This window comes from Dermochelys coriacea, chromosome 7, assembly GCF_009764565.3.
Source record: "Dermochelys coriacea isolate rDerCor1 chromosome 7, rDerCor1.pri.v4, whole genome shotgun sequence".
Taxonomy (NCBI): Eukaryota; Metazoa; Chordata; order Testudines; family Dermochelyidae; genus Dermochelys; species Dermochelys coriacea.
Window position 1 is genome coordinate 46,812,774 of NC_050074.1, and position 68,446 is coordinate 46,881,219.

Here is a 68,446-nt window from a genome sequence, read left to right on the forward strand (position 1 = left end):
CACGTGTTCCCCCCACCTGCTGGAGTCATGGCAGGCAGCGTATCCTTGGATGCGGTCCTCATAAAATGGGCACTTCTTGCAGAGAGGTGGCAGTTGTGGCTTTGGTTGTTTTCCTTATGAAGGGCCAGGCTAGTGGTAATGTCCCAGTGGCCCAGTATTCCCAGACATGTAGGTGCTGCAATTGGCTCTTGCTTTTGCATTTTAATGTGGCTGTCTGCCATGTTTCATTTTCACTCACTTGTATTTCAGCCTCTGCTGGGGATGGTGGTTGGGCCCTACCCAGGTACATGTCCTCACCATTTGGTCTCCCCAGCCTGAGGCAGAGCAACGATGTAATGAGGCTCAAATGAGCCCTGGCTGGGATGGAGACAGCACAGGGGCTGTGAAGATGAGCTCTCACTCCCTGCATTATAGCAGGGGACCATCACCATCCCCTCCCCTTCCCCATCCCCCCGGCACAGCATCTCTGCCTCCAATGCTCAGCTGATGGCGGGCGGCGATGTGTTGTCACCCTCCAGTGAAGAGGATGGTGCGGAAGAAGGGCCAGGAACAGGAGGACACAGGGCTCTGACATGGACACCGTTACTGCTGAAGGCCCCATGGATTCACACCAGTAGAGGATCTGGCCCATTGGGTTTTTGTCATTGGGCAAAGGAATGATGGGAGGTGATGGGCTGTCCTGTGCTTGGGTGGGGTGATTTGGAAAGTGATCTCCCTGCGGCTGGCACAGGTACTGGTAATACCCAGCTGGACGCGCTGGTACTGACCGGATGTGATCCCTGCTATTGTGTAGAGTTGGCTCCATAATTTGATTGCTTGTGGCTGGTTTTTGCAAGGTTTGTATGTTTCAAATGCAGTTTGGCAAGCGCCCTGATCAGGGCACCTGCAGGGATCGAACGTGAGGCCTTCGGATCTAGACTCTTCTGCCAGAGCTAGAGAAATGGGGGGGGGTGAGGGAAGATGGGGTGAGCTGGTCCCACTTACGTCAATGGCAAAACTGCTGTTGACTTTAATAGGGCAAAGATTTCACCATGTTAGCGACTGCCTCCACACTGTGCCCATGGCCTCGCTGCTAGCGGGGGGCATGGAGCCCCACTGCACTAGCCTCAGCTCTGCAACAGGGTCCCTGTCTGAACTGTGCTTGGGGCCCGCCATGTTGACTCTGGCCACCGTTGGCTTGAGGGCCTGCGTTTGCATTTGCCCTCACGCCACCCCATGCAGCCTCCTCCAATGCCTTGTCTTTTGCTGTCCCCTTTTTAATCTCACCGCTCAGTTTGATGCTCTGGAGCAGCTGCCCTCAGCTGGGCTCTCAGCAATGCTCCAGGAGGCAGGAGGGCCTGTTATGGTGCCACTGTGTTTTCTGAGCAAATTGGAGAGCTCCTGTGGGGCTGGCTCACTCTGCCTACTGCCACCCTCTCCCCGGGATGACAGAGGCTGCCTGGGGTCCCTCCTGGTCTGTCCGTTCCATCCTTCCATTTGGGAGACCTTTCCTGATGGCTGCTTATCTCTGTCCCTTCACATCATGTGTGGGAGGACAGACCTGGGGGGCTCCCTTGGTGAACACTGGGCATTGGCCAGGCTTCCTGGAGGCCTGAGGAGACCAGCTGTGTTGGAGTTGTCACAATGTGGGCATGTCTCTGCCAGCTTAGCCACCTCAGTTTGCTTTTGCTTGCTCTGTGGTGTCCAGCTACTTTTCCCCCCACCTGTGCCTTTCGAGCGCCCCTGGGGGTGAGCAGTGTGCCCTTGGCACCGTGATCTCCCAGCGCAGCCTTTTCTTCTGTGGTGTCGAGGATGCCTGGAGCCTCCCTGGAGTTTGGAAGTCACCCATGCAATCGGTGGCTCCCGAGGGGCGGCGATGAAGTGTCTCGCAGTCGCTCCTCCAGGCCTCTGTGCCGCTCCCAACATTCCCCGGTGGCCCAGCTGTGTCTTAGATGCCCCCTTGCACAGGTGCCAGCAATGGTTTGCCATAGCGCTGGCTGGCATGAGCTGCCCGCTGGGCTGTTTTCCAGACTGCTCTGCGAGGAGAACTAGCCTGGCACGGAACAGGCAGACCTGCATGAGGGACACTCCCTGACCCTGCTGGTGACCAACTGGCCTCCTGGTTGCAGGCGCACATCTCAGAGCAGGATATGTCAAGGGATCAGGGTACCTTACCATGCAGTGCTTGTGACACATGCCCTCCAGCCACGCTGTCACATCCCACCATGCAGCTTCCGTTCGGGCGCCGGTCGGCCATGCGGACCCTAGCGCTGCACACAGCGGGTCCATGCCTGTGGGGCAGCGGGAGGGTTGGAAGGCCGGTGGACTAATAAATGCTGTAACAGGTCAGTGTGTCTGTGCTTTGGGACAACCTTGGTATTGTTCTTTGTATGCTAGAAGCCCATCAAGCCCGCACCCAGGGACCAGGGCCCCATTGTGCTAGGTTCTCTATTCACAGGAATCCCTGCCCCAAAGAGCTCACACTCCAAGGACTGGGCCTTGTGATGCAAGCGGGGCGCTGCGCTGCTCTCTAGCATCAATGCACTGTGGGGAACACGTGCCACCTGCTGGGAGCCACGGATGTGGAGGAAGGAGTGGGCAGGGAGCGGAGGATGAGGAGGGAGGGATGAGTGGGGAGTCTAGAACCTGCAGGGAGGGGAAGGCTGGAGTCAAGTACGTGGAGGGGGTGGACAGGGAGTGGAGAATGGGCCGCGTTGGACGAAGCTCGCCATCCTTGCTGCCAGCTAGCAGGATGTGCTGCGCCGGGAACACGACACTCCCGAGAGGGGAGCCTAGAAATGCTCCCTGGTAATTGGAGCAGCTGTTGGATGCAGGAACGCAAGGGACTGGGCTCACAGCAACACAGAGAGCAGAATGTAAGTGCAATACACAGGAGCCACAAATGCTCCAAAGGGGTAGCTGTGCCCCTGCCTGCTCCCACATGGGGAGGGCCAGAGCTCTGTGTGCCAGGCCCTTGTCTGAATCCAAATGCACCAGCACATGGCACCGCCCTGGGCTACGCAGAGCTAGGGCCAGCTTGGGGCTGGTCTGTGTGTGCACTGAGGGTGCAAGGAGTCCTTCCCCCTTCTGCACTGGGGCTGGGGTGTTCTGAAAGGGGGTTGTGGGGGCACAGGCCCATCCCCCTCTGTATCAGCCAGCAGATCTGGGCCACCCCCAGGAACTGGCTCCAGTGGCATTTTAACCCCGTAACCCCTGGGATCTGCAGGCCCAGCTCTCCTGGCTGTGCTGGAGACAGCAAGGCCAAGACCATGGCGCTAGGACTGCTGCTTGCAAGGCTGGATGCAAGTGCCTCATGACGCCGCAGCCACAGATGTTGTGCAGAAAGAGACGAGACATGCGCCAAGTTCATCCTGTGCAGAAGAGGCCATGGCTCAGGCCAGCTCACGCCAACACTATAACCAAGTCTGCCAGCCCTGTGCCTGTCTCACCCGCTCTGCTCTGTGCGGCCTTAAAGGGGTAGCACCCGTCCCTGCCTTGCCTTTTTAAAAAATCCAAAATCATTTTAAAAGGCTCAAAATGGAAATGTGATGTTGGGGTCAGACCCTTAATGGAGGTTCCCCCCCAACAAACCCCCAAATCCATCCTTGCTCAGTTCTACATGGGAGCTCGTCTGTGCAGCACCCCCCAGGCCTGATCCCTGGTGTGGGTCGCTGGGCACTGCTGGGATACTAGAAATATTACTTGCTGAGTGTTGGAGGTGCCTGGGCCTTCCAGCCAGGCTTGCCCTGACCGCCTATGCCGTAGCTCGGGAATCACACTGTCTGGGGGAGCATCTTCTCCTCTCCGATAGTGATGGGGACATTCGCATGGGCAAAAAGTGCTGGATGGGCAGTCTGCTAGCAACTCCAGTGCAGGGGCAGCCCTCCTTTGCCCTTGTTCTTGAGAGCACCCTCTAGTGGTGGGAAGATGCATTTAATCTCTGTGGCCCATTCAGTCCTTGGCCAGCAAGAACACTGTGGACAACCTCCCCCTAGAAACAGATGGAGGCTCCCAGCACCTGTCTCTTGGGGCCAAGGCACAGCCACTGCTCTCCCAGGGCTGGATGTGCTTTAGTGCCATGGCACTTTAAGTCCTGAGACTCACAAAGCTTGTGGCCCTTCCCTCACTCCCTCCATCCCAGGGCTTGGTGGCCACATGGTCATGACGGATGCCCATGGCCTGGCCAGTGGCCGGCCTGGCTGAGCTGGGAGCAAATCCCCGGCATGGCCTAAGAGGATTAAGCTCAGCATTATCTAGCCTCCTCCTCAGTCATTCAGGGTGCGAGACGAGCATCAGAGCCCTCCTCCGTCTGGCTGGGCTGAGTGCTAAGGAACCAGGCCAGGTGGCTCTGGAGCAGCCATGTGGCTGGCGGCTTTAGCCTGTGCCCCATCTGTTCAGCTTGGCCCCTCACTCGGTAATCCCCCAGGGCCTTTAAAAGAAGCTATTTGCATTGTTACTTTGGGATGGGTGGAAGGGAGGTCACTTGCCATTTTCGTCTTGAGCCAGGGTGAACTAGATCAACCAGCTCCATTGTCCAGGGGCTGATGGGAGAGCAAGTCCTGTAGGAGCAGGGCTGATGCAATGGGATGTGTACCTCAGGGGCCACTGTTGCTGCTGGTGGCCACATGCCGCAGCCAATTAGCTCCAGAAAGGGGCAGGGGATTCCCAGAGAAAGACTGGGACATGGTGCTAATCTTGCTGCGCCTGGCCGTGGATCACGCTTCCCGAGGGCTGTGCCTGTTTATCCCACGGAGCGGTGCTCCTCCTGCTCCATTATTCTTTGGATCTCTTCACAGCAGAGACTGCCTTTTGGGGACCCCCTCCTCCCTGTAGAGAACCAGTGCTGGAGAGGGAATTGCCGTCATATCAAAGGCTCTGGCCATTGTAGAAACTGGGCTTTGCTTGCAGGTCAGGAAATGGGAGTTCTGAGTCCCAGCCTTTGGCTACAGCCACTAGACACGCTTCCTTCCTAGAGCTTGGACATCGAATCCAGGCTCCTGGTCTACTCCCTAGACAATGCTCTTTCCCAGGGCTGGGAATTGAACCCAGGAGTCCTGACATCCAGTCCCTTACTCTAACCATGTGAGACGCTGCCTCTGGAATAATCAAACTGCCCTATACCCTTCCAGCAGCCGATCCCAAGGACTGTTCTGCCCTAGCATGCTGCAGACCCCACTCCCTCTGTCTGCTCTTGCTGGAATTTGAGTCCTCTCCATGTACAACCCTGTTCTTAACTGCCGTGGCTGTGGGCTTCCTGGGAGAGGGGGCCAGGTGTCAGTGCCATGCGGGAAGGAGGAGGTGGGGACTGACAAGGGAGGAAAGCCGCATGGAGACAGAGGCCCAGATCTTAAGTTTTATTTGTTTGTGAAGGATTAGATGCTGTCGCTGCTGAGTTTGGGAGGAAGCTCCCTGAATGATCCCAGGCTGGTAGCGAGTTTGGCCTCGGTGTGGCTCCCAGAGGCTGGGTCACTCCTCACAAGCAAAGCAGTGCTGGGTGTCAGTGTCAGCATGTGCTCCGGTGAGGCTCACAGCAGGATTAAGGCACATCAGTGGGGCTGGGGTAGGGCTGAAGTAGCCAGGGGTGCTACAGGTCAGGATTGAGGTGTGCAGCAGAATTGGGGTGGTTGGGCTGGAATTGCAGGGGGGCTGCAGGGCAGGTGTGGGGACACTGATAGAGCTGGGTGGGGATAGGGTTGGAGTAGCAGGGAGGCTGTAGGGCAGGATTGGGGGAACTGGCAGAGCTGGGTGGGGGCAGGGCTGGAGTAGCAGGGGGGCTGCAGGACAGGATTGGGGGCACTGGCAGAGCTGGGTGGGGGGCAGAGCTGGAGTAGCAGGGGCGTTGAAGGGCAGGAGCAGGGGCATTGGCACAGCTATGGAGCTAGGATTTGCAGGACGGGTTTGCACTAGAATGTGCAGCTGGGGAACCTGCCCTCAATACCCCCCATCTCACCCCATGCTAGTGGCCAGTCAGCTTCGACAGACCTTTCAATTCTCATCATTTTAAAAAGGAAAAGGAGCAAGCACCTGACTGCCAGGAGGGCACCTCTGGCTTCATGGTCACCCTTTGCTAACCCCCCCAGTGTGCTGCGATTGTCCGAGATCAGGAAGGAGCTATCAATTAAGTACCCGCTCCAGTGGGAGAGAGAAGCTGTGGGCCCCAGATCCTTCACAGGAGGCGTGCACCAAAAAGCCAGCCGTGTGCCTGACGGATTGCGCACTGAAGGGCTGGGGGAGAAGAGAGGCCACTCGTCACTCCAGGCTCTTCAGGAAGTCCAGCAGGCCCAGGTGCCACTCCTCCGGCTTGTCCAGGTAACAGGCATGTCCCGCTCCTTTCAGCAGGAGCACCTTGTGATTGGGGAGGTTCTTGAGGTTGTTCAGGCTTATCTCCCCAAGCTGGGTGTCCTGGTCCCCATACACAATCAGCGTGGGGGTCTAGCGGGAGGGGACACAAGGCACAAGAGCTCAGACAGCAGGTACGGGCATGCTGCTCGCTTTGATCACCAGGGCCAGTGGCACAAGAGGGAGGCTAGGGCCTGGCAGCTCTGGGAGAGTTTATCCCTGCCTGGGAGCATCTCTGGTTCTGGGCATTGCTTTGTGCCCCCCCTGGGTCTGGGAATTTCCCCTCGAATTGAGTTGTTGGGAATGATCCCTTTCTAGGGCCCAGCTCCTCAAAGACAGTTGGGTGCTTAACTCTCACAGAAATCAGGGCATCTACTGACCCCAGGATTCCGATCAAAGCTGGAGATGGGGGGCTGGAGCCTTAAGGGGCTGCTGTCCAGAGTCAGCTGAGATGTCAAAAATGGCAAATCATGAAGCTAAAAACCAAGGTGTGTGTTGGAGGGGGATAGAACTGGAGGCTAAAAACAGGGATGGGCAAAGGTTCAAAGGCTCGGACCTTGGGCGAGGGTCATGTGATCTGGACGTGCCATGGATATTTTAGATCTGGAGGAATAGGACACATTTTCTTGGGACTATTTGTTGTATTCCTTCGCCCACATGCCCAGGCCCCAGACTGTCAGCTGGTGCAAACAGGCCATAACCATAGGGTATGTGACCCAGGGAATTCCCACAGGGTCGGGCAATCCTCCAGCTGTGCATGGTTGCCGTGACAGCTCTCCCACCATCCTGGCTTTCAGAGAAGGGGATGAAAAGGAGGGTCCCAGCGCTCAATCCCGAGTGCCACAACTGCCCTAAGAGGCTGTTGGCAGAGCAGCCCTGCTCTGTTACCCTGTGCACTGGCCCAGTTGCTGGCTAGCCCAGGATAAAGATGCAGGGGAGGCATAAAGATAGCATTGTCACTTTGACTCCCCTCCGCCTGCTTGGATGCTGCTTAGGATCTGGTCCCACTGCACAGAGCCCAAGAGAATAGAAACCTTCAAACACACTGAAAACCAGCAGCTAAAACGCCCTCTCTGTGCATAAAAATGTCCCTCCCCAGCCCTGCACTTCCCAGGGCTGCACGCAAGGACTGGGTTTCCCAGGGGGGAGCTGGGAGCGACCCATTGCCAGTGGGCTCAGGCTCCCTTTTTTAGCCCTGCAGAATTCAGACCCTACCCCTGGATCGCTGGGGTAGGGCTGAGGATGGCTCTCACAGCAGGGTTATTTTAGGAGGAGGGGATACAAGTTCCACACTGGGGGAAAAAGAAGGAACATTTTCTCCAGCAGGTTGATTTTAAAAAAATAAATAAAGGGGGAGTGGGGAATGGTTGAAAACTGGTGGGGGCTGGAGCATTAGAACAAGGGCAAACGAGTGGGATCAGTGAGCGCAGGGTAAGGGAGGTGGTGAAAGGGGCCTGGGAAATGCAGTTTCTCCCACGGCTTTGCCAGCTTGCGGAAGGGCCCAGGTCACAAGGGCGTAACACCACTGTGTGAGGTGGGGCTACACCAGGAATGGATGTGGCCCAGCATAACTGTGCAGGGTAGTACCTAGGCCTTGAGTCGTAAGGCCAGGCTACAGGTACCAGTCTCTGTCCCTGACCGGGAAGAGGCCCGCTCGTGGTACACGGAGTGCTTTGTCCTGATGGAGCTTGAGTATTACCGCTGGACATTCCCTTCAGTGGGGGCTTGGATTTGGATTCTCCAGTTCCCCCGCTGCTGCAGGCCGACTCTGTTACACGCCTGCAACCTCGATTCCCTTCACCCACTTCCTGGTGTCTGCCCAGTGCCTTAGCTCTTCCACCCCATCCCCCAGCCTAGTGTTCTCTGCTCCAGCCTGGACACCGGGGTCCCCAATGACAGAGACTTGCCCCTTCCCTGCCAGTCCAGGGGCTGTACCTTTACGCTGGCGTACTGCGTGGCGGGGAACTTCTCGGTGCAGATGGGCGCCACCGGCACATAGGCCTGGACCAGCTGGCTGTGTTGGAAGAGGAATGGGAGCGAATACATCCCGCTGAGGGATGGGCTGATCACAACCACCTGGCCCAGCTGCAGGGCCTCACAGACAGCCTTCAGGAAACCCCCCGGGGCAGGCTGCCCAACAGGAGCCGGAGCTGTCGCCTCCTTGGAATGGCCAAGCCCTGGACCATGTGAGACAAAACCCCTCTGCGTTACGGATGTTGCTGGCAGGCCCCTTGCAAGAAATCTGCAGTCCTGATGCATCACGTTCACTGGGGCCCTACCCCTTCCCAATTCATGCCCCCCACTTCACCCCAGTTACAGACTTGGGGGGGGGCAGATTCTCCCCTTCCCCCCCTTCAGCCCTGGTCCCCAGACAGATAAAAACAGTATAGAGGGGGCCAGGGAGATGGCGACAGTCTGGCCCCCAGGTCACAACAGGGTCATTCCTCAGCTTTCACTGACAGTATGACTCAGGAAAGGTGCAGGGAGCTATGGAGTTCTGGGTTCTGCTCCACAGGCCGTGAGACGATGGCATCTGCTAGTTAAAGGGAGGGACTTGAGTCAGAACCCCTGGATTCTATTCTCAGTTATGCTGCTGACTCCTGGTATGCGTGTGCGTCAGGCATGAAACCGCTCCGTGACTCAGTTTCCTCATCTGATCCCATATCACAGGGGAGTTACAGGATGTAGGAAATGCTTGTGAAAGCTCTCAGGGGAAGATGCCAGAGCCACGCACAGCATTAGTGCTCCTATGATGGGACTGTGCCTCGCCCGAGGACCTTATGCCACCCTGGCATCTGAGGGCTGTTCTCCCGCCCAGCCCCACTCATGGGGCTGTGCATTGAAGGGATTCCCCCTGTACCTGGCAGATCGATGGCCACAGCGCGATAGCCAGCATCCGCCAGCTTAGACAGTGTCTGCAGGTTGAGCCAGGTCTCGGATGAAAAGCGAATGCCGTGGAGCAGCAGGACAGACGGCTTGGGGGCCTGCTGGGCCGGATTGGCCTGCCTGTAGAACAGGGTTTGCCCATCCACCACGATGGTGCCCACGGTCACCTGTGGGGTGGCCATGGCCTCCCTGCTCGTGCTTTCCAGCAGTCCTGAAAGAGACCGGAACCTGGGCTGAGTCCTGTGCCCCCCCAGAATGGACTCTAGGCACAGTCCCTGATCTAGGCACAAAGGACCCTATTTACTTAGCTCTTCACTGCCTCATCTCAATGGTAGTGGGTGGACAGTATAACACTGGGGGTTGCTGTCCATTCACTGGGATGGCCTCATCAGGTATGTGGGGGGGGAGGGTGGTACACTTGGAAACTTTGTTTTTGGAGGCAGGGGAATGAATACGGGAATCACAGGGGAATGAGAGAGCAAGTAGCAGTGGGGCAGGCCAGTAGCGACCCAGGAACAGACTGGGCGTGTCTGGGCAGATTTTTAGAGAGAAGACCTATTTTCTGACCCAATACCAGTTGGCTAATGAAAGTGAGTGAGTGCACTCTTCACCCTTCCACAACACTGCAATCAGTGGGGCTTTAATCAAATTGACAAGTTAGGATATTCACAGCTGATTGATGGCAATACTTAGAAGATAGTATACTGTTCACTGGTGGAACTCACTGCCCCAGGAGCCCAGCCAGTTTTCACAGAGGATCAGACATGTACAATGACAGTGAGATCAGGCGCTGTTCCATTAGAGAGAGGGTTTTAACGAACCCTCCTTAGCCAGGGCAGGAACTGCTCAGCAAGAAACAGCCCCAGAGGGCGGGGGCAGCCGGGGCTGACCCTGCGGGGGGCCCGGGGCGGACCCTGCGGGGGGTGGCCCCCGAGGGCGGGGGGGCCCGGGGCGGCCCCGGCGGGGGGGGGCGGTTGGCCCCGGGGCTGACCCTGCGGGGGGGGCCGGGGCTGACCCTGCAGGGGGGGTGGCCCCGGAGGGCGGGGGGGCCCGGGGCTGGCCCTGCGGGGGGGGTGGCCCCGGAGGGCGGGGGGGCCCGGGGCTGGCCCTGCGGGGGGGGTGGCCCCGGAGGGCGGGGGGGCCGGGGCTGGCCCTGCGGGGGGGGCGGTTGGCCCCGGGCTGACCCTGCGGGGGGGGTGGCCCCGGAGGGCGGGGGGGCCGGGGCTGGCCCTGCGGGGGGGGTGGCCCCGGAGGACGGGGGGGCCCGGGGCTGGCCCTGCGGGGGGGGCGGTTGGCCCGGAGGGCGGGGGGGCCGGGGCTGACCCTGCGGGGGGGGTGGCCCCGGAGGGCGGGGGGGCCTGGGGCTGACCCTGCGGGGGGGGGCGGTTGGCCCCGGGGCTGACCCTGCAGGGGGGGCCGGGGCTGACCCTGCGGGGGGGGTGGCCCCGGAGGGCGGGGGGCCCGGGGCTGGCCCTGCGGGGGGGGTGGCCCCGGAGGGCGGGGGGGCCGGGGCTGACCCTGCGGGGGGGGTGGCCCCGGAGGGCGGGGGGGCCGGGGCTGGCCCTGCGGGGAGGGCGGGGGGGCCGGGGCTGGCCCTGCGGGGGGGGTGGCCCCGGAGGGCGGGGGGCCGGGGCTAAGCGGCTGCCCCGAGCCCTTCCCTAGCAGCGCGTTGGGGGCGATACCTGCCGGGCGGGGAGGGGCGGCGCGCGGAGCCCCGCGCTTCCCGGGGTCGAAGGTCAGACCGGAAGCCAGGGCGCGAGTCGTGACGCGACCCAGGGGCGGAGACGGGCCTGGCGAGAGAGTGCGAGCGCTGGCCCATGGGCGCAGTGCCCCCTAGTGGCTAGCAGGAGACGAGCGGGGCGCAGGAAGGAAATACACTAGGGCAATGACCTGCCATCTGCACTGGGGCTTGCAGCACTGTAGCTACATCCCCAGGACAGACAGGGCCTAGGAAGGGAAGAGAAGAGAAGAGAAATGGAAGACAGCGTTGCATGTTTATTATAGAGGAAGTTTCCTTCATGTAACTCCACGAGTGGTCAGTAGTAGATTGGCTGCTTGCAGAGGGAGGTGTAACTGTTTCCAGCCTTGCATGGGAAGGGTGAATCTTAGTGTTGCCAACTCTTGTGATTTTATTGTGAATCTCACAATATGCTGCTGTGTTATTCTTCAAGCCCCAGCTCCTACTCTTCCGTTGTTTCCGGAGAGTGCCAGCTTTCATTTTCCCTCCACATCCTCCCTCAAAGTTGCAGCCTTGGTAGGAAAATATTATTCCCATTGCAGGGTTCTGAAAAGTTATAATGAGCAATTGCAATGGAAAGAGCTGGTCGCATGGGGTGCCCTCCTCAGGGGCTGCTGGCCAGCTGTGTGTTGGGCTGATGTACACAGGACTGATAGGTAGCCAGTTAATTGTTGTTTTGCCACTGGCTTTGCAGAGGCGAATAATCCAGCTGTGAAGAGAAAGAGGGGAGACATAGCTCTAGGATCTCTGCAACGATTCCAATATTGTCCAGGAAATGCTGTGTGCAGTGCACAAATATTGCCCAAAAGGGATAATGAATTATTTTTTTTTGTACAGGGAGCAGGAAAGAATCCAAGTCTTTGTCCCCCAACCTGCACTTCCACATATGTGGGTCTCCTGTGCCGCTTCTATGTGGTTAGCCACTGGTGTCCACCACATACCAGAACTTCCTACACCACTTTTGCATGGCTAACCATGGCTATTCCATGTGTCCATGTATCAGGGCCTCCCATGTTACTTCTGGAGTGGGTGCCATGGGTGCTCCAAGGCTGCTGGGCATTCCTTGCTACTCCTGCATGTCCAACAGTATCTCTGGGTAGCACATCTCAGTGGTAGCAGCTCACTGCATCTCTGATGCTCTCAGGGACTGGAACAGGACACTGCTGTGTGAAATTCAGGTGGTGTGCTCAGCTCTGAGAGCCAGACTCTGTTTGCAGTGAGGTTTGGGTTGGATATTGCAGTTGCAGGAAGAGATCAGCTTGCTCCATTATGCCTGTTTCATTTTAATACGTCCTGCCACCTTCTTCCCCACAGGGACTTGGGTGGCAGAGTTTGCGTGGGGACATGGGGAATTGAGGAGCGAAAGAGTGAAATGTGCAACATGAAGGTTGTACCCCCTCTGCCCTATCATCTGAACCCTGGCAGTGCTGGCACAGCTGCACCTAGGATGGTTTGCATCGCAGCATTGGCAGGGCCAAAGAGCACCTGGGAGTGTGAAGAACAGAAGGAGGCTGGGGATGGTGGCTTTAGAGTAATTACAGTTTGCAGTGAAGCTGTCTTGCTAGGTAAATGAATATAAGCAAAAGTTGTGGGGTCCTTTCCCAGTTTGCAGTGGTTGTCAGCACCATATCAGGTATTTCTGCTCAACACAGGCAGAGCTGGGTATTTTGTTACATAGCCCTTATTTCAAATGAGCTGAGTCAGGAAGTTGGCACAAGATGGGTCCCTCTACTGCTGGATTCTCCTCCCTCCACTCCCAGGTTTTTGCTCTGAGACCTGTTTACCAAGGGAGAGCTGCTGAAGGGTGCTGGGGGCTTGGTCTGGGAGCCTAGTGGAGAAATGTAGCAGACTTGCTGGTAATTGTTTCATTGATATAAACAGCTGGTTGAATTCTGGGGTGGCAGAGGGGTGTTTACTACAGCTGAGCTCTACGAGCCCCTGTTTGGTAGAAAGGAGGGAGCTGAGAGCAGCCACAGGGGAAAAGGGAGGAAGCAATACAATAGCAGGGCTGTAGGGTGAGCGGGGTGTCCGTGGAATCTGTGGCAGTACCTGACAAGGTGGGTTAAGGTGCAGTATGACGGACACGGGGGAGTCTTGAGTTCTAAACCTGACTTTGTTATCCTGAGTGCTAGTTAATGTGTGCCTAACTTTCCCCCCAGAGATGACCATTGCTGCTTTCTGGTGGGGTTGTGAGATTTGTTGTTTGCTGTACAGTAGCATGGGGAACCCCGAGCAAGGCTCAAGGCAGGGCCCCATTGGGCCATGGCCTGGAGGTTTTCTGTCGAGTGCTTTTAAGACAGAGTAGGGGAGTGCAAGGCAGATTTTCCAGCTGTGTGTGTGATTGGTTGTGGGGAAGATCTGCGGGTTAAAGGGTTGTAAAGAATCGCAAACAAAGGAGGGAGGGAGGAACAAGCTCAAGGGATAAAAACAGGGACATGTTGAAAGGATGGCCAGAGAGGTGGGGCAGGACTAGGGATACCCCCAAACCTCTCCACCCGCTCTGAAGCTCCAGAGGGAGATGAAATCCTTAGAGACCAGGCTCAAAAATCCCGAGGACCTGGATAGCCTCACCCTCCCAAGCGCCCCCATCGCCTGCCTTTGGAGGGTGCCCACACGGGGGCCGGGAGGAGGAATGAAGGGGCGCCCCCCAGGAGCCCAAAGGCGGCTGGGGGGGGATCCCCCCGGCTCAGGCCTGTCCCAGTCCACCCGCTCAGAGGCCCCCCAAGCGCGCAGCGTGGTGGTTGCGGCAGCAGGGCTAGGGACGGTGCGCTCCGCTGCGGCTCTCTGGGGACGAGCGCGGCGCCTTCCCCCGCTAGGTGGGGCTCGATCCACGCGGGCGGGGGGGCGCTTCAGAGCCACCCCAGCCCGGGCGAAGGCGGCGGCTGTGGGGCGCCGCGCAGCAAGGCGGTAAGGGCGTGCGGTCCCCGGGGCTTGGGGCGCTGGAGGCGCCTGGCCAGCTCGCCCCGGCCTGCGCTGGGCTCCGGCGCGCCTGGGGGGGCCCGGCCTGGTGCAGCGCTGGCCGGGGCGCGCCGGCGACTAGGGCTTTGAGAGCGGGGGGGCCGGGGGCTGGCGATGGCCCGGAGTCGCTCCGGCGCACCGCGATGCTGCGGGGAAGGGCTCTAGCCGTGGGGGCCGGCTACCGTGGAGCGCCCGTGGCGCGGCTGGAGGCGGGCAGTGGGGAGGGGAAGCGCTTGGTCAACAAGGGCGTGTCCCAGGACACTTGGGCAGAGGTGGACCTGGCAGCCCCAAGCTCCGGCCGGGGGCCCCCCGGAACTCCTGCTCCATCGCGCACGGGTGACCCCCTCACCTGCTCTGATGCGCCCGGGTGGGGCGAGGTTTTGTGGGACAGACTCTTCTGCTCTGCTTCAAAGATGCCCAGAAGGGAGCAGGTGACAGAGCGTCTCTCTGCCCGCGAAGGCGAGCGTGGCACGCGCCTCTCCACAGCGGATGCCACGCCAGAGCGGCTGGACCAGGTCATCTCGGAGCAGGCCACCCTGCGTGCAGCCCTGGCCTCCCTCTCGGAGGAGCTGTGTAAGCTGGCGAAATGCCTGGAGGAGACGGCAGGCCGGGTGGAAGCCCTGGATGCCAAGTTGGTGACCACGCAGAGCTGCGTGGTGAAGCACGCAGCTCTGATGAGAGAGCTGGCCCAGGGCGGCCTGGAGACAGAGCGCCGGCTGGAAGAGCTGGAGAACAGGGTGCGGGCCCGGAACGTCAGGGTCGTTGGGGTCCCGGCTGCTGTGGGAGACACAGACCTCATCCCCTTCTTGGAAAATCTGGTGCCAGCTTACTTGGGTTTAAATGCGAAGGAAGCTCCTATGCGTATAGAAAGCGCATACCGGCTTCCCATCAGGGAAGCAGGCAGCGGTGCCCGGGTGGATGGTGGTGGCACTGTGCTAATGACCCTCTCCGATTTCTGGGCCCGAGAGAGAATTCTGCGGGCAGCACGGGCCTGCTGCACAACCAAATTCCAAGGCCCCAAGGTCTCCTTCTTCCCCGACCTCAGCCCTGCCACGCATGCCCGGCGGCAGCGTCTCATGGTGCTCAAGCAAGCGTTTGTGAAGGAGGGGGCTCAAGCCTACGTCCTGTACCCTGCCAAACTAAAGGTCCTGTGCCGGGGGCAAACCTATGTCTTCAGGGACTGCACGTCTGCAGCCCGCCTGCTGGATGAGATCAGACAAGGTAGTCGGTAGTGGGTGCAGAGAGCAAGGCTGAGCCTAAAGTGAAAGGCCCAGGGCCTGCATGCTGGTGGGCAGTAAAGATGCTGGGGCACTTCTCGCATTGCAATGCAGCATTGAGTGCTGAGTTCCTTAGGGGCATGCTCAATAAGGGGGAGTCATGTTTGCTCTGTCTGTCATGTGGATGAGCCACTCAGGTAATTGGGAGCCATGGATGATTGAAGTATGGCATGTCCAAGACAGCGGCTTTCTCCTTGCCTAAAGCCTCCCCTGCTTTGGTTCTCCTGGCTACAGTATTCTTCCTCCCCCATATTTGTGTACTTAGATCGTTAGCTCTTGGAAGCAAGGACTGTCTCTTTGTTCTGAATTCATACAACTCCTAGCATGGTGGGGGCCTCGTCCATTGGTGGAGGCCCTTGGCCCCATCACACTACAAATAAAAAATGAGTGTAGATGTGCATCATCCAGCAGCTATTATGTTTCACCCGAGAAGTGGCTGCATGTCAGTGGTGGAGGAAGTGAGCTTCCAATGTCACTTGTAAAGTGCATTGGGGCCCTCCTGGATCAGATCCATGTCAGTTACCATCATGTTAATTACTTGCACCTTGAGGACAGGACAGCTTTCAGCTTGAGTCAGGTGATTTGCTGTACAGGCTAGCGCCTGTGGGGAGAACCTGTCCCCATTCAGAGGTCTCATTCCCTCTGTGTGTTTATGCTTCTTCGAAATGCTGTTGGCCAAACATCCAAAGCCCTTGAAAGCAAATAGCGCAGAGTATGTGCTCAGCCTCCGGGCTTCCATGCAGCTTGCGTGGCTTGCCGTCTGGGTAGGCCTTTGAAAATCTCATCCCTGAGATTTAGCTGCTGCCCACAGGACACGGAATAATTGGGGCACCTCGAGGATGCTGGGGCCCCTCAGTGCTGTCTGGGAACAATAGAGTACAACAAGTGGGCCGCTCTGACTTGAGCAATCACCTGTGGCATTCTTCTCACACACGCCAAATTAATTACAGAAAGTGTCTCCCAAGCAGCAAGTAGGGAGTTGTTTCTCCTTGCAAGCATGTCTTTGCTTGTGAGCCTCCTGCAGAGCAAATTCTGTTCGAGCCCTTTCATCCCCTCTATGCTGTACAGGGGAGAATTCCCCCAATGCAGGGCCTGCCAAGGACTTCAGACAGCACTGAACTCCTTAGGGTGTTATATGGGGCCCCTCTACGCTGGGGGGCAGTGAGGTGCATTGCCCTGTGCATCAAAGGGGGTGTAATGACTGTTCACGGAGGGCAGCCCAGCCCAGCGTTCTGTTAATCTGCTAGCGCTGGCGGGCCGGAGCTCAAGGCTGGCTGTTCTCTCTGGCTGTGCCGTCTTGTCATGTACTGCAACCCAGGGGTTCAGATTTAAAACCCTGCTGTAGAAGGAGCTGGATAGTGCAAGAGATTGAATAATGGGCCGCGGAGTCTCGCTAGGGTACCTGCTCAAACCCCACCTGTGCTGGTGCTTCCTAGCAGGCAGGTTTGTGGATAACTGGCCCCCATGGAGACTGGCCTCTGATTTCTCCCTTATAGCTGGGTCCCTCATACTGGAGGCTGGGAAGGGGGAAGCTTTCACTGCTGCAGCACCTGTGCTGTGGGCTAAGGGACGCTGCTGTCTAGGGCCATCGGTCTGATGCCCTGGCACTAAGCCCCCTGTAAGGAGGAGAGTGCCCCTGAAGATGTGCCGGGTGACATGAGTGCGAAGTTTCCTGACTAGTGGAACATGCTGAGAGCAGCTCCCTACAGTACCAGCCAGGCGCCTGCAATAACCGTAACTGTGGGGGAGGGCCAGTTGGGGGGCCTTTAGGTGCTACTATGCTTGGGGATCTGGAGGGAGTCTGCCACCCATCTCTTGGGATCTGACCCGTGTTTTCTCAGGGCTGTTGCACGTCCCACAGGTGTGTTGGAGTGTGGGACGGAACATGGAGCTGGGAAGGTTTTGGGCGGTTAGGAGTGATGGGTGGGGCGGTTGTGGGGGCAGTGGGAGGCTTCAGATGGGGAAAAGGCAGCAGGGACAGTAAAGGGGAGGCAGGGGGAATGCATGGGAGGAGATCAGTGTCAGGGCCTGTGTGGGGGGTGGGGGTGGCATAGAAACCACAGATTCTGGGGAGTGAGAAGGCTGTGAAAGCCACTGTGCGGAGGAGTCCTGCCAGTGCCAGGTGGGCCAGGCTGGACCCCTCTCTGCAAAGGGCACCTGTTTGTTAAACTCTTCCTCTGTGCAGCGACCCCCCCAGCACTAGGTGGTTCCCAGGATTTGGGGCAGGGGAGAGGTACAGTGAGGGTGGCTGTCGCTACCTAACACAGTGCAGATGCTGGGGTCACAGCCCCAGCCCAGGGGGCTCCAGACAAGCCTGCCTCCCTTCGGGCATGACCAGGATGGTGGCTAGGAGTGAGAATGAAGCAGAGAGACCAACACCAGCTGCTTCCCTGAGCCCTAGACAGGTTAGGACCTGGCCTGAATCGGCCTCTGACCCTGGGCCTGAAGTGTCTCATCCTAGTGACCGTAGCACCAGAATTTCTGTGCTCTGCTGCAAACGTCCCCCAAACGTCTCTTCTGGCCTAGGATCATGCATGAGACTTCAGGGGTAAAGGAGGCCCCATCATCCTCCCCCCCCAAAAAAAAGCTGGGGGCCAGAATCCACCTTGGTCCCCACCCCCCTGTGGTGCCCTGGTATTTGGGTGGGGAAGGGCGCATTCCTGATTGGGAGGTTGCCCTGGGGGATAACGGTGCCACTTTAGTGTGCGTGTGTTGCCCCGGTCAAGTAACCATCCCTCTTCTGGTCATTGCTGAGCCATGAGGTCCCTTGTCTCCTCTCCTGTGACTGGGCCTTGCCATGCGTTGCGCTGTCTGAGCTACAGCATGGAGCCGGCGCTCATCTGTTCACCTTCTCTCTCTGCCCCTTTCAGAACGGCTGACTATGGCTTTGATCCGCAACAGACTGGGGCTGCTGGTCCTCGGAGTCCTCGTCACCTTTGTCCTCTACCTGTTGCTCCCTGCAATCCATCACGAGACGTTCACGTCCAGGGCAGGCAGCCACAAGGCCCAGGCCAGGGCTGAGGAGAAGGGCCAGCAAGATGTCAATGTCACCGTCCTAACAGGGACCATTGCAGGGAGCCCATCCATCTTCTTCAGAGAAGGCTTCCTGCTCCAGAAAGCTGGGACTCCCAGCCCCAAAAGGTAGGTTAGTCGTCTGGCCACCAGAGCTGGTTCTGGCATCAGCACCATGGGTCATCCTAAGCAGTCTGTATCCTAGATCAGCTGTCCTAGATCCGTGCTCTTATCCGAGCTCCTAGGATGAGCAGGGTGTGACTCACCTAGTACGAGAGTGGGAAACTTCCAAGGAAAACTTGGGGCAGGTGATTCAGTAGCTCATGCTACTCTCTGTAAATCAGCGCTGTATGGTGTTGGGGTGGGGGCAGGGGTGAAAGTAATGTAAAGGACTTACCGGTACTCCAGAGTCCTGAGCAGGGGGCGTGGCCTCAACCAGAAGAGGCTGGGCCTTTAATACCCGGGCCCTTTAAATCAAGATTTAAAGGCCCCGGGGCTGCGGCTGGGAGCCCTGGGGCCTTTAAATCACCTCTGGAGCTACCAGCTGCAGAGGCAGCCGGTAGCCCTGGGGCTCAGGGGCAACTAAAAGAGTCCAGGGCTCCAGCTGCTGCTACCACAGCAGAGCCCCTGGCCCTTTAAATCATCGCCGGAGCCCAGGGGTAGTGGTGGCAGGGCTCTGGCGGTGCTTTAAGGGCCTGGGGCTCCGGCTGCTGCAGGGAGCTCCAGGCCTTTTAAAGTGCCAGCCTGGGGAAGCCGGTCCGGTCCGGCACAGCATACTGGCTATTGCCGGTACACTGTACCGGCTTACTTTCACCTCTGGGTTGGGCTGAGCTTCCCGGGGGAGCCCAAAACGCCCAGTTCCTGAACACTTGTAGTCACTATATATCCTTTGTCACTCCTTGCAAGACTAGGGAGCTTATCCCAGGTGCTTATCCCAAATCTTAATTACTCTTAAATGTCCGTCCAGTTGAAACTGCATTGCTGGTGTTTGTTCATTTCCTGTCCGACACAGTTTGGTGAGCTCTGAAACGGCTGCTGCATTCCACCCAGGGGTGGCTGCACTTCTCCGTAGTGGGAAGTGACTCTCCTATGTGTTCAGCAGGGATCAGCCAAATCTGCTGATCCAGAGGCAACCTTGGATCTGAGTAGATAATGGTGACAAACAAAACATAGTGTCTGTCATCCTAACAGCCCCAGGATCTCCTGCTGCTAAACTAGAACAGAAACAGCCTCCCCTGCCCCAGCCACAGCAGGGTGGGTCCCACTTCCCTCCTGGCACATGCCCCTCTATCTGCCATTGTGTCCTCTGCAGGCTGGAGGTGGTTTTTCTGCATGGCCAGGCTTTCACTTCTAAGACCTGGGAGGACCTGGGGACGCTGACCCTGCTCTCAGAGGAAGGATATCGCTCCGTTGCTATCGACCTGCCTGGTAGGAATATGCGACCCATATATCCCAAGTTAATTTCTGCCTGCAGCCATAGCTCCCGTCTCCCTCTGCCCGCCAGCCAGCTGGCACGTGCCAAAGAGACTGTACAGCCCCATGCCTCTTTAAGTGGTCAGTTCCAGGGAGTTCCATGTTCTAGTGATGTTCACTACATACACCATGCTTGCGCCCCCGGATCTGTTCCTCTCCTGGGGTGCTGCCCGTATGCACTGGGCAGAAGGCTGGAGCTTCAGCAGGGATTTTGGTTTTGCAACACTGTTCCACATTGCCCTGGAGATGTGGCGAGACTAGCATATGTGAGTCCTGCTGGCATCCAAACCCAGCACGTCTGCTAATTAACTTGCATGTCCCACAAGAAATCTCTATTGCACTGGCTCCTCGCTGTGGTGAGGGCTGTTGGGGGCGAGGGAGGAAAGATTTAGGATGGTGAAACCTTCCTACTGCTATGGGCTCTGGCTCCCCATGCAGACGCCTTTGCCTGGGCCTTCGGGGCTCGCTAACCCCTCCTCCTCCTCCGCAGGCTACGGCAGCTCCCCGCTTTCCGATTCTGTCTCCACGGAGCAGGGCCGTGTCGCCTTCCTGCTGCATGTGTTGAAGGAGCTGGGGATCCAGAGGCCAGTTCTGATCAGCCCATCCATGAGTGGCCACTATTCCGTCCCCTTTGTCCTGGTACATGGGGCGCAGCTGAAGGGCTTTGTGCCCATTGCGCCTGTGGGGACCCAGGAGTACACAGCCCAGCAGTACCAGCAGGTCCAGGTATGGCAGGGAAGGAGAAGCATCTGGCTCTGGGGCAGGAGACAGAGCTGGTCCCTAGAGCAGAGGCTTCTCCGCTGGTCGGTGGGGGGTGGGGGTAATCAGGGCCTGACTCACAGAGGAACTTGTTCAGCTTTGTGACTGCAGCCCGGAGCTTTTCCAGTCACTGCAGCAACGGCTTGTCAGCCCAGCTTGCTGCAGTACAGCTCCCCTGCTCAGCTACAGCCGCCTCTGAAGCTAGGAGGCTGTGTGTGTGTGGAGGGGGAGTTGAGGAGGCTGTGGACCCCGCTCCCCGGGGCGCTGTGTGTGGGAAGGGCAGCCCTAGACCCCATGCTCTCTGGGGCTGGGGGGCATGGTTGCAGGCTCCCCAAGGCTCTGGGGTGGGGGTTTGGGCCCCAGGGGGCCCTGGGATACACTCTGCCTGTACACCTCTGCCCTGTCTCAAAGCTATGCTGCTCTCCAGGTCACTTGAGTCCCTCGTGCCCTGCTGGCCTCCCGCTGCTGAGGGGTGGCGAAGGTCCGACGGCTGAAGTTCTCCCTGTCTCTCTGCAGACGCCGACTCTGATCATCTATGGTGAGCGTGACACTGGCCTGGGCGCTCAGTCCCTGCAGAGCCTGCAGCAGCTCCCAAAGCACAAGGTGGTGGTGCTACCTGACGCCGGCCATGCCTGCTACCTGGAGAAGCCTCGCGAGTTCCATGAGGTGCTGCTAGCCTTCCTGGGCGAGCTGCAGTGAACGTGGACCCCCCTGGGGCCAGAGCCTGGCTGCGCTGAGCCTTGGCTGCGTGGCTGGGACGCTGACTCTCTGACCCCATCATTAAGGGCTGTTGGACTTGTCCGGGGGTGGGAGTTCTCACCGCTGCCGCCCTCCTGGGTCTCTGATCCTGCGGCGAGTCGGGCTGGAGGAGCTGTGGGCTTGGCAAGGGACTTGTTGGATGTCGTCAGCCTCTGCAGGGGGATGTGCCAGGTGCTGGGATTCTGCCTGCTTAGGGGCATGATTCTGCTGTGTGTGTTGGGAGGTAACCGGCCCCCTGCCAGCTTCTGGCTGTGCTCTCCTGTTGCACGGTCCTCGTGTTTGTTGTTTTCTCGTCCCCCTGCCTTGCCTCTCTGCAAGGAGCCCTCACTAGGGCCCTGGACCGTTGCTGTTAAACGATGGGCTGGCGTGTTCGCCTGAGGGGTGGGGGACAGGCCAGGTGACTTTCTGGGGCTTGTTCCAAAGAGCGTCGCAGTAGAGTAGCTGAGCATCTCACTCGGCAGGGGCTGAGGTGTGGCAGTGCTTGGTCCCCACCAATGGCTCCTTTGGGTTAGCAGTTGTGTCTGGTTGTTGTTTGTAGGGGGCATTAAATGGGCCCTTTTCCCGCAAAGCAAGGGCCGTTGGCATGTTACCGGGGTGTGATTGATTTAACTCCTGGGTGGGTAAGCTGCTCTGACCAGGCCCAGAGGAGGGAGCTCTGTGGAGGAGTCTGGTATGAGGCCAATAAACCATTTGTACAGTGCTCGCTGGGCGTCTCTCTGGTGAGGCCATGCCGAGCTGTCTGTGTTTGCCCCCCCCCCCCCTCCGGCAGTGGGTAACTCCTGCACCCCGGAGCTGGGGCTTCGAGGGAGGAGGCTGGCTCCTAACTACCATGCGCCCTGGGTGCCACACCAGAGTTTTGTGTCCGTAGCTGCTTTCCTGCGTGCAGAGGCAGCCTGCGGGCTGCATGCAGAGTGGTCTCGGGCACTCTCAGCTCCACCTGTCCCCTGCCTCTCCTCTAGGACAGGTCCCAGAGCAGCCAAGGGGGTGCTGGCAGCTTGAGCCCATCCTGCAGAAGATGAGCAGAGAGCTGCCCTGCATGCAGCTCCACGGGCGATGGAGCTGTCGCTGCTGGGTGAGGTGGTGGGAGCTTGGCTCTCTGGGACATGGACTGTCTTGCCGGCAGTGCCTAGTCGAATAGGCCCTGATCCTTCAGGGGGGTCCCTACTAGCAGTGGGGGGACCAATGACAGCAGTGCACTTGCTGTTTGCACTCGCAAACTCCATGGCCCAAAGTATCTCTGCTGGCTCTAACCATGGAATGGCTCCCTAGTTCATGACTGCAGGTCCCCCTTTTCTCTGTTCTTGAGGGCTCGTGGCCTCAGTTGAGTGTTACCACTCCAGAACTTGTTGCAGAACTTCCCTGAACAAACGCAGCCCATCCGGCGCTCGGACTTCTACCACAGCAAGCCCTGGGTCGTCCAGCCCCCGCAGTTGGTGTCCGTCCATCACTGCAGCTCAGACTTTGGTGGCAAGGGGCTAATTGCCACTTGGTGTTTCTGAACTAGAATGATTCCAGTCTCCTTGCCAAGCCTTCCCCTGGTGCCCTGTCCTTGCCACTACATTCTGTCTGGTTCTGCTAACATTGCAACTCTGCCACTCCTGTAATTAGCCTCTCTACAGATATTCCAAAGCGCTGGCTAAGAAATCATTTCCCGTCCGCCGAGAGCTAACTTTACTGCTCCCCCTCCCTGTTGAATGGAAAGGACAAGTTGTTACCCGGTGAACCCAGCCTCCAGTGAGGAGCTGATCAGACTGATTCATCCCCTGTGTGTGCTATGTTCCACTCCAGACCTGGCTGCATTTCAGGAGGTGAATCTGGCTAAGTCTTATACCATGTCTTCCGAGATGAATCCTGCCTGGGACCCTTCAGGGTAGCTCTAACTAGCCGGGAGAGGTAAGCTCCCTGCCCCACGGTCCCCAGCAAAGTGGGAGCAGTAGTTCTGAAGGGAAGTCCATGCTCGTCTACTAGGAGCCTTGATCCTCTCCCAAATGTATAGGCACAAAGCCACTTTTCTTAGGTTGATACTAAGTGGGACTCCCTTTGCCACTGTCAGGCAAGGCGGGATCACTGCGCAGCAATGAAAGTGGTGGCCTTCATGCCAGATATCCCCAAAATGCACTATATAGATACGCCCCTACATCTCACGCACAGCTTAGAATCTGGCAACTGCTCAGCCAGGCTGTGCAGCAGTGGGGTGGCCCAGCAGTCAGAGCGCAGTTAAATTCAGCAGGACGTGGGCCATGATGGTGGATTTCCAGGCAGCAAGGTGTAAATAAGTCTGGGGTGGATCTTGGCAGTGGCACATTGCAGCTCTGGGTGTTCTGCATTCCCCAAGTGTTCCTGTTGGACTGGCAGCTATGGTGAGACCGCACTGATGATCCATGCTGCCTTCAGGGCAGGGGCTGGGGTCACTAGGACCCCACTGAGGGGGCGAGGAGTTGTTTAAACAGTTACAACGCATAGTGAGCCACCCGTAATGCTTCCCACCCCCAAAGCTCTGTACACCCAGTAACCACTGGCCTCACCATGCTGCCAGGGGCAGGAAAGAGCATTAACCCTGATTGATGGGGAAACTGAGGCAGACTGTGACATGACTTGCTCAAGGTGGGAGAGGGGAGTGAACGTCAGATTAAGGATCAGAACTCAGGATCTCCTGGCTGCCAGTCCTGTGCATGGACTGCTCAGATGGGGCTCCACTGAACCTAAGGTGCCCCTGGGTGGGGCTTTCGGTTTGGCCTAGCCTCCCTGGGCTGCTGCCACAGGGAACACAGAAAAGTGGCGCTAAAGACAAGTATTGCAGGGGGATGGGGACACTCTGCCTGGGCTTACTGGCCTGGGGCTGATCAGAGAAGGGAGTGTTGGTCAGAAAAGGGGGCGTTGAATGAAAAGCTGGAGAGCTGAAGTGAGCTCATGAGATGTACTGGGAAAGGGCATGGCTGGGTGGAAGGAAAAGAATTTTATAAACTGGGTGGATTCTCATAAAGGGGATGAGTGAGCTAGCTAGCTCAGGAGAGAAGGAAAAACCTCTGCAGGCCCCCTGGGGCAGAGAAGGAGCAAGGCGGGCCAGGTAGCTCTGTTCGGGGTTAGGGAGACACCCAGGGTACGGAGGCCTGGTGTCCTCTTCTGAGAGGAGTTTGAAGGCCGAAGGGCGAGAGGGAAAGGCCCTATGGGTTGGAATCCTGGCCAGAGGCAGCCAGAAGCAGGAGTGAGCTCCTAAATCCACAGTTGGGGGGTGAATCATAGAATATTAGGGTTGGAAGAGACCTCAGGAGGTCATCTAGTCCAATCCCCTGCTCAAACCAGGACCAACCCCAACTAAATCATTCCAGCCAGGGCTTTGTCAAGCTAGGCCTTAAAAACCTCGAAGGATGGAGATTCCATCACCTCCCTAGGTAACCCATTCCAGTGCTTCACCACCCTCCTAGTGAAATAGCGTTTCCTAATAGCCAACCTAGCCCTCCCACGTTGCAACTTGAGACCATTGCTTGTTCTGTCATCTGGCACCACTGAGAACAGCCGAGCTCCATCGTCTTTGAAACCCCCTTCAGATAGTTGAAGGCTGCTATCAACTCCCCCCGCTCACTCTTCTCTTCTGCAGACTAAATAACCCCAGTTCCCTCAGCCCCTCCTCGTAAGTCATGTGCTCCAGCCCCCTAATCATTTTCGTTGCCCTCTGCTGTACTTTCTCCAATTTGTCCATATCCCTTCTATAGTGGGGGGACCAAAACTGGAGACAATACTCCAGGTGTGGCCTCACCAGTGCCGAATAGAAGGGAATAATCACTTGCCTTGATCTGCTGGTAATGCTCCTACTAATACAGCCCAATATTCCGTTGGCCTTCTTGGCAACAAGGTCACACTGCTGACTCGTATCCAGCTTCTCGTCCACTGTAATTCCCAGGTCCTTTTCTGCAGAACTTCTGCTTAGCCAGTTGGTCCCCAGCCTGTAGCGGTGCATGGGATTCTTCCTTCCTAAGTGCAGGACTCTGCACTTGTCCTTGTTGAACCTCATCAGATTTCTTTTGGCCCAATCCTCCAATTTGTCTAGGTTGCTCTGGACCCTATCCCTAATCTCCAGCTTGTCTACCTCTCCCCCGAGCTTAGTGTCTTGTGTGAACTTGCTGAGGGTTGAGGGAGGCAATTAATGCCATCATCCAGATCATTAATAAAGATGTTGAACAAAACTGGCCCCAGGACCAACCCCTGGGGCACTCCGCTTGATACCGGCTACCAACTAGACATTGAGCCCGGCAATCTAGCCAGCTTTCTATCCACCTTACAATCCATTCATCAAATCTGTACTTCTTTAACTTGCTGGCAAGAATACTGTGGGAGACCATATCAAAAGCTTTGCTAGTCAAGATATGTCACATCCACTGCCTTCCCCATATCCACAGAATCAGTTATCTCATCATAGAAGGCAATCAGGTTGGTCAGGCGTGACTTGCCCTTAGTGAATCCATGCTGACTGTTTCTGATCACCTTCCTCTCCTCCGAGTGCTTCAAAATGGATTCCTTGAGGACCTGCTCCGTGATTTTGCCGGGGACTGAAATGAGGCTGTAGTTCCCCGGGTTCTCTCTTTTTTTTTTTTTCCCCCCTTTTTAAATATGGGCACTATATTTGCCTTTTTCCAGTCATCTGGGACTGCCCCCGATCGCCATGAATATTCAAAGATAATGGTCAATGGCTCTGCAATCACATCAGCCAACTCCCTGGTTGCATTAGATCTGGATCCATGGACTTGTGCATGTCCAGCTTTACTAAATAGTTCTTAACCTGTTTTTTCACCACTGAGGGCTGCTCACCTCCTCCCCATGCTGTGTTGCCCAGTGCAGCAGTCTGGGAGCTGCCCTTGTCTGTGAAGACCGAGGCAAAAATAGCATTGAGTACTTCAGGTTTTTCCACATCATCTGTCACTAGGTTGCCTCCCCCATTCACACTTACCCTGACCGTCTTCTTGTTGCTAATGTACCTGTAGAAACCCTTCTTGTTACCCTTCACATCCCTTGCTAACTGCAACTCCAGTTGTGCCTTGGCCTTCCTGATTACACCCCTGCATGCTCTAGTAATATTTTTATACTCTTCCCTAGTCATCTGTCCAAATTTCCACTTCTTGTAAGTTTCCTTTTTGAGTTCAGGCTCACCGAAGATTTCACTGTTTGCGGATACAGACTAACACGGCTGCTACTCTGAAACCTCTCACTGATGGGCTACGTTACCTCGGCCAAGCCATGCTGGCTCCTACGTTTAGACTCTTGTGCCTCAATTGAGGCACTTAAAGGTAGATAAAGACCAGGATGTAGGAAGGGCCTGATTTTTCTGAGGTGCTGCTACTACTCCAATGCAGTCACTAGTGCTATGGGTTAGGTCCCTGCTGGAAAGCGGGCCATTGCTATTTATGCACCCATATTTGGAAAGTATCAGTGCTTCTGCATCTCTGTGCCTCAGTTTTCCTGTCTGTAAAATCTGGCTCATGATACTGACATGCACCAGAGAGCAGCTGGGAGGCTTGTTCCTTTGAATTTCTCAGCTGGAAGGGGCCATGGAAGGGTCAGGGGAACAGTATCCTCTGTCTAAAGTGCTACAGGTTCATCCTGGGCAATTCAGAACCAGCAAAGATCCCCCTTCCCTACCCCATTCCAGTTCTCTGCCCTGGGTTTGCAGGAGGGCAGAAAGTGACCCTGGAAGAGGAAAATAATCAGAAGAGAGGGACCAGAGCTGGAATGGCAGGACCCTGCTCTCTCCTATTCCTGTGTTTGAGGTGGTGGGGGGAGGGAGTTTCTGGTCCCATCTCTGCTCAAGATAATCTTCAAAGAGCTAGTTGAGCAATAAGCCCTTAGGTGACTAGGGCAGCCATGCAGGCCCTGGGCTGTGCAAAGTTCAGGATTCACTTACCCCTCTCCCCTGCAGCTGGTTAAACTTTCTGTTGATCATCATGCCCTGGTGGGAGTGACCCAGGGGGCCTCATGCCTTACAGGGCCTGGGCTGAGTGCTGGGCAGTGGCTGGATTTTGTGGGACGCAGGGTGGGTCAAGCATATGACCAATCTTCCCTCTGGAAGGGAATGTGGCTCTTGCTGATACTAAGACCAGGTAATGCCCGGCCACAGGGAGAAGGAAATTAGAACCTATTGGGGTCCCTCGTTTCCCCCAGCCCATGAGAAGTTAATGAGATTGCGTCTCTTCACTCCATCCCGGAACAGTCCCAGGTCTCTCACTCAGCACCATCTAGTGGGGATCTGCCTCCTGCGTGTTCCCTGTGCCCCACCACTAATAACTGGACCATTCAACATGACTGACCTAGTGCCCCTCCACCCCCAACAATCGAGGAACTCAAGGGAAACCTTCCCCAACTTGGCTCGCACACTGGAGCCCGGGGCACCGGTCCTATATGTTGCAGCGCAGCACTGATGGCAGCCAGGAAGCCCTTCTCAAGTTATTTTACCAGCCCTCCAAGCCAGATGGGTTTTACCCCAGGGCACAACAGGAAAGGTGCTCTCCTGAGCTCAGCAAATGCCCGGTGGGTATCTGTGTTAGCAGCATCTTCTGGGATGATTACTGATGATTTGTACAGCAGCACTTATGGATTGGGGTAGGTACTGTCCAGTCCTGTAATAACAAACCAATCTCTATTCTGATGAGCTCCCACATTTGGTTAATGACAAGATGCAATCAGTGGATAAAAGGATTGAGGGGGAAGAAGGATGAGATGAGCCTGTTCTTGGAGTAAAATCGCCACTAGTCCATACATCTGGCATACAGGAGTGCTACAAAATGGATAAATCCCAGGGCATCATTAAATCTGCTCAAACTAGCTGTTGGTCTTATTCAACCCATTCTACTATACAGGAGCAAAGTCTTGGGTCCAGCATTACTAGCTAGTTACAAGAATTGGGATAAAACCTAAGAGAGACTTGACTTCTGCAATTCAACCAACAGCTATTCCAGGCACGCAGGGCCTGTAGCAATAATGGCTGCAGAATAGAAATGGGTCAATTGCCTCCCCCTTAATTGTGATGTTTCAACCAAACCAGCCCCCTTCAGCTCGAAGCCATAAAGGATGAAGACCTAAGTCCAGATGATGACAATACGCTCCCATGTGTCATCCCTTTTGGGTTTCAGCAATGCTACTGTCCCAATCTGTGCAGCAAACAACCTCACCCCAACCCAAAGGTCTGACCATTTTCAGATCAAGACTGGAGGCTTTTCCAAAAAATAGGGTCTAGTTCAATCCAGAATGATTTCAGGGAAGTTCTATAGCCTGTGTCAGACAGGCAGTCAGATCAGATGACTGGCCTTGGCATCTATGAAAATCCTTATCGCATGACTCCAGGAGCTGGGGCCTTAAGAAAGACACCAAATATCACAAGACTTGCACTAAAATCACAAACGGTGGCAACACTGTTCCCACCTACCCCAGCACAGCTGTCAAGTTTTGTGCAACGCCACATCCTCCTACTCCTGACATTGCTTTAGTGCAGATTGTCTTGACCATTAGCAGACATATAGGGTTAGATGCACATTCGCTAATTACATAATTTGCATAAAACGTCACACCAAGTGCTGTGGTCTTTGGCTCTAGCTATGCTAGAGAAGTGTTAACCATGGATTCCCCACCCTGCTGCATCCTCAATGGAGGATGAAAACTATTCAGCTGCTAAGGTAGATAGAGCTAAACTGTTTCATCACCCATTCCTGAGGGTACAGCTCTGCCACCGGTACCACGTTGTTGGCCCTGAGTCATTTCCTAGTGTAGACAGGGAGGTAGGCATGGAAAGCGGGGCCATGTGGGACAGTTTTGCCTTGATTTGCAAATGTGCAATTTGGTTTTCTAAGTCTGGTGTCCCAGTGTTCAGCTATTTTTAATATGTCCAACCTCCTTTGCAGTGTAGAGTTCATGAGCAGGGGAAAGTAGCGAGATCTGTAAAAAAACTGATGAATGAGATTTTAAATGTCTCATGGATCAAGTCTCGGAATGTTTCTCGGGTGAGAAACTTACGTATTAAGTAGATAATGCAGGTCCTTGTTGCAATGAGGATTGTGTTGAGTGTGAGGTTTGGTTTCGGTTCTTTAAAGGGGCCTAGGTCCCAATCCTGCAAACACTTAAGTGTGCGAATAACTTTACTCCCATGAGTAGACCCATTGGATTGTTTGCAGGACCTGGCCCAATATTCCATCTGGATTAGGCCCGATGTTGCATAATAATTATTTTTAAAAGGTCTGAGAAAGCCTCATGTTAATGGATGTGCATTCATGATTTTTTATTTTCAATCAAAATTAGATTTAGGTGAAAAGAAACATTGATACCTCTTGAAATTTTATTTAAAGTCCCAGGTCCTGGAGTCAGGTGATTATCTGAGCAACTCCGTTTTCATTTTAAAAAGAAATTCTAGCCTTTGTGGTTATGGGCAAAAGCTTGCAAATGTGACCTGAGTGCCCCATGAAAGCTCAAAACACCAGCAAATAAAATGTGTTGTTTTAAAAATAAATCTTATTTTTTTCAATCAATCACATGGGTGGTTTTGCTGGACTTCTGATTTTTCAATATTTTGGGTTAGCACTATTGTGTAATCTTTCCCCCAGAGATTGCAACAATGTAGGAAGCCAGGAGAATCTGAAAGTGAAACTACAGTGAAACTAGCAAATAGTTAAGTTGGCAGAGTTCTGTGGGTGAAAACTAAAGGTTCTTACATGATGAAAGAAAAATTGGATTTAAAAAATCCTTTCATTTGGCAATAATTAACAACATTATTCACAGAGGTAAGGACATTTTGCAAGAGTATTTTTAGGCTAGCTGTGCCATGCTAAAAAGAGACTGTAACTTTAAGATTTTAGGCCCCAGTCCTACAGCTGGATGTGCATGGAGGGAATCTTGCAGTTGCATGGAGCCCTGTTGAAATCAATGGAGGCCTGCAAGAAGTGCAGAGGTCTATGGGGAGAGATCTAATTGCAGGATTGGGGCCTGGTTTGGTTTGCATAATCTGTTTAACGCTTCATGGGCTGACTGTTGTTATCATGTGTGTATGTGCAGGGCCCAGTGCACGTCAGTCAGGTGGAAGAGCAATTCAAATGTCATTTATTTTTCCATCTTGCTTTTCATTATAGAAAAAAAGTTTTAATGAACTGGGCTTTGTTTCCAAAAACTAAAGCCTGTCTTAAAGCTGAGCAAGGCTGGAGTGGGACTTGTCAGTTTGGATTTATTTTTGCCCAGATGTGTGAGCAGAAAAGTTTCTGGGGTGATGGCAAAAAAAGCTCTGGGGGGGGGAACTGTAAAGGGGGGGAAAGAGTTGGCTGGGTTTGGGCTTGCAAAACCAGCAGCAGTCTGGAACCAGGGCTTTTTTTATTGGACCCACAGAAGCTTGGTGGGGGTTCAGGGAAAATGCGCCAGTTTATTGGCCCATCTCTAGCTTTTAATGAAAGCACACATGCTTTTTTGGTGCTGTCTACAGTGTAGAACAGAGCAGGAGGAGAAGAGATGGGGTTAGACTGTAAATGGTGGGGCAAGGACCATCTTGTTCTGTTTGTACAGCGCTGGCACAAGGGGCTCCTGGCCTGTGCCTGGGGATTGCAAGCACCACCTGTGGCACTAGAGATAATGAATGCTAATACCTCAGCAGCAGTCCTTATCAATGGATTAAACCCAGGGTGTGAGTCTCCTTAGACTGGTTCCAGTGGCAGTACCGGGGCTTTATACTGGGTGAGAGCAAAGCAAGCAGGGCCCGGTCTTGCAGCACTGATGGAACTGGGTCCTTGAGCTGTGCAATCCCCTTGGACTTTGGAGTGCAAGGAAAAGACTGCACCCTAAGTCCTGAGCATCCTGGGGGGCAGGGTTTGGGGTGCAAGGGCCCGATCTTGCAGGTGCCCCATGGCAGCCTGTGGGGTGCAAGGGCCCGATCCTGCAGGTGCCCCACGGTTGGGCGCCCAGGGCTCCGGCCCCAAGTTTTGCCGGTCCCCTGGGGGGGCCGTAGCTGCCCCTCTCCCTGCTGCCCCCGCGAGAGGCGGCTGCCTGCGGGCTGTCCTAGTGCGGGGCAGGGGCCGCTGCGGGATTGGCCGGCCGGGCGGGCGGACTCAGGCTGCGCCCAGCCCCAGTGCCGCGGAGCGCAGAGCCGGGGAGGAGCAGGCGGCGGCGGCGGCCGGAGCTGGGGGCAGCGCGGAGGTAGGGCCGGGGCCGGGGCCGGGGCCGCCTCCCCCGCTCCCCGCATGTTTACTTGGGGCTGGGCAGCCGGGCTGGAGCCGGGGCCGCGTGGGGGGCCTGGCACTGCTCCGCACCCCCCCCCAGCCGGGCACGGCCCCGCTCCGAGCGCCCCGTGCTCCTCGAGCCGGGCTGCCCCCAAACTCCTGCCCGACCCCCGAGACCCGCACTTCCCGCTGCACCGAGCGTGCTCCTGCCTCCCCCATGTACCCCGAGCTCTCACGGGAGCCCCCCCGGGCCATGCATGCGCCTACCTCCTATCCCCATGCACCCCCAAGACCTGCAATTACCCCTAACTCCCCACCCTTCTTGCACCCCTTCTTATCCCGACCTTCACCCCCCCCCCCATCCTCATACTCCCAATGCTGGGCTACCCCTGCACTCTGCTGACCCCAACCCCCCACTCTAGACACCCTCCCACCCCCATGTACCCCACCCACCCCTCTTACTCCTAGCCAGTCTATACTGCCCCCACAGACCCTAACATCCATACCCCCCACTGTCCCCAACCCCTGCCTCATACGCATACTTGCTTCCACCCCCCTCCCTCATTCCCACTCACCCCGATCCCCCACTCTAGCCCCCACAGCACCAAAGTAACCCAGACCCCTTCGTTTACCTTCCTTTCACCTCCACTAACCCCAGGGGCCTACTCCTACCCTTGTCCTCTTCTGCAGAAAGGGATCCTGAGGCAGAGAGAGCCTAAGTGGCTTGCCATAGTGTCACAGCGGGACAGCTGCGAATAGAACCCAGGAGTCCTGACTCTGAGTCCTTGTAGTAGGTCCAGAACATGTTCCCTTGCAATCTGCCATTCCATTTTGCTCATCCCCGTCTCCTAGAGTTGCCACCTGACGACGGGGAAAAGTCTTTATGCTGTGGCATTGGGAGCTGCCCTGTCTTCCTTTTGTGTTGGCACACAACACAATTGCTGTGGCATTGGGATAACATAATGCATGGTCAGAATAAAGATCCACTGGCCCCAAGAGGCTTGCAGGACATGGGACAGGCTCGTGAGAGTGGGGATGGGCAGCCAATCTCCCCCTTGTTGCCATGTGGGGGGTCTGGAGGGGATCACATGGCATCCAAGGCTTTTAACTTAGCTGCATTCCTCTGCAGTGTGGGGCATGGGTCACTCGCAGATTTAAGCTAGTGTGAATGGTGGATTCTCTGTCACTAGAAGTCTTTAAATCGTGATTTGAGGACGTCAGTATCTCAGCCAGAGGTTAGGGGTCTGTTACAGGAGTGGGTGGGTGAGGTTCTGTGGCCTGCAGTGTGCAGGAGGCAGGGGTGAAAGTAACTAAAGGACTTACCAGTACTCCGGAGTCCTGGGAGAAGGAGTAGCGGGGCTCCGGCAGCGGGGCTCGGGTAGCGCTTTAAAGGGCCCGAGGCTCCAGCCACTGCAGGGAGCCCCAGGTCCTTTAAAGCGCCAGCCTGGGAAAGCCAGTCCGGTCCAGTCTGGCATGGTGTATTGGCTCTTGCCAGTATGCTGGACCGGACTGGCTTACTTTCACCTCTGGTAGGAGGTCACTAGAGGATCATGATGGTCCCTTCTGGCCTTAAAGTCTATGAGTTGTTGGGCCAAGCTGGCTGTGGAGTGACTGAGCACTCAGTTCTGGATGGACACCTCACCAGTCCCACAAGCAGCTCTAGCATCCTCTGGTCCCTAGTGCTAACTGCCTCCTGCCACAGATAATGTGGCAGCTCCTTCTGGGCTTGGTGGCACAACACTGCATTCCAAACCTCCCAGGGTCCTTGCTGTCGTGAGGAACGATCCCGGATGGGGATTCTGGCTGCTTCCCCCTGTTGGTGGCTCTATGTCTAGCGCTGGAGAATCCGTCGCGATGGTTCCCGCAAGTTAAGCTGCTGACGTCAGACAGAGCTTCAGGAGGGACATGCCTGGATGCGGATGTGGTGCTGTGGCTTTGGAACGAATCCTGACGGGAAGCTTGGAAAGCTCGAGCCAACGCTCCCCTTACACTTACAGGTCTAGATTCAGCCCTGCTGCATACAGCTGCTTCACTGGAGATGGTGGAGTCATGTCAGGGGGAAATTTGGCCGGTACATTTGATGACAAAGTCTATTCACAGCTGTTCAGGATGGTGATTTTATTCCTTTCCCCTGTGCATCCTCTCTCCTTTCTCACAGGACCCCGATATCCGGGCAGATGGACATCATGCTGCCTGAGGGAGACCCTAAAAGGACAGGGGAGAAGGTCAGAAGCCAGGAGCCGGGAGAGAATCCTTCAGTCACACTCTTCCGAGAGTACCTGAGACTCAAGACAGTCCAGCCTGAGCCCAACTACGGTAAGGAGGCTGGTTCCCCCTTTTTTTTTTTTTTTTTTAAACCGGGGCAAGCCGCTGAGGCAGCATGAGCACTGGGGGAGGGTTATGCACCAGCCGGCAAGAGAGATGGCCAGGCAACTGGCTCACTGCTGCGATGGCCAGTGGCAACATTCTTACCTCACATGCTGGGCAGAAAGTTCTTGGCACCCTTCTGGAGCATTGCCGGGCTTTTGCTCTCAGCCGCTCACCAGCAGGAGACGGGACAGGGGTCCTGCCCTGTATCATCTGCAGAGGGATCCGTGATCGTCCGGTAGAACCACTTAGTTCTTAAAACTGTCCCCTCCCTGGAAAGACACCTGCTCGTGGGTGGAAGTGAGTCGGTGGGTGTGAATCCAGAGGAGTCCATGTCACCCAAACCACCCCCACCATTGGCTCTGCTTGGCCTCCTCGCAACTGGCCAAAGATGGAGTTGGGCCACGGGGGCTGAAGTGTCCTGCCCTGCCAGCTCAGGGCTGAGGGCCGTGCTCAGTGCAATGTGGGGGAAGCTAGATAGCATTGCTGCTTCCTGCGCTGGGTCCGCCTGATGCAGAGCCCGAGACCTCTATCGCTGATGGCAAATGAATGCTGAAAATATTGAGTGTTGTTGGAGGGGGCAAAAACCCGCTTCATCAAAGAACCAAAAATACCAGCCAGATGTGCAACCTTAAAAAGAAGACAGCAGTCAAAATGGAGTGGGCGGGGCAATTCGCAATGAAATGTTATGCTAACCTCTCCGACACTGGTCGGAAAGTTCCCTGAACCTTGGCAAATGAGCCGCTCCCCGGGGGGCAGAAGGTGTCCTAGCAAGACTTTCTAGTGATTGTGCAACCCAGCCAAGAGGCTGATCTGGCCTTACAGCTCATGCTGACCTCTAGAATGGGAAAATCCCTGGTAATGTGAGATGGGGACTGAAATTCCAGGCTGTGGAACAGCCTTCCTGGCAGCCGCCTTCCTTGAACAGCACCTTCTGCTGCCCCTGGGATTTGGGAACCTCCTTGCAGGAGCTTCCTGCACCACCTGTTTCACCCACGGTTGGGATGATGCTTAGACTGATTCTCCACTGCATCACACCTTGTCATTCACGTCTGGGAAAAGTGGGTGGAAAATGCCACCAGATCAGACCCCTCCACTCACTCACTCATACTGGTCTGTCTGCCTAAGAGGCATGTGGCTGCTCTTTGGACTGAGCTTCTGCACAAAGTCCACATTTTGGAGCTCTCTTCCACATGGGGCCACATCTCCTTGTTGTTCTGAACATTAATCAATCACAGAGCAGATGGATTTGAACCTTGGGTCACAGCAACAGTGTCTGCCCAGTCCGTGAGCCAACAGAGTTAAGACAGATGATCTGTTTATAATGTGTTTTCCCCCTGTTGGAGTTGGCCAGCCAAACCCGGTTGAAGCTATTTTAGCTGGTGCTGTATTAATCCTCGTCTTGGATAGACTGGGAGCTTCAGTTTCATATTGAGTGAAATATAGTTCTCATTAAACCAGCATGAAACATGGCTGTGGGTTAGTACCTGTGCGTGTGTGTGCGCGCGCACGCGCATGCATGTCAGAAGAGATGTCTTCCAAGGGTCTGATCCAAAGCCCATTGAAGTATTATTTACCTCTTCTCATAACACAAAAATTAGGGGTCACCAAATGAAATTAACAGGCAGCAGGTTTGAAACAAACAAAAGGAAGTATTTCTTCACACAATGCACAGTCAACCTGTGGAACTCTTTGCCAGAGGATGTTGGGAAGGCCAGGACTATAACAGGGTTAAAAAAAGAAAGGTGCATTAATGGCTATTAGCCAGGATGGGCACGGATGGTGTCCCTAGCCTCTGTTTGCCAGAAGCTGGGAATGGGTGACAGGGGATGAATCACTTGATGATTGCCTATTCTGTTCACTCCCTCCGAAGCATCTGGCATTGGCCACTGTCAGAAAACAGGATACTGGGCTAGATGGAATCATAGAAGATTAGGGTTGGAAGGGACCTCAGGAGGTCATCTAGTCCAATCCCCTGCTCAAACCAGGACCAACCCCAACTAAATCATCCCAGCCAGGGCTTTGTCAAGCTGGGCCTTAAAAACCTCTAAGAATGGAGATTCCACCACCTCCCTAGGTAACCCATTCCAGTGCTTCACCACCCTCCTAGTGAATTAGTGTTTCCTAATACCCAACCTAGACCTCCCTCACTGCAACATTGCAACATTGCTCCTTGTTCTGTCATCTGCCACCACTGAGAACAGCCGAGCTCCATCCTCTTTGGAACCCCCCTTCAGATAGTTGAAAGCTGCTATCAAATCCCCCCTCACTCTTCTCTTCTGCAGACTAAATAACCCCAGTTCCCTCAGTCCCTTCTTGTAAGTCATGTGCCCCAGCCCCCTAATCATTTCCGTTACCCTCTGCTGGACTCTCTCCAATTTGTCCACATCCTTTCTGTAGTGGGGGAACCAAAACTGGACGCAATACTCCAGATGTGGCCTCACCAGTGCCGAATAGAGGGGAATAATCACTTCCCTTGATCTGCTGGCAATGCCCCTACTAATACAGCGTGTAGAAAGGTTAGCCGTGGCTCGTCTCTCTCCAGGGCGGCGGGGAACCACACTGCCTCACTAAACTCGGGAAGATGTCTTGTGGGGAATTAGTTCGGCTGCGGGAGTCTTCCTGTGCGGCCTTTGTGAGGGCAGAAATAAACACAGTGAGCCCAGGCCCTAGGTCATGGCGGGGCAACGTTGAGTCAGAAGCTCAGGCCCTCAGGCAGGGGCTGAGCAACAACAGCACATAAACAGTGAGCCCAGACCCTAGGTTCCAAAGGGCCTGGGAGAGGGGGAGACGGCCACCCGCGAGTTGGGTGGCAGGGGGGTCGCAGGCCCTCCTACTCCACTGCGTCCCAGCCCGGGGCCCTAGCAGTGGCAGAGGACCTGCTGCCGGGTCAGTGGGGATCCTGGCCGCCACACACTGACATGGGCTCTGGCAGTGCTGCACCAGACTAGGGTCGGCTGCCCCCGGGCTACTTCCAGACTCCCCCTCTTGAGGTACCTGGGTCAGGGTGGTGTCCTCAGGAGGGTCCAGCATCATGGGTTCCTCGGGATAGCTGGCAAGGGGTAGGCTCGGCAACTCCTGGTAGGTGGTGCGGGGCAGGCTTGGCAACTCCCAGTCTGGGTAACTGCTGCGGGCAGGTCGGGCCAGTCCACGGGTGTACCACAGGCCGCTGGGGTTTCCCAGTCACGAGCGAGGCCAGAGGCATCAGGCCTCCCCGGCCGCTGCTCTCTTAGTGAGCTCTGAGGCCAAGCCTTTATACTTCCGGGGCAACGTCTGACTTTCTGGGGGGCAGGATCAGAGCTCCCTGGCTCTGCCCACTCTGGTGTCCAGTCTCTCCCCGGGCTGGTGGGGAACCACACCGCCTCACTACAAACCCAATATGCCATTGTCCTTCTTGGTAACAAGGGCACACTGCTGACTCATATCCAGCTTCTCATCCACTCTAATCCCCAAGTCCTTTTCTGCAGAACTGCTGCCTAGCCAATCGGTCCCCAGCCTGTAGCGGTGCATGGGATTCTTCCTTCCTAAGTGCAGGACTCTTGTCCTTGTTGAACCTCATCAGATTTCTTTTGGCCCAATCCTCCAATTTGTCTAGGTCACTCTGGACCCTATCCCTACCCTCCAGCTTATCAACCTCTCCCCCCAGTTTAGTGTCATCCGTGAACTTGCTGAGGGTGCAATTAATCCCGTCATCCAGATCATTAATAACGATGTTGAACAAAACCGATCCCTGGGGCACTCCGCTTGATACTGGCTGCCAACTAGACATCGAGCCATTGATTGCTACCCATTGAGCCCAACAATCTAGCCAGCTTTCTATCCACCTTATAGTTCATTCATCCAATCCATACTTTTTTACTGTGGGAGACCGTATCAAAAGCTTTGCTAAAGTCAAAATGGACCTTTGGTTTGACCCAGTATAGCCGTTCTTATGTTCTTAGGTAGATGGAAAGACTCCCGTTGACTTCAGTGGTTATTGGATCAGACTCTTAGTCAAAAAGCCAAACTGGGAGCTGATGTAAGGTTCCCAGTTCAGTTTTTTTACTGAGAGGATATAAAATGGCTTTTCCAGCACAGCTGGATGGAAAGAGAAAACTGGAAGCTCCTTCCACCAATCCAAATCAGCCTCTTTCTGACTGTTTTCAATTCACTTGTAATTAACTGCCCCGCACTCCTGATACATGCATGCTCAGTTGGGAATATTAAATAGCTCCTAATTAGGGGACAAATCCTGCAGTCATTACTTATGCAAAAGGCCTATAGACTCAGTGGGCGTTTTCCCTGAGTAAGGACAGAAGGGCTTAACACCCAGATCCACAAAGGTGCTGAACCATAGGACAGGTCAATGCTAAAAAGTTGGATCAATCCAGCTCTGTTGCTCATGGGTGTGAAAAATCCACACCCCTGAGCGACGGTTAAGCCAACCTAAACCTCAGTGTAGACAGCGCTGGGTTGATGGGAAAATTCTGTTGATTTTGCGGCCGTGTCTCGGGGAGGCGAAGTAACTACAGCGATGGGAGAGCCCCTCCCCTTGTTGTACTGAGTGTCTAGTGAAGACTCATGCCTGATCTGCGCTAGAAAATCAGATTGGCTTAACTACGCCATGCAGGGTATGTAGTTTATGGTGTAGTTTACCTGACCCGGAATGGTGTAGTTTACCCGACGAAAACCCCATTGTAGCGAGTGCTAGGTCCAGAGAAGAATGCTTCTGTTGACTTCCCTATCGCCTCCTGGGGAAGTGGATTACCGATGCTGATGGTAAAACCACTCCCGTTGGCGCAGGTAGTGGCAGCTAAAGGAGCAGAGGGGGCATATGGGGCAAAGGAGAGAAGCAGCAAGGATTACAGGCCTGACAAAATCTTGAGAACCTGGGGAGATAAAGTCTATTAAATGTGTTCAATGTCTCTTTAATGCCTTTGCTCTATTATTTGCAGCTCCTCCTCCCAACTGCTTTCCTAGTGGCAGATTATGGTTGTTCATTATTTGTGTTGCACCCTCAGCACCTAAGGCCCCAGCCAGGGATCAGGAACTTGTTGTGCTAGGTGTTGTACAGAGCGGAAAGCTGAGGCTTGCCCCGCTATGTGACGGATCTCGTAGCTGTGACAGAGGCTGCATGAGTAGATTGTTGATGGTATGCCTGCTAATACATCCATTCTTGGGGCTTAGTGCTGCAATCATGTTCCGTTACTGACAGCGCTTTGCTGGGAGTTGTGTGCTTGGCTGTATAGACCATGCACTTGCCTATCGACCGCATACACTGCCTGCCACATTATTCACCAGGATGGAGCCTAGGCATGACAACCTTTTTGCAGTCTGTACTTCTGATGTTCTTGCAGGATATGCAGGATGGGGAATCCCAGATGGGAGAGATACAACAGGCGCAAGGAAACAGCAGGGGATTCCAGTTGAATGTCTGTAACTTTCCTGCTTTCTCTCTCTCTCAGATGTGGCCGTGCGGTTCCTGGAGCGGATTGCAGCCGAGCTTGGCCTGGGGTGTCAGAAAGTGGAGGTAGGAAAAGTGAACTCACCCACTCCTCTGCCCCCACGTTGAAATTCATTACTGATCTGTCCGAGCCTGAAACCACCAGGGGATGTCTGGGGTGTCCCCCGCTTGTCCTCCTCTGTACAGCATAGCTCCAGTCACGGTGCTGCCGCCAGCACTGCCAGGTGGCAGATGTTTCTGCAACAAGTCCCACCTCGGAGACGCTCCCCTTTACCGTGTGTCTGGGCTCATTCACCTCAATGAGCTCTTTTGTATCTGCTTTTGCTGCTGTAACTCATGACTTAGAAACGTAACACTTCCCATCTGCTGGGGAGCCATCTTCCTGCCAGAGAGGTCTGGGTTGCTCACCAGAGGATGTGGAAAAAGCAAATGTACTCAATGATTTTTTTGCCTCTGTCTTCATGAACAAGGTCAGCTCCCAGACTACTGCACTGGGCAGCACAGTATGGGGAGGAGGTGACCAGCCCTCTGTGGAGAAAGAAGTGGTTCGGGACTATTTAGAAAAGCTGGATGAGTACAAGTCCATGGGGCCGGATGCACTGCATCCGAGAGTGCTAAAGGAGTTGGCAGATGTGATTGCAGAACCATTGGCCATTATCTATGAAAACTCATGGTGATTGAGGGAGGTCCCGGATGAATGGAAAAAGGCTAATGTAGTGCCCATCTTTAAAAAAGGGAAGGAGGAGGATCCAGGGAACTACAGGCCAGTCAGCCTCACCTGAGTCCCTGGAAAAATAATGGAGCAGGTCCTCAAGGAATCAATTCTGAAGCACTTAGAGGAGAGGAAAGTGATCAGGAACAGTCAGCATGGATTCACCAAGGGCAAGTCATGCCTAACTAATCTAACTGCCTTCTATGATGAAATAACTGGCTCCATGGATGAGGGAAAGCAGTGGATGTGTTATTCCTTGACTTCAGCAAAGCTTTTGATACAGTCTCCCAAAGTATTCTTGCCAGCAAGTTAAAGAAGTATGGGCTGGATGAATGGACTATAAGGTGGATAGAAAGCTGGCTAGATCGTCGGGCTCAACGGGTAGTGATCAATGGCTCCATGTCTAGTTGGCAGCCGGTATCAAGCGGAGTGTCCCAAGGGTCGATCCTGGGGCCGGTTTTGTTCAATATCTTCATTAATGATCTGGAGGATGTTGTGCATTGCACCCTCAGCAAATTTTCAGATGACAATAAACTGGGAGGAGTGATAGATACGCTGGAGGGTAGGGATAGGATACAGAGGGACCTAGACAAATTAGAGGACTGGGCCAAAAGAAATCTGATGAGATTCAACAAAGACAAGTGTAGAGTCCTGCACTTGGGACGGAAGAATCCCACACACCGCCACAGACTAGGGACCGAATGGCTAGGCAATAGTTCTGCAGAAAAGGACCTAGGGGTTAGAGTGGACGAGAAGCTGGATATGAGTTAACAGTGTGCCCTTGTTGCCAAGAAGGCTAACGGCATCTTGGGCTGTATAAGTAGGGGCATTGCCAGCAGATCAAGGGACATGATCATTCCCCTCTGTTCGGCATCAGCGAGGCCTCATCTGGAGTACTGTGTCCAGTTTTGGGCCCCACACTACAAGAAGGATGTGGAAAAATTGGAAAGCGTCCAGTGGAGGGCAACAGAATGATTAGGGGACTGGAACACATGACTTATGAGAGGCTGAGGGAACTGGGATTGTTTAGTCTGCAGAAGAGAAGAATGAGGGGGGATTTGATAGCTGCTTTCAACTACCTGAAGGGGGGTTTCAAAGAGGATGGATCTAGACTGTTCTCAGTGATAGCAGATGACAGAACAAGTAGCAATGCTCTCAAGTTGCAGTGGAGGAGATCTAGGTTGGATATTAGGAAACACTATTTCACTAGGAGGGTGGTGAAGCACTGGAATGCATTTTTAAGGCCCGGCTTGACAAACCCCTGGCTGGGATGATTTAGTTGGTGTTGGTCCTTCTTTGAGCAGGGGGTTGGACTAGATGACCTCCTGAGGTCCCTTCCAACTCTGATATTCTATGATTCTTACCTCTTTCCAATGTTCAAGTGGCACTGACTGGGATACTCCGGGAGCCCGGTGTTCAGCAAATCAGGGAATGACTGAGCGGATCGTTCAGCCGTTCCCATCTAAAAAGAATTGGTGGGTCTCAGCCGAGTTCTCAGAGGATGTGTCCTTATCACTATATTCAGCCTTGCAATGAGCACTCTTTGCTACCCCTGTGAACACTACCAGCGTGGACGTCCCTTTCCCTTGGAGGTCCTTCCAGATCTGGGCTGAAGGCCATTGGCAGCAGCATGGAGCTGGCCTGCACTGCTTGTGCCAGACTCATTCTTTGGGTAACCACAGGACTCCTGTCTGCAGATACCGGTCTTTCAGTGCAATCAATCCCTGTAAAAACGGCTAGAGCGACCTGAGCATGTTGCACAAGAATCCGTCCCACCTGCACCCATGGAAGAGTCACCCTGGTCATTAGCATTCTCCTGTGTGGAGTGAATACGTGGGTCGCCACCAGGAGCTAAACCTCAGCCTTGTTGGGTAGAGCGAAGCGTAGATCCATCCTAGATACACCAGGACAGAGTCTGACCTCGGTTACCCCAGTGCAAGTCTGGAGATGGTGGAGTTGCTCTATATTTCCACCGGTGAGACCAACAGTTGGCCCTTTATCTGCTCCGTGGTGCACTCGATGTCCTTTGTTCCAACCTGCGCTGGCCAGTCTAGATACAGAACAAGATCGATATTAATTAGGCCGGTGAATCCTCCCGCCAGCACGCCCTCGGGCCCCTACTCCAGAGACTCACTGTGCTGCATTGCATTGGCACATATCCGTAGGACTGGGAACAGGAGCCCTCCCATGCACGACACTCTCGCTGGCTCTAGGGGGAGTTCTGGGCAAGGAGAGGCTACCCTCTCAGACCCTTGATCCATGATCCTTGCATTGAGAGTCCAGGACGGGCCAGGGTGCTGTTTGTTTGCTACCCCCCCCCCCAGTTCACAGCAGGAGAGACCCTGCAAAATGTGACAGTGCGAGCGGTTGTTTGCCATTGGTGTACGAACCCCTTGCGGTCGGAAATCCCCTGCAGATTTGGCCAGACCATTAATCTGCTATTACAGCTTCTCCGTCTATTTTTGAGTTGATCCATCCCGGCTGTATGTGCTGTAATTAGACTGGGACTTAGTAAGGTCACATTCCTCCGAAGAGGCCTGGGGTGACACAACTTTCCCTGTGACTTGTTCTGGCTCATGGGTGCGTGAATCCCGACTGGCAGAAACTTGGGTTAGGGAAAATGTGGGGAAGTTCCCTGAAGACGGGATCTCAGTTGTGTGCGTGTTGGCTGGATCCCCTGAGCTATTCGGAAATGCAGGGCGTGCCTGCATTTCAGTAGTTTCAGTGATTGCTGAGCCCATATTCTTTCAAGGCCACCTGCCACTGGCATTTGCTGTTGCCCTCATCAGCTGTGTCTAGTGTCCTCTGGGGTGGCCCTTGGGGTGGGGAAGATCAGTGTTTAAGGTCCCTTGCTTGGGGGATTGGATGGTTCCGGGGGTACGGAGCGTTCCCTGCTCGTTCACCAGCTCCCGTGGTAACACTCCACCCTTCTCTAGAGCTTCTCATTCCAGGCACAGCAATCCAGGGTGTTCACTCTTCAGTGAAATGAAATGGGGGGTCTTGGTACAGTTCCTAGTGGGCTGAGAACCCAGGAACTCCTTCCTTTTGGGTCACCCTTTTGGGGTTCAGTTTATCTGTAGCTTCTGGCGTCCTTGCTCCGGGTGAGGGTTTGCCTCCAGCTCCAGCTTCATGCCTGGACCATGCAGTCTCAGGAGTGGCTGGGTCTGCAACTGTCTTCCTCTGTGCTGACCTGTCCCCGTAGCCTTTCCCTTAGTCCCCCTCCAGACAGAGCAATCTGTACAGGTGTGTCTGGTTAGTGCTGGCTGAGCACTAGCCAGGTACACCTGTAACCTCCTCTCTGCTCCTCCCCTCACATCATCCCAGCCCCGGGTTTGCCTCCCTGACCATGAGTCCCACATGCTGATCCTGCCCTGTGGGAAGAAGTGTTTCCTTTTGATTGGCTGCCTGTTTATCGGCCGTTAATTGAGTGACTCCCCTGTGTTCTGTCGGCCCCGGGGCAGCACAGAAAAGAGGAAGAAATCCCCTTCCAGATCTTCACGCTCCCAGCCGCATCATTTGGATATGGCTTGGGAGCCCTCTATAGTTGAGGCATCCTTATGGGAGGAGGTTGTGTTCTGCCTGGGATCTCTCGATCCAGTTGCTCGGAGGGCCCCATTGCTATTCAAGTGCTTCGCAGTTACTGATGGATTTATTCCTTGCATCACCCCTGTGAGGCAGGGAGTTGTAATCCCAATAGCACAGATGGGGAGCTGAGGCACTGGAGAGATGCAATGACTTGACCAAGGTTGCTCAGGGAATCTGTGGCAGAGCTGGGAATTGAGCCGAGGTCTCCTGGTTCCCAGACCAGTGCCCTGTCTGTGAGACCCTCCTTCCTGCCCTCCTAGAAGGGAGAGGAATCTCTTGTCCTTTGAAATCTGCTCCCTCCCAAGTGAAACAACCCCTCCCTTTGAAGCTGCATGTTATATGCGAACCCCGCTGCTCCTCCTCATCCTCCCCACCCATCGGCTGCTCTGTCATTTCTTTCTGTCTGCCCAGCTTCCCTGACCCACAGCAGGGCGGAGCCTGCCCTTCTGCTGTAACAGACTCCCTCTTGCTTCGCAGGTGTGCCCGGGCCGGGTTGTCACCATCATGACCTGGCAGGGCACGGACCCGCAGCTCCGCTCCATCCTGCTGAACTCACACACAGATGTCGTGCCGGTATTTGAGGTGAGGGGTTGTGGGGAGGGGGGCTTACAGCTGGGATTTGGCTGCTGCCCATGGGTGGGCAGGGGGCAGTTATTTGTCCAGAAGGGAAGTGGGAGTGTCCCTCTTCAGAGTGTTTCTCAGCAGCTCAGGAGAATGAATGCCCAGGGGCACCGCTGGGCCCAAGGGAAACCTGGGCCATCTCAGCTGAGGACCTGCCATCTGCACCCTTTGTTAATGCAAACACAGTGCCACCTACAGTAGAATGTGGGGAACTTGCGAGCCTTTGTCCGGATTGCTGTTGCAGGCGGTGGGGTCTGTCCAGGGAAAATACCTTCTGCTTCCATTTGGGGCTTCCCCTTACCTCACCCCTGCTGTGTGCTGATTTTCAAGCTGAGAGGCTGGTTTGATCCAAGGCCCCATTTAGCCCTTAGCCTCTCTGCTGTGATGGAAAAAGACGCCCATTGGGATAGTGCTGCCTTCAGAGACTGTCTCCTTATTCTTTTAAAATTCTCTCCATTGTGCACGGGACTCCCTTGTTTGCTTCTTGAACTGTGGCTATAAAGTTCTGATGCTTGCCCCTTGATCAGATCCCTGGCTTGTCCGGCTGTATCCTCCAGGAGGGATATCAGGCACTCACCATCCACCACCACAAACTTCAGTTGCTACCGTTTGGTATTTTGGGGGTTAGTGACTATGAAGTCCCATTTTCTGATGGGCTGCATTAGGCTCTCACTGCACTCGATTAGACGTGCACCTGCTCTTTGTCATGGGTGTGCTAGAGTCCAGTTTGCCCTGAGAAGCCCCACAGCAGGAGGCCCCACTGCTGACCTGAAATTGCCCAGGGCAATTAACATTGTTGCATGCGTGGGGGTTGGTATTGTCCATTATTGCTTTCCTATCCCTTCAGATGTGGGTAGAGGTGTGTTGACAGCAGTGCATTGGAGAAGCCTGTCTTTCACTTCGGTCTCCAGCACTGTCAGGCTGGCATTAAATCACACTCCCATCCCTTTTGCCCCGCATCTACCTCCTAAAGGCTGAGGTGCCACCTACCACATAAGTCCTGTCTGCTGCTTCATCCCTTCATCCAGGCCTCTCTCTATCTCCTGAACAGGGTTCTGTCCCTTTCTTTTATGGGGATGGGGATCAGGTGGTGGTGAGGAAATCAGCTTGCTGTCCTGCCCTGCCCCTCTCCTCCATGAAAAAGTCAGGGTGCCATGCTGGGAGCCAGCTCGACTGTGCTTGTGCCCTCCGTCCGCGCCTGCTCCCCATGGGGAGCCCTTCTGTGACACTCAGCACTGGTTTCTTCGCTGCAGGAGCACTGGACCCATGACCCTTTCGAAGCCTTTAAGGACTCTCAGGGTAACATCTACGCCCGCGGAGCCCAGGATATGAAGTGTGTCTCCATCCAGTGAGTGCAGCTGGCCTCCTCCATTCTCTGTCTTGTCTTAGTTTGCCATTGCCTCTCTGGGGCAATCGAATGGAGCTGAACGTCCCCCTCTGCACACAGCTCCGTCCCTCTTGACTCATGCTTGCTATGAACCAGCCGGCCAGATCCTGATCTTGGTTTTACTGGCGTAAATCTGGAGGATCTCCCCTGAGCTTGATGTGCCAGTGTTCTGGAATCGTCCCTTGCCGGGCGCCTTGCCCCGGCTGTGCAGCTGCTGGTCACAGCTGGAAACAGGCCACTGGGCTAGTAGGCTGGGCCAGTCTGGCAATCCCTGCCAATAGCTGAGTGATGCAATAGACATTGGAGATCCTGAAAGCTCAGCAGATCCTTTTATCGTGGAGGTCTAGTTATTTATATATTGTTCCAGCTTGTATCTGCCTGGTCATATAACTAGCACGGGGCTGGGGGGCTCTGCTCCCTGCTTTGGCTGGCTGGGGTGGCCAAAGCCCCGTGACACTTGCCCCCCATTCCTGGACACCCAATATGTTATCCGCTCCACACTAGGCCCCTTGAATCTTTAGCTGACATCAGGGTGTGGGAAAACCAGGGGGTGCTGGTGCCGGCTGGAATCTGGGAGTGCAGCTCTGTCATGCATCTCACACCTGGCCTGGAGCACTGCCTGAGCTCAAGGTTCTTGCAGGTACCTGGGACATCCAGCTTCCTGACCAGTCTCTCCCTGTTCAGGTACATCGAGGCCATCCGGAGGCTGAAGGCTGAGGGGAAGCGCTTCCCCCGAACGGTTCACATGACATTCGTGCCTGGTAAATGCTCTTTGTGGCCAGCTGGTTGCTAGAGTTTGGCTGGAAGGGGTGGGAAGGTGGGGCTAGAGATGGGAGCTGCCCTGCCTCTTCCTTAGCTTTGGGACTCCCCTGACCAGCGTGTTCCTGGGAGTGAAACACTCAGAGAAACCAAGCACATCATGTGTGTTTATGGATGGGAGTAAAGCACATTGAGCTCCTGGCCTCGAAAGCACCGGCTGGATCCAGGCCCTGACGTGTCCTCCTCACTCTCTGTTCAGCCCTGCTCCGCGAACTTGCTTGCATTTAAGGCAGGCTGGAGTGGGTGACTGCGCCCCCTCATGGGGAGCTCTGGCGAGGCAGTGTGAGAACGCTGGGGAAGGAGGTGCAGAAGAGCATGGAGCTGTTACATGGGGTAGGTTGGGGAGATTGCAAACCCCAGTTCAGTCCCACTGATGCCTGCTGCATTTGGCCAAAGCACTGATGTTGGCCCTTTCTCCCACGGCTCCAGCATTACCTCCACCCCGCTTTCTGGACTCTCGCCATGAGCTGAGTAGTTCCCATGAGATGGCAAACAGCTAGGGCCGGGCATCACCATGGAGAAGCGCCAAGGAGGGTGACGCGTGGCTTTAGCAGGAGCTGGAAATGCCAGCATTGGGGAAAACAGCTGCTTTCCCCTGCCTTGCATAGGTCACAAGCTGGCTGCTGTGGGAGTCAGACTGGCCAGAAGCTGCTGCGGGTCCCGGTCTGCCATGGGGTGCTCTGGCTGTGCCATGGCTGGGGTGAAAGGGAGGGCTGGGTTCAGCACAGACCTGGCAGAGCTTGGTGGCCACTAACCCTCTGCCCTTCCCCTGAGCACAGACGAAGAGATCGGGGGCTGCAAGGGCATGGAGCTGTTTGTGAAGCGGCCTGAGTTCCAGGCTCTCAACGTCGGCTTCGTTCTGGATGAAGGTGCGGCTCTCCAGGCATGATGGGGGAGGAGCCAGTGGGAGTGCTCTGTGCAAGGGGAGAGTGGACAGGGAGGGACTAAGCTGTGCCCTGGCTGCCGGTCCCTCTGCGGAGTTGAGCTTGGCCCCCTGGACATTAGGTGGTAGATGGGCTGAGATGCATGAAGGGTTGATGGTGGGGATAAAAGAGGGTCCTGCAAAGGCACGTTCCCTCAGCCCAGGGTCCAGCCTCGCACCCTGTCTTGGCAGGTACTTTGTCTCATGAGTGAGGGACATTGTGTGGCTGGGCCCTCTGCACTCACGGCGCCTGATTGGGGCAGGGCTGGGGATCTGGAGATTTTCCTCCAGGCCCTAAACGGCAGCCAGCAGCTCCCCTGTTGCATCGCCATGGCGGCAGCTGGCAGTGGCTGCTTGGCTCCCACTCCACCACAGTGACCTGTCTTCTCCTTCCCTCCCCCAGGCCTGGCCAACCCAACAGACGCCTTCACTGTGTTCTACGGGGAGAAGTGCGCCTGGTGTGAGTAGGGTCCAGGACATGTCCCCTCGCTTTGTGTCTGTCTGTCTGTGCATTTCTAACATACCCATCATTGTGGTGTCTGGGCACCAGGCTCGCCCACTCTCTCTCTCTCTCTCTCTCTCTCTCTCTCTCTCTCTCTCTCTCTCTTAACATGTCTTCCCCTCTCATTGGCACTTGCAGGGATTAAAGTCAAGTGCGAGGGGAACCCAGGCCATGGATCCCGGTTCATTGAGAACACGGCTGCTGAGAAGTTGGTAAGAGAGGGCGCCCTCTTCTGGGGGGTGAGAGACTTGCATTGCCACCCATCCTGGCTTCACTACCTGCCCTCTCAGCAGGAAGGGCAAGTGAGTGTGACAGAGAGTGAATTGCAGTCCTCTTGCACCAAGGGAGAGACCATCAGCTTCTCTCCGGCAAGGAATGGTGCAGAGTTCCTGGGTGCAGGGGAGATCCCTGGCATTCTAACCCCAGCCTCTGTCAGCAGGGGGCACTATGGGGAGCGGGGCAGGAGCGCTGACTGTTGGGGGAGCTCCCGGCTACGTCAGGCCCAGCCTCTCTCAGTCAGCGCCCCTTTGTGGCTCCTGTGTGGGAGCTGGTTGGTTTGTTTCTGGGCAGCCCTGGGTGAAGGGCAGAGCTGCTTGCCCTGAGGGTGCAGGTGTCTGGGGGAGCTGGGATGTAGCTATAATACGCTGGTCAGGACACTGACATCCTCTGTTCCCACCACAGAACAGAGTGATCACCTCCCTCCTGCAGTTCAGAGAGAGTGAGAAGCAGAGGTAAGAGGCAGCGCCGTGTGAAACCTGTGGCTCGTTTGGTTCCCAGGGAGAAGGTGGACGTCCTAGCTCCAGAGAATGTGTTTGGGATGCACACACGGGCCTGGGGCTCAGGACTCCTGGGTTCTGTCCTCAGCTCTGCCCCGGAGTCCCTCTGTGTCCTGGGGTGAATCATATCACTGCTCTGTGCCTCAGTTTCCCCATCTGGGAAATGGCCGTGATGACCCCGACTTGCTTCCCGGAGTGGGCGGGACATGAGGGTTAATTCACTGATCTCAGTAAGACACTTTGAGATCCAGGCAGAGGACACAGGGAGTGTCGTTGTGAGGGCAGGATCCAGGGTCTGGCTCCACGTGGCAGAAAGCGTGGCCGTCCCAGTGACCCACGCATGTCCTGGCACCATATGTCAGTGCACATGGGTGTCATATTGATGGCCCCAGCCCAGGCGAGGCATATCTCTGGACCTAGCTCTGCCCTCCCCTCGGTCTAGGGGTGGAGTCTTTTCCCGGGGGAGTAGTTGGGGGTGAAAGGCTCCAACAGACACAGATCACAGACCCTGGGTGTGACCTCCCCCTCCCCCCTGCAGACTGAAGTGTGATGAGCACCTCACCCTGGGCGACGTCACCTGCCTCAACCTGACCATGCTGAGTGGGGGTGTCTCCTTCAATGTCTTGCCCTCAGAGCTGTCCGCCACCTTTGACATCCGCATCCCACCCACTGTCAACTTGCAGGTATGGTACCTGCTCCGGCAGGAGTCCCGTTCCCTCGGGGCAGGGGTGGGGTGCACGTTTCTCCAGGTTTGGGGGGGATCTCGATCTGCCAGCCATCGCCCCAGCGGTGCCTGCCAGAAGTCTAGAGCTGGTGCTGACTCGCTGCTAACATCCCATGATGCACTGCATCGATTTCTGCAGTGCCTCTGGGGCAGAGCAGCGACACAAAAGGATTCTGGGAGGCATCAGAGAGACAGAACAAAGGCTGACAGCATGGACCTGAGAGAGAATCCCCCTCACTCACGCCCCCCTGTTTTGCCCCCTCCCCTGCAGGCATTTGAGGAGCAGCTCACAGCCTGGTGCCGGGCAGCTGGAGAGGGTGTCACCTACAAGTTCTACCAGGTAACAGCAGGGAACTGAGGAGCTGCCCCTTGAAATCTGCTTGGGTGTGTGTAACTTGGCTGGGCACCTCCTTGCCCTCACTCTCCTGGGCAGCCCATCCCAGCTGGACCCTCACCCCTCTGCCCCATGCTGCCTCTGAGCCTCTCGCCCTCCCACCCCCCTTGCTCTGCTGCCACCCCAGCCTCCTCCCTCCACCCGCCGAGGAAGATTTAACCCTCTCCTTTCTATCATTTGGTGTAGAAATACATGGATCAGACAGTGACCTGCACCGAGGAGTCTGACCCGTGGTGGAAGGCATTCAGTAGGGTTTGCAAAGACATGTGAGTACGACTTGTAGCTGTCCCCCCAGCCATGCCGCTGGCACAGTGCTGGCAGGCTGGGTTCACCTGTGCCCCCACCCTAGGGTCTTGAAAGCTCCGCAAAAGCGGATGCCTCTCAGTCAGGCCTGGGGTGCAGGGGCAAGCTAAACATGGTCCTCCACAGTTCTGCCGCATGGGGGCGCCCTCTGTCCCTGCCTCCTCACCCATGGGCTCCACCACATCCCCCAGGCCCTGGCTCCCCATGGCAGGGGGAGGGAATAGCCGCACTGGGGGGTGGCTCACCCAGGCTCTGTCTCTGTTTGCAGGCACATGACGCTGAAGCATGAGATCTTCCCGGCCGCCACGGACAGCCGCTTTATCCGAGCAGTGAGTGCTGGCGCCTCCTCCCGGTCTGTCTCCTCCCCTGCCCGCTGCCAGTCCTTCAGGCTCTGACTGGGTCTCCTTGGTTCTCCCATCCCCTCCTCCGGCCTCTTCCCCATCCCCTTTTTTTTCTCTCGCTCTCTATCTTAATTTAATTGGTCTCTGACTCTGCTCTGTTGTCTAGTGGGAATGGCCTTGGCCTGAGAGTCAGGACTCCTGGGTTCTATTCCTGTCTCTGCCACCAATTCCCTAGAGCAGGTTATGGCCCCCTGCGGCTCAGTTTTTCCACCTCTAAAATGGGAACTGACGTGCTGTCAGGAAGTGCTTTGAGAGTCTCTGGCTAGCAGTGCTCTGTAAATGTGCAATATTATTATCCTTCCCATTGGTTAGCTGTATTACAGTAGTGCCTTGTGCCAGGCCTGCTACAAACATTGTTTCTTCTTAAGGAAACAGCATCCTTGGGGCTGTGGCTAGGATGGTCTCAGATATATGGGGGTGAGGATATTGAGGCAGTGGGTTGAGGGGAAGCTGCTTTCCCAGAGGTGAGAATGTGGGGTCTGGGTGGTGCCAACCTGGTAAAAGAGAAGATCGCTGCCCACCTCTGCCCTGGTTTTTATAGATGTCTACTAGTCATGGGAGTTTCTTTCTGCGGGTCCTGTCCCCTTCCCCAAGACACTAAAGAAGGGGGAAAGGCCATGCAATCCCCAGTGCAGGATGTCCCTCTGTCTGTCCTGCCCCATGGTATCTGTCCCTCTTGTGACAGCCATCGCCGCCCTAGGACGTTTATGCTGGGAAGGTCCATCGCACAGCAAAGCTCTCTCGGAGAGAATCATAGAATCATAGAATCATAGAATATCAGGGTTGGAAGGGACCCCAGAAGGTCATCTAGTCCAACCCCCTGCTCAAAGCAGGACCAAGTCCCAGTTAAATCATCCCAGCCAGGGCTTTGTCAAGCCTGACCTTAAAAACCTCTAAGGAAGGAGATTCTACCACCTCCCTAGGTAACGCATTCCAGTGTTTCACCACCCTCTTAGTGAAAAAGTTTTTCCTAATATCCAATCTAAACCTCCCCCATTGCAACTTGAGACCATTACTCCTCGTTCTGTCATCTGCTACCATTGAGAACAGTCTAGAGCCATCCTCTTTGAAACCCCCTTTCAGGTAGTTGAAAGCAGCTATCAAATCCCCCCTCATTCTTCTCTTCTGCAGACTAAACAATCCCAGCTCCCTCAGCCTCTCCTCATAAGTCATGTGCTCTAGACCCCTAATCATTTTCGTTGCCCTTCGTTGTACTCTTTCCAATTTATCCACATCCTTCCTGTAGTGTGGGGCCCAAAACTGGACACAGTACTCCAGATGAGGCCTCACCAGTGTCGAATAGAGGGGAACGATCACGTCCCTCGATCTGCTCGCTATGCCCCTACTTATACATCCCAAAATGCCATTGGCCTTCTTGGCAACAAGGGCACACTGCTGACTCATATCCAGCTTCTCGTCCACTGTCACCCCTAGGTCCTTTTCCGCAGAACTGCTGCCGAGCCATTCGGTCCCTAGTCTGTAGCGGTGCATTGGATTCTTCCATCCTAAGTGCAGGACCCTGCACTTATCCTTATTGAACCTCATTAGATTTCTTTTGGCCCAATCCTCCAATTTGTCTAGGTCCTTCTGTATCCTATCCCTCCCCTCCAGCGTATCTACCACTCCTCCCAGTTTAGTATCATCCGCAAATTTGCTGAGAGTGCAATCCACACCATCCTCCAGATCATTTATGAAGATATTGAACAAAACGGGCCCCAGGACCGACCCCTGGGGCACTCCACTTGACACCGGCTGCCAACTAGACATGGAGCCATTGATCACTACCCGTTGAGCCCGACAATCTAGCCAGCTTTCTACCCACCTTATAGTGCATTCATCCAGCCCATACTTCCTTAACTTGCTGACAAGAATGCTGTGGGAGACCGTGTCAAAAGCTTTGCTAAATCAAGAAACAATACATCCACTGCTTTCCCTTCATCCACAGAACCAGTAATCTCATCATAAAAGGCGATTAGATTAGTCAGGCATGACCTTCCCTTGGTGAATCCATGCTGACTGTTCCTGATCACTTTCCTCTCCTCTAAGTGCTTCAGGATTGATTCTTTGAGGACCTGCTCCATGATTTTTCCAGGGACTGAGGTGAGGCTGACCGGCCTGTAGTTCCCAGGATCCTCCTTCTTCCCTTTTTTAAAGATGGGCACTACATTAGCCTTTTTCCAGTCATCCGGGACTTCCCCCGTTCGCCACGAGTTTTCAAAGATAATGGCCAAGGGCTCTGCAATCACAGCCGCCAATTCCTTCAGCACTCTCGGATGCAATTCGTCCGGCCCCATGGACTTGTGCACGTCCAGCTTTTCTAAATAGTCCCTAACCACCTCTATCTCTACAGAGGGCTGGCCATCTCTTCCCCATTTTGTGTTGCCCAGCACAGCAGTCTGGGAGCTGAGCATGGGCCGGATGCCACATGGGAGCCCCCCTGCTGGAATGAGCCTCCCACTGCAGACTGGCACGGCCTCCCGCAGTTCAGGCCAGCATGGGACAAGGGCCAGGACCAGTGACGGGTGGGAATGCAGTAATGTCAGGGCTGGCCAGGAGGGGGCGCCGCATGGGGTTGAATGTCAGCAGGGGGTGGGGAATACACAACATGATCGCCTCTTTGCAGGCGGCTCAGTCTAGCCCCACCCCTTGGATCCCATATAGTTTGATATGGCCACTAGGCTCTGTGCGGTGGCAGTGACTTTTCCTTTCGCTGCTTTGCAGGCTGGTCACCCGGCCCTTGGCTTCTCCCCCATGAACCGGACCCCGGTGCTGCTGCACGACCACAATGAGTACCTCAACGAGCAGGTCTTCCTGCGGGGCATCGAGATCTACGCCTGCCTCCTCCCCTCCTTGGCCAGCGTCCCCCCTCTGCCGGCGGAGGGCTGAGGGGCACAGCGGAGGGTGGGGGATACTAAAGCGAGAGACGGGGAGTGAAAATTCATGGGGGCAATGGACATACAGGGGCTGGGGTAAGAAGCAGCTGCCTGGGAGTGGGCAGGACTCCAGGGTTCCTGGGTGGCAGCGTCATTTACAGAACCACCTGGCTGTGCCAGCCCGGAGGGGCAGATGCCTGTTGTGTCCAGGGGGAGGAGCAGCTTGTGTCCCTGCTTGTGCTCCAGGTGCTCTGGGCCTGTCCCTGGATCCCTATGAAATTACAGCCGGTGCCCAGCTTTCCAGCCCATGGCTCTGCAAGATTGGGGGTGGGGGAAAGGCTGCACCCCGGGGGTATGACATGCCAGACTTTCTCCCATTGCTTGCACTGGAGGTGGGGAATACACCTTGAGTGCCCCATGCCCTCCACCCTGCATTTACCTCCTCTGGCTCCTGGAAGGGCCCCTCACCACATTGCAGCAGTAACACAAGCCTTCCCCTCCCAAGTGGGGTAGGCCTGGGTCCTACCCACTGGGGTCAATGCGGGTTGGGGGCAGGGTTCCATTCCCCTTGCTGCATCTCTCCATCCCAACCCCTCCCCAGCCCCAGAGCCCCTCTCCCTGCTGCTTCCAGCCCCAGAGCTCTGCAGAGCCACCCCCAGCCTCCAGGGATTAACTGGGATCATGGGGCAACCCTTGGGGAGCCTGCCCCTCCCTTGGGCCCCCCTTGGCTCTCTCTGGCTGCCGAGTGGCTCTCCCTGCTCCCGGGGCTAAGCAGCACCACTTGCCCCAGGCAGGGCGGGGAGTTGGAAGGGGATGTAGCTGTGGATGGATGCAGGCATTGAGAGCAGGGTGGCCTAGTGGATAAGGGACTGGACTGGGGCTCAGGAGAGCTGGGTTCCACTTCTGGCTCTAGTCCAGACTCCCTGTGTGATCCTGGGTGAGTCACCTGAGCTCTATGTGTCTCCGTTCCCCAGATCATCATACCCCCCAAGTCCCTGGCGCGCTGCTCTCAGACCCTTGGCTGGGTGACGCTATGTACCTGCTGCCTACTCTCATTAAACCACCGGCTGGAGAGAGGTGGCAGGAAAGCCGCTGGGATGGCACCTCCTCCTGAGTGCCCCAGACTGTCACTGCCCAGCAAAGAGGGTTTGGGCCAATTGCTGGCAAACTCCCGGCAGGAAGCAGCTCTGAGCTGGCAGTGGCGGGTCTGGCTCAGCAGGGGGCGGTGTTTCTCAGCCATACTGGGGCTAGCAGCAGGGCTGTGGAGGGAGGGGGTGCTCAAGTCCCCTGGCAGTGTGACCATGCTGTGAATTTTCATTCCTTGGGGCAGGGCCGCTGGGCACAGCGCTCTGCCCACATGGTGGTGGTAGTGGTGGTAATTGCTGTCTTAATGAATCATTGCATCGGTGAATGCAAATCAGAGTGCAGTGCATGGATGGGCTACTGCGCGTGGTAGCCTGGAGTCCTAGGCCGGAGGACTGGCCCTGTCTCGGTGTGCAGACGTGTCTTCTAGCACATCAGAAAGCCTCAATGGGGACTCACGTTCCAGATCCCCAATCCCTAGCTCCAGCTCTCTGGCTGCAGCCCCATCACCCAGATGGGATCTTGCTGCAGTCAGGGGCCGGTGGCTACGAGCAGGGGGTTGATGCTCAGGGACAATGTGCCACCCTTGCCCTTGCCCACCTACCTGCAGTACCCCATTGCCCCTCTGTGAGCCAGTCATGGAGTGAGAGAAACCCTGATGCTCCTGGCCAGGCCTCTGCCTGGTGGATGGGCATAGGGAGGTTGGCATCCTGCTGGGGGATGGGACAAATTCCAAGGGGCATACTGCCAGCCTACGGCCCAGTGGTTAGGATGGGCTGATGCTGAGCAGATCCCTTGCGGGGTCTGGGGAAAGTAGGAGACCTACAGAGGTCTCTCCTCAGGTGTGCCTGTGGGGGGGGGGGGCGGTCATCCCACCCATGCTCCCTCATCCCAGTGTTAACACCAGTTGTTTGGGCTGGGAGATCAGGTCCGGTTCTCTGCCGAACTTGTGCCAAAGCTGCCAGCTGTCGGTGTGTGTCTCCACAGTGCTTGTGATTTTACTAAATAAAGCTGTTTGATTGGAAAGAACAGCCAAGGGTGTGGTAACTCCTGGGCTAGCCTTTCCCTGTCTGTCTGTCTGATCTTGAAATCTACCCTCCAATGCGCTCTCTCCCCATTACATCAGCCGTCCAGCTGGTTGCTCTGGGGTCAACTTCATGCCTTGTTGCACCATAAGAATTGCTACAACCAGGGATGTCATTGGGTCAATGTCTTCCCCCACTGCACTGAAGTGTCCCGTTCTGAGATCATGTCTTTCCCACTGCTCAGTGCTGGGCACTTTGGAGGCTCCAGGTCTGTCAGTGCTCTATCCAAGGTTAAGGATTTCTTCCTGACCCCTTTGTGTCCTGGAGCTTCAGCATGAAATGCTCCCAGTGTAACTGGATGTGCTGTTCTGACAAGTACCAGACCCTTCGCTGACACTTCCTGAGATACATGAGCCCCAAGTTAAGCACTTAAATTCCTGGGGCAGTGCAGCAAGCAGGTTATTTAGGTGCCTAAATACAGCTGGAGGGAGAGAACGCAAGACACCCAAATTTGTGGATTTGGCTGTGTAGAAACGGGGGCCTGTGCACACCAAGTCATCAGCTGAGCAGCCCGTGGGCAGCAAGACTAGACCTCTCAGCTTTGGACCCACAAGCCCAGCCTGCTGCTCCCTGAGCTAGAGGAGAAATGATGTGGCATTACCAGCTCCAGAGCTTTTATACTTGTCATGCAAAGCGTCTAAACCTTGCCTTGGTGTCTGTGTCCAGTAGAGGGCAGCAGTGCAGCCCAGGGCATTAACACAGCACTAGCCCCAAGCTGCTGGATCAGTCTCTATTCCAGGCTTAACCCCCCCCTCCCCCCAACTTGGCAGGCTCCCCCTAGATTAAAGCTCCAGAATGGGTCCTGCAAGAGCATCCATTCGCAGAATGCTACTTCTCCTATGTCTTTGTATGTAGGGGCTTTATTATTGTTCCTGGAACTCCGGACTACACGGCCCCATTAGCCAGCTCAGCCCCTGGGCTGACTGTGCCAGTGGGATTGTGCTACCAGCTGGTTCTGAGCCACCAGCCCTTCGACCTGGGGTGTGAAGTCCCCGACATAGGGACAGTGGAGGGGACTGAGATTGGAAATGGAGCACAAGACCCTTCCTGCAGGAGAGTCTCTGAGCAGGTGAAGTGCCCCGTTGTGTCTAACCACTCTACACTCTGTGCCTTCTGGGAGCAGCAGAGCCGGGACCCGTGGCCTGAAGGATGCAGTAGGGCTGCGGAGCCAGAGCAGTGCTGTAGGGAGAGCTGGATTCATTCCTGCAGTGCCAGCCACCACTAAGTCGTGGCTGCAGACTCTGGGCAGCTGTCAATGCTGTGTAAGAGGCAGGGAGAACAGGACATTTTCTGCTCACCGGGTCTGAACTCCCCTTGGGAGCTGAGTACCTTGGGCATCTAGGGAGCCTCATGCTGTCGGCAGCCTCTTGCAGGGTGGGGTCTGCCTGCCTTTTGGAAAATGCCACACTCAGTGTGCCAAATGAGTGCATCTCCATCTGGCCGGCAGAGGAAACATGATGCTAGATCTGCCTGTAACCAAGGCTCCTTTTCCATACGTACCTACAGCTTTGGAGGTGGGTTGATGCAGAGAGTAGGCGCCTGGTGGGCTGGGATGCCATGTCAGACATGGGACAGCAAAGAAAAGGCACAAAGCCAGGAATAGGGGCAGGAAAAGACAGGGGTGGTGATGCTGGCATAGTGCAGGGAAGCAGGCATGATCAGAGGATCCGAGCTGTAGCCCCTGCCCCAATATCACAGGGTGGAAGTGTTGCCAGGCGGTGCCCCTGCCAGACCCCTTTCTGTAGCCTGCATCAATGGGGCAGAGGGATGGAGGGTAGGGGGCAAAGTGCTCAGGGCAAGCAAATAATGACGTTTGCCTGGCTCTAGCCAATTGGGACCCAGCCTTAGCTCGCCGTGGGCCGGAGCACCCAGCACTCATTTCATGGAGACCTTGCCCTAAATAGTGCCAGGCCACGGAGAGTGGGTCAGCACCTGGGAATGAGATGAAGGGACAGGCGATGACAGGTGAATGATTAGCCTGGTAGGCAACAACCAATCCCACGGCAGCTGATGAGCAGTTAGTGAAAGGCCTCATTGGCTCTGGGGGAAGCCAGCGAGCCAGGGGAGTGGCCCAGCCACAGACCAGCTGGGGAAGTTTGTCAGATTCCAGCCCCTGCTGCCAGGCTGGTGAGGCTGTGAACTGCAGCTGGCCAGTGAGACATGGGCGAGTCACCCTGGCATGCTGGGCTGGAAAGTCATAGCAGCACTTGGCCTTCAGGGGCATGGGTAGGAGAAAGCCAGCAGGGAGGGGAGCAGAACACCACAGCAGCTGTGCTTAGAGGCTCCAGCCAAGCTCAGGCTCCATTGTGGTAGGTGCTGTACATACTCAAGATGAGAGACAGGCACTGCCCTAAAGTGCCTGCTCTCTAAAGAGATGAGGGTGGCAGAGAGAGGGAGGTAAATTCACATGGCAGATCAGTGTCAGAGTCCAGGTCACCTGAGTCCCAATCTACTGTCCTATCGACTAGAGTACGCTGCCTCTCATGGAGCCCCCACAGTGTGGATGTGAGCCAGCACCTTGCCTGTGGTACAAATCCCCATGGGGCTCAGCTAGCTCACCTCAGCCAGGTGTGGTGTGGGAAGTGGGAGCAAGCATGTTGCAAGACTTGCTTCTGCTCCTGCTCCCAGCTCACCCTCTGAGCACATGGTCGCCACTAATATATATATATATATATATATATATATATATATATATACATATATATATACACAGTCAGAGGGGCCTTAGTTTTCCACAAGGAAAAGAGAAACTTCATCCGAGGAGTCTCTGGCCTGGCCAATCTCTTCCAGAGGACAGGCGATTGTGTCAGCACCGCGCTTATCTGCCAGTGGCCACTGCTCTCCAAATAGAAAGCTCCGCACACCGCCTGAATGACAGTGCTCCAGCTGCTGTCTGCCCAATTCCCTTTGCAATTGGTCACACCAGTATTTGTCTAGTAGCATCCTGCAATTCTATGCAACCGTAGAGCATCCCTGGACTCTAGCATGGGGCACACAACTCCTCCAAATGCACTGGGTTAGAATCAAATGCCTCATGGCTCCATTTGACGGCCCAGAAGCACCACTAGGTAGCACTCAGTCCTTATCCTCCTGGTAACCTTTGCTTTTGCGGTGATAGCCTAATGATTATATTTAGGCGGGCCACACTTTGGCCTGGTCTACACCTAAAAATTAGCTCGACCTGGCTACATGGTTCAGGGCAGTGAAAAATTTCCTGTCCTGTGCATCACAGCCCAACACAATACCTAGCGTAGCTGCGGCTAGTCTCCAGACGAATTCTTCCATTGCTCTAGCTACTACTGCTATTAATTATGTGGATGGCAAAATCCCCTTCTGTGGACATAGGCAGCAGCTATGTTACAGGGCTACAGCAGTGCGGCTGCAACATAACCCTGGCCTTTGGCAGGCATTTCCTCGGGTGGTGACTTCCTGCCACCTCATGCGCTTGCACACTAAGCTAAGTTCATATGAGGGGCAAGGCTGCTGTCTCGCCAGGTACCCATCCCAACACGCCATAGCTGATCATCCCAGGATATGAAACTAAGGGGCTTGTGTACGATACCTTCCCCAACCCACCCGCCCTCATCCAAGCGCTCCCCGGCCCTCATCCAAAACCCAGGATCATGGCTAAGCTGGAGCGTGTTCTAAAGATCAGCAAAATCTCCCCCTGCTAGACCAAGGGGGAGGTGGTTCAGGGTCAAGGCCCTTCCTGGGAATATTCCATACCCGGGGTTAAACCAGTCAGGGATTTATGGGTCAAACCCCACACTAAATTCCAGCAACAGCTGGACTGGCTTCTGGGGTGCTTGTGGTGTCAGGCATGACTGTACACTAGGTGGCGCTGTCTATTTAGAAATTCCACCCCCACTCCCCCCCCCACCCACGGAGCTGGCAGCTCTAGGGGCCTGGGTGACAGAGGGAGATTTGCTGCAGCTGTGCTGACATGCAAGGAGCCCCACTGGCTCATTCCAAGGCCTTGGGTCCTGATGTTTCTTGTTGCACAGTTACTCTTCAGCAAGTGCCACTGCTCCAGATGTGAGAAGCGCACACAGCTCTGGCCCCACTCCTGGCTGCAGGCTTTGCTTCTTGTATGCTAGCAATCCCCCAGACTCAGCTGTATGTGCCCCTTTGGCCCGTAGGTGACAAGGTTCTTATGGCCCAAGGGAAGTGTCTTACGATGAGCCAGGGGATTTTTGCACTTTACAGGCTGCTTGGTTCTAAAGCTCAGCTAGATCCAATGGCACCTGCTGAGTGACTGACCTGGACACACACAACGGCAGGGCATCCGGGGAAGGGCTGGAGTGGGGGCGGAAATAGTTCAACTATTGCATGGACAGTGCTAGCTACTCCCCTGCTTGTGAGGCATTGGGTGCATCCAGCACTGGGACTGTCTCTGTGCCCTGCCGAATGAGAAGACTCTTCCTAGCTGGCTTTTGCTGCTCCAGATATTGGCTTCAAATAAACTTGCCTGTTGTTCTCCCTGAAGCACCTCACAGGAGGAAGGCTGGCCCCAGGAAAGTTAATGTGAGTTTTGCCATTGCCATTGAAGGAGCCAGGATTTGCCCTCCCCACCCCAAAGCAGACAGGTTATTTAAAAGGGTTTGGGGAACAATGATCCAACTCTGGGTTGTTTGCAAACTCCTTGCTCTGTGATTGGTCAGCCAAGTTCCGCGGCATTGTTGCTGCTGCCTGATTGGCTGGATGAGACTTTTTTTAAAGAGGCAGCGAGTTAGCAGGGAAAGACGGTCCAAGCAGTATGGTGGGGAGTTGCCTGGCCGGGACAGGCCAGGGGACCAACCCCATCCATTTCAGAAGAAGAAGATACCCTGAAGTGGGCGGTTATGGACTAGCTGGTGGAGATGGGAGAGCTCCTTCCTGACCCTCTCCAAGATGGGGGTGGTCTCTGAAGCAAGATAGTTTCTAACCCTTCCAAATTTCTGGGCAGTCTGTTTCTTAGCAGTCTGTTTGTATGGGTCTGTAGGCACCTGTACAAAGATGAGCTGTGGCCCAGGCATCAGCAAGAGCAAATTCAGCGGGCAAAAAGCTTGGGGCACAGTAGGGCAAATATTTGAGCAAAGCATGGCAATGTGTGGGCCCAATCTGCACACAAATGTCCCAGAGCAGCCCCTGGCCCAGTCACCCTGCTGTCTGCGATCCACACAGCAGCCAGTGGAGTCACTCGCAGGTTGAAATTGAAATCAGATGAGATGTGAAGGGTAATGTACAGTGTCTGAACTCCCCTTCCCTTCTCCCAGGATTGGGGGTCTTTGCTGGGCCCCCAGACCGTGCCCCTGGATAGAAGCCAACAGCTGAGGAAGTTGGACTAGCAGGCCAACAAGGAGCAATTTCCTAGTGTCAGTTAGGAGTCAGGTTAGACACAGAGGTTGCCCTCTTGGATCACCAAGTGAGGCTGTCAATGAGGGTGGAGTGGAAAGAGCTTGAGTAGTGAAGGGGAGATCAGGATTTGCTACCATGCATTTCAGGTGGCAGGGGAACAGCCAGCTGGAGACGCTGGAGATACGGCAAGGGGAGGGGGGAGGAGCAGTCTGGGAGCCAGCACCATACAGCTAGTAGCTGTGGGCATGGATGAGGTCACCTGAGGTGGGAAGAAAGGGGGCTGAGGTTTTGGAGAGGGTCACATCAGTCCTGGCAGGAGATGACAGCTCCCTCTCATTAGTGAGGAGAATGAGGAAGGTGTCCCCTTTCCCTGGGGCAGGGACAGCAGCCTCTCCATGTGATGGCAACCAAGAGGTAGAGGGAGATTCCCCCCCATCCCTATGTTTCTGAGACCCATGCTCAGACCCCAGTGTAGGGAAAGAGGATTGGCCTTCCTTGGGAGGGCTCTTTGCCCCCTCCATCACTAGCAGACCCTTCCTAAAGAGTCTCAGCAGTGTGATGGATGGACAGGCCAGCTAAACCCCAGCCAAGGGTCCTGTCCTCCCCTCTTGCTGTGCAAGGCAGGGTGGAGTGGCTGCATGCCCTGGAGTGTCAGTCGCCTGAGGATGCTGCTGCTGTGATGTCTCTCTAGCCCATGTGGAGTGGGTGGGACAGGCTTTGCCACCTCCCCTTCCTGTGGGGGTGGCTTGAGAGGTGAGTGACCTCAGACTTGGAGAAGTGCAGCAGCCCTATGGGGGACTTCACTGGCTCTCCTAGTTTGCTAAACTCCAGTGAGCAGCGTTGTCCCCTCCCTCCCACTCCCTCCTTGCGTCCTGCCAGCTGGTCCTGAGGACGTTTGTGCACAGGAGCTGGTCAATCAGCTGAGCCCCTCTTCCTGCCTCATTCATTCCAGGATGTCACAGCCCACCAGTTGACTTCACCAGGGCTGTGACAGTGATGTCACCAGTTTTGGGTGGTGATACCGTGGCATTAATCTGGGGCCAGGAGGAAGCCAGTTAGAGCAGCTGATGGCGCACAGCAGTGCTTGACCCATCAGCAATGCTAGGCATACCAGAGTGTGCTGAGCCATTTGAAAAGCAAAAGGTGGTGGACCCACGCTAGCTCAAATAGTATTGGGGTGTGGCCCTTGAAGGCGATGGAATGCTGGGAATTGTAGCCCGGAGTTAGGTGACTGAGGTCAGGTGTGTGCGGGGCTGTATAAAAGGCAAGCCCTGTGCTCAGTTGGAGAGCATTCAGAGTGGGGGCAAGATGTGTGGAAAGGCTCTAGAGTGACTAGGCTGGAAAACAGTGAGTAGGGGCTGATGGAAAGGGGCTTGGGACAGGGTGTAGACAGACCCGCAAGAAGAGGTGAAGTGAAAAGGAAGAAACCTGTACACTGCAGGGTGTGGCTGAGGCCTCAGATAACACCTGCACCTTATTCAGGAGGCTCAGATGGGTGCTCCCAGTGTCACTGAGGTGGAGTGCCCTAAGGAGGCCAGGGAAGGGGTGACCCATAAGAAGCTGGGTGGAAGACTGCTTCTTGTTGGACCTTTTGTTACCCCTGAGAGGGGAAAGAAGTGTTTGAGGTTTATTCTGGAGGGCTGGACCCCAACTCACCAAACCACCCAGGAGACTGCTGGCCACCAGCTGGCTTAAGGGAAAACTGAGGCAATGACGCTGAGAGGTAAGAGTCTGTCCCACTGGGGAAGGGAAGACAGGAAAACGCTAATTAGAGATTGGGGTGAGGGGAGAGAATCAGGTCTAAACATGGGCAGACTTTAGTCCTGGAGTTTGACTACTCTAAAGTCTTCATCAATTGGCCCCTTGGACTCCTCTCTAGTTTTGAGGCGAAATTACATTTGAGTGAAAGAAAAGTGTCCTCCTTCTGTTTGCTCTAATTCTTCTATCTGCTAATATAGATGCAACTAAACCAGCAAGCTGGTCTCTTGAATCATGTCTGCTGACTTCGATCTTGGATGTCCATCAACTGCTATTGGTTAACCTCTCTCATGTTGTAATGGTACATTCTTGTACCCTTCTCTCATGCTTGTACACGCTCCGTGTTGAGATGGATTCTGGAGCTGCAGCCATTTTCTCCCTAATTCTCTATGTTGGGGCTTTGTGGGTGAGTGGTGTGCACAGAATCCCATTTTGTGGGAGAAAAAGGTGGCTTCTCTGTCCATCTCCAATGGAGACTCTTTCCTCCCCTAGGGGAAGAACCCATAGTGGTTTCAGCGCCTGGCATGAGCTCTGACTCCTATTTCTATGGCCAGTTCCTATGGCACTTGGGTATAGCCGCTGAGCGGCTCCTGAATTGTCACCTGTGAACTTGTGTGATGTAGACAGAGCTGAGTGCCGTGTGGATTATCTGAGGGGTCTGTGGAAACGGCTTCCTTTCTAGATCAGGAGAGCGAAGGAGTAGGATCCACTGGAGCAGAGAGAGGGTAGGGTTTCCAGCCGGCTGCCAGATGAGTTACCAAAACCACAGGTCCCTGTTTCTGGAGTTACTAGTTAAATAAACGCCTGTCTTAGAGATTGGGCTAATTAGCTGGGTGCAGCCCGGAGGAAAACTGTTCTTCAGTTCAAAGGACACTTACCAAGAATAACAGTTTAGCAGCTGGAAAGTTAACAGCCCTCCAAGCTAAAACTAATGCAAACCTTCCCATGCTGAGATGGCAACATGCCTAACTAATAGCATCATACCCATTCTGGGGGATTTCAGCCGAAGCCAATCGCGGTCCGCTTTCAAAGGTGGGGCACTACTGGCCTTTTGAAAGAGGGGCAGGGGCCTAACTGACCAGTGCAGAAAACAGGACCGAATTCAACAGTGCTGTAGGAAAGGATTAATCAACTCACTTGCTAAGTGACCTGGCCTGGAGAACTGATCTCAGTAGTGATATGTAATGCTTGTAACTAAATATTTGGCTAGCTGGTGAGTGAATGAAGTAGTGTCTGGTCTGACGGAGATCAACTAGATCTTAGAACAAGTTTATTCAACATCAGACTTGCCTCTGGCAGCATGGTGGGGTGGGGTGATGGACCCCACCCCTCTAGACGCAGCCTCCGTTCTATCCAGCAGGTGTACAGGAGCAGGCAGCAGTGTCTCCTTCACCCAGCTGTTGAGTACAGCTGGTCAGATATTTACCCAATACATTATTTAAACACCCTATTATCTGTCCTGACTTCTGGTGTCCAGGCTGCTCTAGCCAGGAGCATGTCCGCTCTGGTGTGCTTCATGTTGCACTTTGACAGGGAACTGCACTGGGGTAGACTGGAACCCGAGCCTGTTGAGTGGGTTGGCTGGGCTTAGCAGCTGGATGTGTGGGGCTGTCTTCCTGAGTAATCCAAACCACACTGGGTCTGCAGAACCTGGTTGGAAGCTCCTTGCATTGTCTTGGTAGTGCAGATCCAGTCCTGCTGGAACCAGGACGCGGAGAGGAAAAGCATGTGCCCATTGAAAAAGGGAAGGGGCATTAGTTCAACACCAAGCTACAAAGCAAAACCATCCTGTATGGAGGTTGGTTGTTTTGGGTCCGTTCACCACTAACACTGCAGGTAAGAGCTGTGAGATGGGGGATCAAGGCTGGAAAATTCCCAGGGAACACTAGGAAAGTCACCAAATGGGGAGAACTGGTATAAATGCTGAAAAACCTTTCACCATGGGAGAACTGGGTTCAAATCCCACCGTAGGTAACAAGCAACTGAGTCTGGGGTGGCTCAGTGATCCCTGTTTATACACAGCAAAAATCACTGTGCAAAGTGACAGGACAGGCAATCCGTGCCGAAGAGAAGTCCCAGGGTGGGCTGTGAGTCAGGCCGGAGGTGCATTGGCAGAGCTGAACAGAAGCCAGGAGGCGACTTGGAGGGGATGCTGTCCTTGAGGACTGAAATGCATTGGCTATGCTGTGTGGAGGAAATTTGCCTGGCTCCCTGGCATGTTGTATTCCAGGCTCTAGATCAGGGTGGCCAATCTGAGCCTGAGAAGGAGCCAGAATTTAGCAATGTACATTGCCAAAGAGCCATAATGATACGTCAGCAGCCCCTAATCAGTCCGTCCCCCCGCTAGCTGCCAGCACCTCCCACCCACCAGTGCCAATCAGCACCTTCCCCTCCCTCCCCACACCTCCTGATCAGCTGTTTCGTGGCATGCAGGAGGATCTGGGGGGGGGAAAGGGGAGCAGTGAAGGCATGGAAGGCTCGTGGGAAGAGGTGGAGTGGGGGCAGGGCCTGTGGCAGAGCCAAGGGTTGAGCAGTGAGCACCCCCCAGCACATTGGAAAGTTGGTGCCTGTAGCTCCAGCCCCGGAGTCTGTGCCTATTCAAAGAGCCACATAACTTCTGAAGAGTGGCATGTGGCTCCGGATCCACATTTTGGCTAGCCATGCTCTAGATGATACTTAACTCTGCATCCACATGCTGGAGTACATGGGGGGCCAGTGGTAGAACAAGACCCGCTTGCCTTCCTCACATCCCTGCAAGATCTGGGCCTTCCCCATGGTGGCCTGACACTCCAGGCTGCAGAGTGTTAGCACATTGCCACTGGCACCAGCCAGTGCCCTAGATCTCCTTGGAGTTGAGACTGTGGTCTGCTGAGCAGATGCTGGCAATTAGCATGCCCTACTCTCCCCGCTGGCTCCCCTACCCCACCCTGCTCTGATTTCTTGGAGACTTGATCTTGGCAGAGTAGGAAATGAAGAATGCTGGCTGAGCAAAGGAGAGCGAGTGAGCAAGCAGAGCAGTTTACTAAACTGGTAGCTAAGGCCATCACAGTCCATTCTGGTCAATTTCACAGTCGTAGGATTTTAAAATCTGAAATTTCATGGTGTTGTAACTGTAGGGGTCCTGACCCAAAAGAGGGTTGCAGGGGGGTCGCAAGTTTATTAGGGAGGGTCATGGCATTGCCACCCTTACTTTTGCGCTGCTGCTGACGGGGGCACTGCCTTCAGAGTTGGGCAGCCAGAGTGTGCCGGCTGCTGCCAACCGCAGCACAGAAGTAAGGATGGCATGGTATGGTATTGCCAACCTTATTTCTGCGCTGCTGGTGGCAGGGCATTGCCTTTGGAGCTGGGTGCCCGGCTAGCAGCCGCCACTCTCCAGCCACCCAGCTCTGAAGGCAGCGCAGAAGTAAGGATGGCAATACCTCAACCACCCTAAATACTCTAGCGCCCTCCCCCCCATGCAACCCCATTTTGGGACAGGACCCCCAGTGTGAGAAACTCTGGTCTCCCCCACGAAATCTGGATAGTACTGGGTAAAAGTACACAAGATCAGCCTATACGTGTTTTTCCCAGCTGTGAATTTGGCTTCTGTTGAGATTTCCAAACAGACCTCTATTATCTTCTCCCCCTACCTACCTAGCCTTACTCACCTTTCTCCTCCCATCTCATAGGTCATGAGCAAAATCCTTGATGCATGAAACCCTGCACCTTCCCCTTTCCATTGAAAAAACCCTGAAACTGCTTCAATGCAAAAAAAATCTTCATTTTGGCCAAGGTGCCCTTTTTCTTGGAGAAGCTGTTTCATCCAGATTCACTGAGATGCTAGGCCTACATCTGAAATACAGTGCAATGCAAAAAGAAAAGGAGTACCCGTGGCACCTTAGAGACTAACAAATTTATTAGAGCATAAGCTTTCGTGAGCTACAGCTCACTTCATCGGATGCATCGGATGCAGTGCAATGCAGTGTCAACTTACACAGCTGCACGGGGCTGGCTGGCAGCCCTGGGTAGAAACACTTGCTCTTACAAGCACGCTTGTTGCCTCACAAATGGTCATTGTGACATAGCTCATTGCAGCCTCTTGATGCTGTGTTGTCACAGTCTGGTGTGGCCACCACGTGATGACATTGCATTGAACCACCAGATTTCTGAACACTCTGAAACTGGGCATGACCCCGCCTCAACGAAATCAGCAGGAACCAAGAAAATACAAACCCAACAGACTTGGGGCTTGCTGAGAAGAGAGGAGACTTGAGCACAGCTGGAATCACACGGACTCTTCTACCTGCCAGCTGGTGGATGGATCATTGCTGAAATGGAGTTTTCCTACTTGCTGGCTTGACTTGCCCTGCAACTGCTAGGGACAGAGCCCTGAACCAGCAGCCTCCTAGTCTGTAGGCAGCTGCCCCCCCTGCCCCCCCGGAGCCAAAGGGAACCTTAGGAACCAGGCTAAGCTCATCTCAGCCAGAAACTATTCTGGGTGGATTTTGCCCAGACCTAGTTTCTTATGCCAAGCAGCAGAATGGTCAGATGGCTTAAGGACAGTAGGAGGGGCAAACCCATGAAGGCAGGTTGCAATAAGTGGCTGGGATAGTGACTTAGAGATGCTTGGCTCTGAGCAAGGGTGAGACCCTCTGAATGACTGTCTGTTCACAGCTGCATGGACAAAGCTGGAGTGTCACCCTGTCTGCAGGCTAACTGTACACGTGCCACACAACTGGAATTTGCCACAATGTGACAGGCTAACAGCGCATCTGATTAACATGCAACCGCCTGCACTCTGCCCAGTGTAACACGCCTGCCATCAGAACCCTGTGGCCATGTTTGCAGCTGCTGCGGGTCAGGATTCGGGGGCATTGGCAGAGCTGTGTGGGAGCCCAGGGCTGGGCATGAGGGGGTGCATGTGTTTGGGGGGTTGCAGGCCAGGATTGAGGTGCTGGCAGAGCTATGCAGGGAGCCCAGAGCTGGGATAGTAGGGGGTCCTTCACACCAGGTAATGAGCTGGTTTGGCAGAGTGGTGGGCATTGGGACGCTGCACAGCACCGGATGCCCTGTTCTGACTAATGCTAGTAGAGACTCGATTTCAGGAGCCTCAAAAATCTTTCACCCAAAACTTTTATCCTCAGATATTTATTCTTTTTCAGCTGTTTGCTGGGCCTGCACCCCCACCCCCATAAAAAAGGCTGGGGATGGTCTCACCGTCATGCTGGCCAGGCCCAAATCCAAGCCAAACACCCAGCCAACTCTCTCATGGTGAAGCTCTGAGCCAAAGGACGCAGGGTGGATGAAATCAGACGTTTGATGCTGAGCAGATTCTTTGTGTTGGCAGCAGTCTCTTGGTGAACTACTGCTGCTGGCCCAGGACGCCATGGAAAAGCAGGCTTCCCAGGGAAGGTGTCCGGGGAACACTGGCTGCTCCGAGGTGGAAGGGTCACGCTCCTAGGGGTGTCTGAAAAAGACTGGGGAGCCTCCCAAAGGGGAGCTGTCCTCTCTGAGCAGGGTGGTTGGGGAATAGCCGGGGCGTGCGCTGGGGTTAGCGGGATAGGAGCTGGAGATTAATAGGTGGGAGTGGGAGGGGGGTATTGTACCCCCTTATGCTCAGCCTTCACCTTGTCCTCCCTGGAGTCTGAGGTCCCAGCTATCCCCAGACAGATGCAGGCGGTGGTAGTGCAAGTCTCCCCACCCCGCTCTCCTACATGGTTCCCCCTGGCCTGGTGTCTCGCTCAAGCACCGGGGCCGGCTGGAATGCCCGAGCCCTGACCTGGGTCAGCGATACCCATGGAGTGGAAAATTCACTGCTGGCAGCTGCTTCTTCCTTTCATCTCCTCTCTGGGGGAGCCCTGGAGCGTAGTGAAAGTGGATGCAGGCAAGGAAGAGCTGACCCGCAGGGTGCATGTCTGCCAAGGGGTCCCAGGCGAGTTCAGGGGGAGTGGAGCCGGTTCCTCTCTCCGGATCACTGACCTGTGACTTTGGGCTTTGCTGGTAGGTGAGGAATGTTA

The 68,446-nt window shown here is 55.1% G+C and overlaps 3 protein-coding genes across 6 annotated transcripts; 2 read left to right on the plus strand and 1 right to left on the minus strand.

Moving 5' to 3' along the window:
- Positions 1–5,318: 5,318 nt before the first annotated feature.
- ABHD14B (abhydrolase domain containing 14B) lies at positions 5,319–11,051 on the minus strand. The gene is made up of 4 exons (XM_038410833.2): positions 10,887–11,051; positions 9,179–9,415; positions 8,254–8,495; positions 5,319–6,411 (listed from the first exon to the last, which is right to left on the minus strand). Exons 2-4 carry the CDS (start codon positions 9,384–9,386, stop codon positions 6,229–6,231), a joined length of 633 nt encoding a protein of 210 aa, XP_038266761.1. The 5' UTR covers positions 9,387–9,415; positions 10,887–11,051; the 3' UTR covers positions 5,319–6,228.
- A 3,003-nt stretch (positions 11,052–14,054) lies between these two features.
- On the plus strand, positions 14,055–21,880 carry LOC119859127. The gene is made up of 6 exons (XM_043518985.1): positions 14,055–14,217; positions 14,249–15,121; positions 18,048–18,318; positions 19,502–19,617; positions 20,153–20,388; positions 20,938–21,880. Exons 2-6 carry the CDS (start codon positions 14,314–14,316, stop codon positions 21,118–21,120), a joined length of 1,614 nt encoding a protein of 537 aa, XP_043374920.1. The 5' UTR covers positions 14,055–14,217; positions 14,249–14,313; the 3' UTR covers positions 21,121–21,880.
- Positions 21,881–28,854: 6,974 nt separating this feature from the next.
- On the plus strand, positions 28,855–55,296 carry ACY1 (aminoacylase 1). 4 transcript variants are annotated; one of them, XM_038411254.2, is made up of 15 exons: positions 28,855–29,939; positions 33,517–33,674; positions 39,170–39,234; positions 43,943–44,047; positions 45,340–45,434; positions 46,158–46,234; positions 47,072–47,161; positions 47,618–47,674; positions 47,855–47,928; positions 48,398–48,447; positions 49,031–49,175; positions 49,488–49,556; positions 49,797–49,876; positions 50,182–50,242; positions 53,036–55,296. In XM_038411254.2, exons 2-15 carry the CDS (start codon positions 33,536–33,538, stop codon positions 53,198–53,200), a joined length of 1,272 nt encoding a protein of 423 aa, XP_038267182.1. In that variant the 5' UTR covers positions 28,855–29,939; positions 33,517–33,535; the 3' UTR covers positions 53,201–55,296. The 4 variants fall into 4 exon arrangements, with proteins under 4 accessions (XP_038267182.1, XP_043374922.1, XP_038267184.1 ...); XM_038411256.2 differs by lacking the exon at positions 28,855–29,939 and adding an exon at positions 31,188–31,335; XM_043518987.1 differs by lacking the exon at positions 47,618–47,674 and having other exon boundaries at positions 29,284–29,939.
- Positions 55,297–68,446: the final 13,150 nt, after the last annotated feature.

Coding starts and splice junctions, on each gene's coding strand:
- ABHD14B (XM_038410833.2), bottom strand. CDS start 9,386: ATGGCCACCCCACAGGTGACCGTGGGCACCATCGTGGTGGATGGGCAA. Junction 8,496..9,178: donor TGTGGCCATCGATCTGCCAG/GTACAGGGGGAA, acceptor CACATGGTCCAG/GGCTTGGCCATTCCAAGGAG. Junction 6,412..8,253: donor CGCAGTACGCCAGCGTAAAG/GTACAGCCCCTG, acceptor CCCTCCCGCTAG/ACCCCCACGCTGATTGTGTA.
- LOC119859127 (XM_043518985.1), top strand. CDS start 14,314: ATGCCCAGAAGGGAGCAGGTGACAGAGCGTCTCTCTGCCCGCGAAGGC. Junction 15,122..18,047: donor GCTGGATGAGATCAGACAAG/GTAGTCGGTAGT, acceptor TGCCCCTTTCAG/AACGGCTGACTATGGCTTTG. Junction 20,389..20,937: donor AGCAGTACCAGCAGGTCCAG/GTATGGCAGGGA, acceptor GTCTCTCTGCAG/ACGCCGACTCTGATCATCTA.
- ACY1 (XM_038411254.2), top strand. CDS start 33,536: ATGGACATCATGCTGCCTGAGGGAGACCCTAAAAGGACAGGGGAGAAG. Junction 46,235..47,071: donor TCACATGACATTCGTGCCTG/GTAAATGCTCTT, acceptor CCCTGAGCACAG/ACGAAGAGATCGGGGGCTGC. Junction 49,557..49,796: donor TCACCTACAAGTTCTACCAG/GTAACAGCAGGG, acceptor CATTTGGTGTAG/AAATACATGGATCAGACAGT.